General features: G+C 44.2%; 2 protein-coding genes across 2 annotated transcripts; one reads left to right on the top strand and one right to left on the bottom strand.

Moving 5' to 3' along the window:
* Positions 1 to 34246: 34246 nt before the first annotated feature.
* LOC125508595 (rho GTPase-activating protein 5) lies at positions 34247 to 37338 on the top strand. The gene is made up of 5 exons (XM_048673354.2): positions 34247 to 34944; positions 35689 to 35809; positions 35895 to 36014; positions 36173 to 36403; positions 36533 to 37338. Exons 1-5 carry the CDS (start codon positions 34565 to 34567, stop codon positions 37040 to 37042), a joined length of 1362 nt encoding a protein of 453 aa, XP_048529311.2. The 5' UTR covers positions 34247 to 34564; the 3' UTR covers positions 37043 to 37338.
* A 460-nt stretch (positions 37339 to 37798) lies between these two features.
* On the bottom strand, positions 37799 to 41320 carry LOC125508594 (VIN3-like protein 1). Its single transcript, XM_048673352.2, has 4 exons — positions 41105 to 41320; positions 39908 to 40556; positions 39208 to 39515; positions 37799 to 39110 (listed from the first exon to the last, which is right to left on the bottom strand). The coding sequence occupies exons 1-4, from the start codon at positions 41145 to 41147 to the stop codon at positions 38017 to 38019; spliced, it is 2094 nt and encodes a 697-aa protein (XP_048529309.1). The 5' UTR covers positions 41148 to 41320; the 3' UTR covers positions 37799 to 38016.
* Between the last annotated feature and the right edge of the window lie 30769 nt (positions 41321 to 72089).

Here is a 72089-nt window from a genome sequence, read left to right as displayed (position 1 = left end):
GCTGTTGTCGCCGCTGCTATAGAGTTCTGTCTGGGATGTGTTCCTACCATGAAGACTCTGGCCCAATTCGGCAGCTCAAGGGGGTCCGGAATACTCCTGCCATCGGAACAGCCCCCGAGCATGCCGTCCTGCAGCCGGTACAAAGAGTCTGTCTCGCCCATTGATGATGCAGTGTCAGAACAGACGGACGTCTCACCGCCCTCCACCGATCCTTCAGAGTATTCACCGTCGTGGATGCAGCCTACAAAGGCATGCTTCACGGCAGATTGAACACGGGCGATCCTCGCGCGCCGAGCCGTTTCGATGAGGTTGGTGTGGACGTCCGGCTCAGGACCTGACTCGCTGATCCGGCCGATGAAGACGTGAATTCCGCTGAAGGGGGCCCGGTACCCGTACTCAATTGAGACGGCCTCGGGGCCCCAGCCTTCGTCGTTGATGTAGACATTGCCGCGACAACTCTTGGTCATCTGGCCCACAGTGTATCCCTTGAGCCCTTTGAAGCTGTCCTTCAAGAACTCAAATCCACCGTGTGCTGGCCCCACGGTGGGCGCCAACTATCATGGAATTGTCACGGCAGATGTCCTAGAGCAAGGACTTAGTCGTAGGGCCATCGCACTAGGAAGCTTAAAGGGGTTAATCGGGACAAAGGACACAAGAGGGTTTTATACTAGTTCGGCCCCTTATGATGAAGGTAAAAGCCTACGTCTAGTTGGGATTGGTATTGCTGGGGTTTCGATCACCAAGAGGCTCAACTCGCCGAATTGGTTATCAATTTGTTGTCTCTTGCCCTAAGCCGCCACCGGGTCGTCCCCTTATATACATGGGTTGACTCCTGGTGGCCTACAGAGTCCCGGCCGGCTCATAATCGTGTCCGGCTCGGTGACTTCCTTTACATGCCTTTCTTTACAAGTCTTTCCTTACATACGGCGGTTTACAATATCGGGCCTTAAGCCGCCTCCAAGCCTTTGGGCCTTCTATAAGGTTTAATAAACTATCGTCTTGAATCTTTACTGGGCTTCTAGCGTAACTCGCCATTGGGGCTGACCCGGCCCCTCCTGGGCGGGTCATGTCTGATAATAATATCCCCCACACAAACCCTACCACTTGGACCCTTGTCACACATTTTCCACACAAAAATGGTCTGTCTATGATAGTTCTACTATTATGCCATGTATGCACTTTAGTGCACATCACATCTTTGCACCCTATGTCACATGTTGTTTTGCACTTAGGATATTTCCATGCTAGTTAAGTGTGTTGAATGTTCATTTGGTTTTTCCAATACTTTTTGCTTTGCATGTTCTTCTTGGTTCTCTGAAATGATTGCTTATGTGAGTGCAATGTTTGACTTTATAGATTTTCATCGGAGAGTGACGAATAGTTCTATTAAGTAAATTTCTGAGAGCGATATAATATTCATCAACTGTTACTAGGCAAGTTCACATTTGACCATTCTTCCAATTACCTATGTTTTATATTATGCACTTAGTCCTTTTGTGGTAGGATTGCATGGTAGGATATATTGTTGCCAGATGGCTATGCCGTTACCTAGTAGTTTATTTGAGGTAGGTCTGATCTATACATCCTTGTCACCACCGTGTAAGTTTATTTTTGCCTCGCTAAATGTAGACGTGGTTTGGGAAGTGAACATGGCGAGACATGAGTGACAAAGTAGTAATCAGGACCAAGACTTGTAAATGAACTACCTGGGCGGTATTTGATTTGAATGGTGGCGAAGTACAGTGGGAGCATGCATGGTTAATCCATGGTGGTGCACCACTAGTGGTCGGCTGCCCAGGCTCAAAGATATCAATCGTATTCTCATGTCTAGAAGCTTACGTGTGCAACCACAAGTCAATATGGGCACTGGCTTAGTTGAGTAGTTAGTGTGACCCCTTCCGGGATGGTCTAGCGGATGTAGAATGAGTAGGTGTACCGGCCTATCCTTGGGTTAAGGGGAAATACTTTCGAAAGACTATGTCTCGGTCATCCTGTTCTCAAACACCAGGCAGTGCGAGAATTTCAAGGGAGGCGATCGAATCTTGTGGGGAAAAGTGTGCAAACCTCTACAGAGTGTTAAAACCTAATCGATTAGCCGTGTCCCCAGTTACGAACAACTTGAGCATCTAGTAGTGGAAATGTTGGGAGATCTCATCACTCTTAATTAAATAGTCGGGTTTTAAATGAAACCTTGGGAATGGATTGAGTTGGGTTTGCCAACTCATCCTATGCTATACAGTAGTGGTAGAATAATATCTTTTATTCTAGGGAAAAACTAGCTTTATGCAAAAACTAAACTTAGAGCTTTCCACCAGCCAAATTTCATGTACAATAGGTTCATTATTCTTATGATGTGACTTTCCAGTACATTCAATGTACTGACCTATAGGGCTGCAACGTCTTATGTTGCAGGAATTTTCTACGACGAGTAAGAGTTATGTTTTAGGGTTACGGTCTACACTCAACTTGCCGTTGGCGTTGATGGACTCCACACCCTTATGTTTGTTTCCGCTGAGACTTATGATGTATTTATCAGTTTTACGTTATTTATACATGTGATTGCACTTTGATATATACATTCTTGTACTGTGTGTGCCAGCATACCGATCCAGGGATGGCACGGATACACAGAGGCTTGACTGTTTGAGGTTGGGTCGCTACAGAGATGGTATCAAAGCACATGTTGACTGTAGGACGTGACCCTAGAAACTGGAAAACCCTTAGGAAAGGAATTCTCTAAAACTTTTTTTAAAAGATCCTTTACCTTTCTTCTTTTATGAGTGTTATCAAATCTTTCCTTTTTACCCCAAATAGGTAGACAATACCCATTTTCCCTTTGACCACATGGAGGATCAACTGATGAGACCACTTCAGTGTAAAAGAGGACTTCAACATACATTAGAAGAGTTGAAGCTACAATAGTCAAAGACTCGAAGAATTTGAAGACACTAAAGAATTCCAAGATTTATATGACCTTTAGAAGACCAAACCCTTGTTGTATACTCACGTTAGATGCGATGTTTGTGAGCTGTCATTGTTTGATGTTTTTCCTGACAGCCACAAATAAAACTTATTTTCAGAACTATATTGTGTGTATTGTGTGTATCTCTCTATCCCTCTTATCTCATCCCAAAACCCTTGGACCCAATAGACGGTGAATGAAGATGGACTTGTATTCTTTGAACCGATCACTCAGTTGGAGGCAGAGCTATGGATTCAAAACATGGAGAATCACTTCAGGAGCAATTTGGTTGCAAGGAAGTACGAGGTTCAATACGCTCTTCAGTACTTTAAAAAAAGTGCTGCAACCTGGGAGGAATTCAAGATGACTCTACTGAGGTCTCATCTTATTCAGAAGCCCTATGGCAATAAAATGAAGAAACCTTGTGCATGCAAGATTTGTGGTGAGATAGGACATACCCATGACGAACACAAGGATGGATGCCTTCATTGTGAAGCAAATCACCGAGTTGAAGAATGCCCAACTAGGCAGGTTACTTGTTTCTTGTGTGAAGGAACTACGCACTACCCTGCCCAGTGTCATATTTATCCCAAGGTACAAGAAATTACCAAGCAACAGAAGGAAGCAGTGAAAGAAGCCCTCGGGGAAAGTTTAAGAAAACCGGTGATGAAAGAAGATGTTGATGACCCTGATGGAGAAAGCCTAAACAGATTTTACTCCAATGCTTGCTATTCATGTGGAGAAGAAGGACATTTTTCACAGTATTGCACGAAGGAAAGCCAAGAGTATCTGGGAAACTTTCTGACGGAAGAAGTGGAGTTTGATCCACATGAGATAGAAGAATTGATCGGAACAAAGAAGTCCAGGAAGAGAAAGCGCATGTGTCCCCAGAAAAACCCAGTTTCTGTAGAAAAGGACCTGAGTAAAATCACTTGTTACAGGTGCAAGGATTTAGGTCATTACGCTAGCAAATGCCCAGCAAGGAAGCCAAGAACCCAAGGAGCCAAGATAACCACCAGGAAGCCCCTGGATTTGTTTGAAGTCATTTGTTTATGCTGCAAAGGAGTAGGACATTTTGCCAGAGGAATGTTCAGACTCGAGGAAAGCTTGGGCTGAGTAGTTGAGATCTTGATATTGGAATAAAGTATGTAATAAATGTGGAATGCACTTTTATTTTGGGGATGTTGAGTTGAGTTATGAAATGGAAATTGTAATAGTTCATGAAGAAATAAAAGTCGATATGTTTGAAATCTCATATGAGGTGTCATGAGTTCTTTGTTGATTGTGAGTGCCTCCCTCACTATGTCACCCAGACTTAAAACTTGAGCCCATGGGCAAGCTGACCCAAACCTTTCCCCCAAAATAACCAAATTTCACCCAAGGAAATAGATACATTATCCTGAGTACCCCTTCTATCTTATACCTGCAGATGACAACCCTTTACGAGTCTTTTCTCAAGGGCCCGGAAATGATCATGACCCTGACTAGTGATTAGGATTACCCAAAAATCCTGAAGGACATGCTGAAGCATATTCATCTTGAAGGAGATGCAGTCTACAAGGGTTATCCTTTCATGGAGAAGGGAGTTGAACTTTGGTATGTGGAGGTACACCTCCACCGTGTGAAGGGAGTTTGCCCAAAGACTATGGGACAATACTTTTTCATTTCTTGAGTACCACGAGCAACATTCTTCGACTCTGTTCGTGAAGCTGCTATGGAAGCCATACGTCATATTGGAGAAATACTTGAAGCAAGACTCCTTCACACTCAGGAATACCTGAGAGAGGTGCATGCAGAGATGATGGAGATGAAGCTCATGGCCACCATGATGAAGCAAAAGGTCGATGATTTCAAGGACCACATTGCATGGTTCCAGTGGGACTGAAGCATCTTTAAGAATGGCAAATGAATAAAGATGGGAGTAATGCTTGACCATAACAAACTATGTGGATGGCAGCTTTTGTAATAGAGTACTTTTGAAATTTGAGTTTTGAGTAGTGGTTAAGCATATAATAAAGGATTTGATATGAAGAGAATATGAATTATGGATGAACCAGTGCATTTTTTTGGCGATACTTGTTTGTGTGAACATTTGACCAATGGAAAAGAAAATGTATTCCATAGAGTGGAGTTTGGACAAATGAGTTGGAGTTTTGTTTTAGTTATGATGGTTACCCCAAGAGTATGAAGGAATGAAGTACTATTGGATTTAAAGGAGATGTAATGTTGGACTATGGAACAATAGTAACTCCAAGGATGAGTCAAAGATATACAAGTGTTGAAGTGGGCCATAACCCACAGGACCCAGGATTTGATAAGGAAGCAAGCAAAATCTTGTTGAAGAAAAGAATTCTCGAAGGAGCTGTGATTTCATCAGCAGACGTTTCATACGAGGTTACGTAAACCTGCGAGTTGTGAAGAAACGATAGAGGTTTTGTTGGCTTGCGGAACCAATGGATTTACTCGAACCCAGTTCGTGGAGAAGAGAAGTTCTGCAATGCTTGTGAGGATGCCCAAGTGTTAGAATATGTGATTCACTATCTGCGTATGTGGTAATGATTCAAGTACGGGATGGATTGGCCCCCATACCGGAGACTTCTATCATGAGCTATCATATGTTGATGGAAAATCAGAGAGCCTTAAAACCATAGAAGAGTGTCGACATGACAAGCCAAAAGCCTTAGAATGGCAGGATGATGGAAACCCTATATAGGCACCTATTGCAAATTGTAGGTTATGCGGTGAGGTTCAACCCAGACCCATTTCCTGCAGGAGAAACAAAAAAATTGTTGACCACCATGAGGTTTTCGATAGTTGTTTAGCACTGGCGACGGCCTGACAGCAAAGAAGACCCATACTCGAAAGGATCTTATTTGATGCAAGGACACCAGATTTTGAGGAAAAGGCCATGCCCTTACCGAAAGAACACAAGTGAAGGAGTTGTCTCGGAGAATATGAGAAGACCGACACCGTTAACACCAAGGATGGAGTACATGAGTTTTGTTGGAACAGTAACCATGCTTCTAAGGGTGGTAGCACCCCATACCATGTGTTGTTTAATGGATTTTCAAGGAGACCCCCCAAACCTAACCTTCTTTCTAGCCTCTCCGGATCTCAAGGACGAGATTCATTTTAAGGGTGGTAGTTTTTGTAACATCCCAAAATTCTAAATTTTGGAATGTTATATTAAATAAATTATTATGATTGTTTGTTTTATTGTTGTGTGATTGATTGTGTGAAAATGATTAGAAATTGAAACTTTTTGAAAGTTGAATGAGAGGGAATAAAAGGACTTTCCCAAAACTTTGCATCTTGCATTTTGATCTTCCTGAATTCAAATTCATTTCATCACAAAACCCTAGAGTGAAGATGATATGACTTCTTCCATTTAAAGAAATGAAAAGGGGTTTGAAAATGATTTGAATTCCATTTTGAAATATTTCAAACTTAGAAACTTTAAGCAACTCAATGAGTTCATGAGGGAAGATAAAATGACTTCTTCATATTTAAAGAAAGAGAGTTGGAAGTTTCAAAGAAATAAATTGGAAGTCACTTTGAAGTTATTTGAAACTCATTTTCCATTTGAAGTTGTTTGAAATTCCAAATTCAAATCCAATTGGGATTTATTTGAGTTTCTTTTCAAAATATTTTTCTCCTAAAAATAAATAAATGGAAATAAGGGTAAAATGATTCCCTTCAATGGAAAATTAGGAGAAAATAAATTTGAAATCATTTTGCTATTTTAAAATGATTTTTATTGATTTTAAATGCAACAATAGCACTGTTTGACTTTTATGAATTTTTATAGAATTTAGTTTAACTTGAAAAATAGTTCATCTTATTCGGGGTATTTTTCTGAACATTTTGGTATGTAATATGCCTATGTAAATTATTTATTTATTTTCTTATGTTGCATTTGTTTCTTTGTGTTTAAAAAAACATGCACACCACCTGGACCGAGGCCAGTTCGGCCCAGGAGTGCACCCAACCGGCCCATGGCCAGTTTTGGCCAGGCTAGCCGAGCGCCCGAGCGCTACTCGCATCGCTCGCCCGCCCCTCGTCTCTCATCGCTCGCTACCGCCGCCTCCACTGACCGGTAGGACCCCGCCCCATCGTCCCTAACCTCCCGCCTCACTCGCTCGGGTTGACCTCGCCGCTGCACTCCCGCAACTGCCAGGCGAGGCCCTCGCGGATAAAGCCTATCTGCCGCTCCCCGAGCTCCTGACCACGCCTATAAAACCCCCAAGACCCCCTCTCTCCGTTCTGCCAATTCGCTCATCCTCTCGCACATCACAAGCGCCGCCTTTGTCAGTCGGATCTTGTCGGCCGGGGCTCCGTTCGCCGGAGCAGCTCGATGACGGTAAGCCACCCCGAGGCCTCAAACTCCGTCAAACTACTCCCCATGTTCTTCCGCACCTAGTTGACATCTTATTGTGCCCCTAGGTTCGCCGGATACGCCGCCCCGACGTGTCGCACCCTCACCGGAGCTCCGGACGCCGCCGCCTCCCTCTACTCGTCGTCGGCACCCCTCCGCCCGCCGACCCCACCAGCAAGATGCTCGCGCCCCGCCGGACCCCGCCGCCTCCTTCCCCTCCGCTGAGGACCGCCGGAGCCGCCGCCCCGTCCGCCGCCCGACGCCCGCGCTGCCGTCTCCTGTCGTCATCATCGTCGGTAAGCAGCCGTTTGCCCAGTTTGTTTTTTTGTGTTAAATCGGTTAACTCCGGTTTTTAATAAACCATGCGGTTTAGTTAAACCAACCTCGTTTTTTGTTGTATTAAGTCGTTGCCTTTGTTTTGCTTATTTAGTGGTCGTTCGCCATTTAGCCTAAGCCGTGAACGCTGCTCGGCCAGTAGGAAGCCGCCACGTGGCCAGGGACCTGGTCGCGAATAAAACTTTCACAGTCAAGTCCCTGAGTTTTCAGCTTAGCCCCTAAACTTCGAATGGTTGTATCTTTTTTTACCATAACTCCAAATTCGACGAAACCAGCAGCAAAATGTTCATCTCGAATAGCTTTATACAGAGAACTAGCTTTGAAAACTTTTGGCCAATTGCAAATTTGAATTTATTCAGGTTTGAATTCAAACTTCAACTGGCCATGTCTCCTAAACCGTGGCTCCGATTGATGTGATTCTTTTTGCAACGTGTCACCTTAGCCAAACCCTACCACTTGGACCCTTGTCACACATTTTCCACACAAAAATGGTCTGTCTATGATAGTTTTACTCTTATACCATGTATGCACTTTAGTACACATCACATCTTTACACCCTATGTCACATGTTGTTTTGCACTTAGGATATTTCCATGCTAGTTAAGTGTGTTGAATGTTCATTTGGTTTTTCCAATACTTTTTGCTTTGCATGTTCTTCTTGGTTCTCTGAAATGATTGCTTATGTGAGTGCAATGTTTGACTTTATAGATTTTCATCGGAGAGTGACGAATAGTTCTATTAAGTAAATTTCTGAGAGCGATATAATATTCATCAACTGTTACTAGGCAAGTTCACATTTGACCATTCTTCCAATTACCTATGTTTTATATTATGCACTTAGTCCTTTTGTGGTAGGATTGCATGGTAGGATATATTGTTGCCAGATGGGTAGGACAAAAGATGTCATGCAAGTTCTTTTCCATAAGCATGTATGACTATTTATGGAATACATGTCTACATTATATTTATAAACTGGAGCTAGTTTTGTATCACCCTAGGTTATGAATGTTATATGATGAATATCATCCAACAAATTCACCGATCCAATGCCTATGAGTTTCTCACATATTGTGCTTGCTAAGTTACTATTGCTATTGCTACTATCACAACTGCTACAAAGTTGTTACTGTTGTTACCGTTACTATCACTGCTATCACTATTAAACTAACATATTACTGTGCTACTGATCACTTTGCTGCAGATATTTAATCTCCAGGTGTGCTTGAATTGACAACTCAACTGCTAACACTTGCAAATATTCTTTGGTTCCCCTTGTGTCGAATCTATAAATTTGTGTTGAATACCCTACCCTCGAAAACTGTTGCGATCCCCTATACTTGTGGGTTATTAGTATCGTTTGTCATGTCGGCTCACCAAGGGATGAGAGAAATAGGGTGGTGCTCCAGGGTGGTGCAGACCGCCCTACGGTCACCCCCATGGACACTACACCAACTCCCCAAGTACCAAGTGGGCTTATGACAAGAGTTCGGGCACATGACATATTGAACATGAAGTGAAGTCGCTCCTTAGTGATTATCCTTTTCATACATGTGAAACATGGTTGCTACCTAAGACGGAGATACTACGTGTACTTAGGTACCGAGAATATTACCATGGAGAAGCTAAGATCAATCGTCAGGACTGCGCGGAAGCGGAGCAAGCAACGCAAGCGAAGGATCTACTAAACAATATCAACCACTGGACATCTGGCGTAATGTCAAGAACAACGACCAGAAGAACCAACTGAAGGAAATATTCCCTAGAGGCCATAATAAAGTTATTATTTATTTCCTTATATCATGATAAATGTTTATTATTCATGCTAGAATTGTATTAACCGGAAACATAATACTTGTGTGAATACATAAACAAACAGAGTGTCACTAGTATGCCTCTACTTGACTAGCTCATTGATCAAAGATGGTTATTTTTCCTAGCCATTGACATGAGTTGTCATTTGATTAACGGGATCACATCATTAGGAGAATGATGTGATTGACTTGACCCATTCTGTTAGCTTAGCACACGATCGTTTAGTATTCTGCTATTGCTTTCTTCATGACTTATACATGTTCCTATGACTATGAGATTATGCAACTCCCGTTTACCGGAGGAACACTTTGAGTGCTACCAAACGTCACAACGTAACTCGGTGATTATAAAGGTGCTCTACAGGTGTCTCTGAAGGTACTTGTTGGGTTGGCGTATTTCGAGATTAGGATTCGTCACTCCGATTGTCAGAGAGGTATCTCTAGGCCCACTCGGTAATACACATCACTATAAGCCTTTCAAGCATTGCAACTAATGAGTTAGTTGCGAGATGATGTATTACAGAACGAGTAAAGAGACTTGCCAGTAACGAGAATGAACTAGGTATTAAGATACCGACGATCGAATCTCTGGCAAGTAACATACCGATGACAAAGGGAACAACGTATGTTGATATGCAGTTTGACCGATAAAGATCTTCGTAGAATATGTAGGAGCCAATATGAGCATCCAGGTTCCGCTATTGGTTATTGACCGGAGACATGTCTCGGTCATGTATACATAGTTCTCGAACCCGTAGGGTCCGCACGCTTAAAGTTCGATGACGGTTATATTATGAGTTTATGTGTTTTGATGTACCGAAGGAAGTTCGGAGTCTCGGATGTGATCACGGACATGACGAGGAGTCTCGAAATGGTGGAGACATAAAGATTGATATATTGGAAGCCTATATTTGAATATCGGAAGTGTTCCAGGTGAAATCGGGATTTTACAGGAGTACCGAGGGGGTTAATGGGCCAAGATGGGCCTTAGTGGAGAAGAGGAGGGGCGGCCTGGGCAGGCCGCGCGCCCCCTCTCCCTCTAGTCCGAATTGGACAAGGAGAGGGGCGGCGCCCCCCTTTCCTTCCTCTCTCCCTCCTCCTTCCCCCTTCTCCTACTCCAACTAGGAAAGGAGAGAGTCCTACTCCCGGTGGGAGTAGGACTCCTCCCTGGCGCGCCTCCTCCTGGCCGGCTGCCTCTCCCCCTTGCTCCTTTATATACGGGGGCAAGGGGCACCTCTAGACACACCAATTGATCTCTTGGATCTCTTAGCCGTGTGCGGTCCCCCCCTCCACCATAGTCCACCTCGATAATATTGTAGCGGTGCTTAAGCGAAGCCCTGCGTCGATAGAACATCATCATCGTCACCATGCCGTCGTGCTGATGGAACTCTCCCTCAAAGCTCGGCTGGATCGGATTTTGAGGGACATCATCGAGCTGAACGTGTGCTGAACTCGGAGGTGCCGTACGTTCGGTACTTGATCGGTCGGATCATGAAGACGTACGACTACATCTACCGCATTGTGCAAACACTTCCGCTTTTGGTCTACGAGGGTACATGGACAACACTCTCCCCTCTCGTTGCTATGCATCACCATGATCCTGTGTGTGCGTAGGAAATTTTTTGAAATTACTACGTTCCCCAACAATGGCATTCGAGCCTGGTTTTATGCATAGATGTTATATGCACGAGTAGAACACAAGTGAGTTGTGGGCGATATAAGTCATACTGCTTACCAGCATGTCATACTTTGGTTCAGTGGTATTGTTGGATGAAGCGGCCCGGACCGACATTACGCGTACGCTTACGCGAGACTGGTTCTACCGGCGTGCTTTGCACATAGGTGGCTGGCGGGTGTTAGTTTCTCCAACTTTAGTTGAACTAAGTGTGGCTACGCCCGGTCCTTGAGAAGGTTAAAACAGCACTAACTTGACAAACTATCATTGTGGTTTTGATGAGTAGGTAGGAACGGTTCTTGCTCAGCCCATAGCAGTCACGTAAAACTTGCAACAACAAAGTAGAGGACGTCTAACTTGTTTTTGCAGGGCATGTTGTGATGTGATATGGTCAAGGCATGATGCTATATTTTATTGTATGAGATGATCATGTTTTCTAACCTAGTTATCGGCAACTGGTAGGAGCCATATGGTTGTCGCTTTATTGTATGCAATGCAGTCGCCCTGTAATGCTTTACTTTATCACTAAGCGGTAGCGATAGTCGTAGAAGCATAAGTTGGCGAGACGACAATGATGCTACGATGGAGATCAAAGTGTCGCGCCGGTGACAATGGTGATCATGACGGTGCTTCGGAGATGAAGATCACAAGCACAAGATGATGATGGCCATATCATAGCACTTATATTGATTGCATGTGATGTTTATCTTTTATGCATCTTATCTTTCTTTGATTGACGGTAGCATTATAAGATGATCTCTCACTAAATTATCAAGGTATAAGTGTTCTCCCTGAGTATGTGATACGTCTCCGTCGTATCTACTTTTCCAAACACTTTTGCCCTTGTTTTGGACTCTAACTTGCATGATTTGAATCGAACTAACCCGGACTGACGCTGTTTTCAGCAGAATTACCATGGTGTTATTTATGTGCAGAAACAAAAGTTCTCGGAATGACTTGAAACTTCACGGAACAACTTTTCGGAAAATATAAAAAATCCTTGCAAAAGATGAAGGCCAGGGGGCCCACCACCTGTCCACAAGGGTGGGGGCGCGCCTGCCCCCCTAGGGCGCGCCCCCTACCTCGTGGGCCCCCTAGAGCTCCTCCAACCTCAACTCCAACTCTATATATTTGGTTTCGGAGAGAAAAAATCAGAGAGAAGAATTCATTGCGTTTTACGATATGAAGCCGCCGCCAAGCCCAAAAACCTCTCGGGAGGGCTGATCTGGAGTCCGTTCGGGGCTCCGGAGAGGGGAATCTGACGTCATCGTCATCATCAACCATCCTCCATCACCAATTTCATGATGCTCACCACCGTGCGTGAGTAATTCCATCGTAGGCTTGCTGGACAGTGATGGGTTGGATGGGATCTATCTTGTAATCGAGTTAGTTTTGTTAGGGTTTGATCCCTAGTATCCACTATGTTCTGAGATTGATGTTGCTATGACTTTGCTATGCTTAATGCTTGTCACTAGGGCCCGAGTGCCATGATTTCAGATCTGAACCTATTATGCTTTCATCAATATATGAGAGTTCTTGATCCTATCTTGCAAGTCTATAGTCACCTATTATGTGTTATGATCCGTTAACCCCGAAGTGACAATAATCGGGATACTTACCGGTGATGACTGTAGTTTGAGGAGTTCATGTATTCACTATGTGTTAATGCTTTGTTCCGGTACTCTATTAAAAGGAGGCCTTAATATCCCTTAGTTTCTATAAGGACCCCGCTGCCACGGGAGGGTAGGACAAAAGATGTCATGCAAGTTCTTTTCCATAAGCACGTATTACTATATTCGTAACACATGCCTACATTACATTGATGAACTGGAGCTAGTTCTGTGTCACCCTAGGTTATGATTGTTACATGATGAACCGCATCCGGCATAATTCTCTATCACCGATCCATTGCCTATTGTTCCTCGCTTATTTACTTTTCCATTGCTATTGTTATCATCACTACAAAATACCAAAAACATTACTTTTACTATTGTTACCTTTTGCTACCGTTACCACTACTATCATATTACTTTGCTACTAAACACTTTGCTGCAGATACTAAGTTTCGAGGTGTGGTTGAATTGATAACTCAGCTGCTAATACTTGAGAATATTCTTTGGCTCCCCTTGTGTCAAATCAATAAATTTGGGTTGAATACTCTACCCTCGAAAACTGTTGCGATCCCCTATACTTGTGGGTTATCAAGACTATTTTCTGGCGCCGTTACCGGGGAGCATAGCTCTATTCTTTGAGTCACTTGGGATATATATCTGCTTATCATTATGAAGAACTTGAAAGATCCAAGAACCAAGATCTATCCCTCAACTACGAGGGGAGGTAAGGAACTGCCATCTAGCTCTGCACTTGATTCACCTTCTGTTTTGAGTAAGCTTGCGACACCTACACCTGCTTCTGCTATTCGTTCCGATATGTCGCATGTTATTGATGATGCCACTTCTGCTATGCATGATACTTATGATGAAACTATCTCTATGCCTGAAACTACTATGCCACTTAGTGATTTTGTCGATGAACAACTTGCTAGAGCTAGAGAAATTGAAAATATTGAATCTGATGATACTAATGAAAGTGATGATGAAGAATCACTTGTTATTCCTAAGGGTTATGTTTTTGATCAAGAAGCTTCTTTAGCTATTCTAGCTTGCAAAAATAGAAATGAACTCAAAAGGTTATTAGCTAAATGGAGTAAGCAATATCTAAATGCTAGAATGAAACCTGACCCTGCTTTTGCTACTTCACCTATCTTTGTTACTGATAAGGATTATGAATTCTTTGTTGATCCTAATATAATTACTTTGGTTGAATCTGATCCTTTTCATGGTTATGAATCTGAAACTGTTGTGGCACATCTTACTAAATTGAATGATGTAGCCACCCTGTTCACTAAAGATGAGAGAACTCGTTACTTTTACATCCTTAAAATATTTCCGTTCTCATTAAAGGGTGATGCTAAGATATGGTTTAATTCTCTTGATCCTGGTTGTGTGTGTACTCCCCAGGATATGATTTATTACTTCTCTACTAAATATTTCCCTGCTCATAAGAAACAAGCTGCTTTAAGGGATATATATAATTTTGTGCAAATTGAAGAAGAGAGTCTCCCACAAGCTTGGGGGAGGCTTCTCCAATTACTTAATGCTTTGCCTGATCATCCTCTTAAGAAAAATGAAATACTTGATATCTTTTATAATGGACTAACCGATGCCTCCAAAGATTACATGGATAGTTGTGCTGGTTCTGTTTTCAGGGAAAGAACACCGGATGAAGCTGAAATTCTATTGAATAATATGTTGACAAATGAAAATAATTGGACACCTCCGGAGCCAATTCCCGAGCCTATTCCTAAACCAACTCCGAAGCAGAGGGGTATTCTATTTCTCAGTCGTGAAGATATGCAAGAGGCAAAGAAATCTAAGAAAGAAAAAGGTATTAAAGCTGAAGATGTTAAGAATTTACCTCCTATTGAAGAAATACATGGTCTTAATTTACCGCCTGTTGAAGAAACATATAATCTTAATCCTTTACCTATTGAAGAAACTCATGGTCTTGATAACCCGACACGGGTAGTAAAGGTAAATTCTCTCTATAGATATGATAAAGTTGTAATCCCATTTACTAAGTTTGCTAGCCCATGCTTATATGAGTTTGATAAATTTATGGCTAAGCAAGAAGATTTTAATGCTTATTTTGGTAGACAATTGAAATACAATTCAAATATGCTTGAACACTTGGGTGATTATATGGCTAATGTTAAAGGTGAACTTAAACTTGTTAGTAAACATGCTTCTATGGTTACCACTCAAGTAGAACAAGTACTTAAAGCTCAAAATGACTTGCTCAATGAATTGAATAGTAAAGATAATGATAATGTTGTTAGAGTGGCTACTAGAACTGGTAGAATGACTCGGAAACCTTTGTATCCTGAAGGCCACCCTAAGATAATTGAGCAAGACTCTCAGAGAAATAATATAGATGCACCTAGTCCTTCTAAAAGGAAGAAAAAGAAAAATGATAGGACTTTGCATGCTTCTAGTGATCCTATTGTTGAAACACCTGAGAATCCAAATGATATTTCTATTTCTGATGCTGAAACACAATCTGGTAATGAACCTGAAACTAGTGATAATGTTAATGATAATGTTCATAATGATGCTCAACCTAGTAATGATAATGACATAGAAATTGAACCTGTTGTTGGTCTTGATAACCCACAATCAAAGAATCAACGATATGATAAAAAAGATTTTGTTGCTAGGAAACATGGTAAATAAAGAGAACCTTGGGTTCAGAAACCCATGCCTTTTCCTCCCAAACCATCCAAGAAAAGGATGATGAGGATTTTGAGCGCTTTGCTGAAATGATTAGACCTATCTTTTTGCGTATGCGATTAACTGATATGCTCAAAATGAACCCTTATGCTAAGTATATGAAAGAAATTGTCACTGATAAGAGAAAGATATCGGAAGCTGAAATTTCCACCATGCTTGCTAATTATACTTTTAAGGGTGGAATACCAAAGAAACTTGGAGATCCCGGTGTACCAACTATACCATGCTCCATTAAAAGAAACTATGTTAAAACTGCTTTATGTGATCTTGGAGCCGGTGTTAGTGTTATGCCTCTCTCTTTATATCGTAGACTTGATTTGAATAAGTTGACACCTACTAAAATATCTTTGCAAATGGTTGATAAATCAACTGCTATACCTGTCGGTATTTGTGAGGATGTGCATGTTGTAGTTGCAAATGTTTCTATTTTAACGGACTTTGTTATTCTTGATATTCCCGAGGACGATAGTATGTCTATTATTCTTGGAAGACCCTTTTTGAATACTGCAGGGGATGTTATTGATTGCACTGAAGGCAATGTCACTTTTCATGTTAATGGTAATGAGCATACGGTACACTTTCCGAGGAAACAACCTCAAGTTCATAGTATCAACTCTATTGGAAAAATTCCATCGATTATATTTGGAGGTTTTGAATTTCCTCTTCCTACTGTCAAGAAGAAATATTATATTCTTATTATTGGGGATGTGCATATCCCCGTTGAGGTAACATAGTGTTATTCGAAATTTCTCCGGTTCCATGTTATTCGGAATGAGTTCGTTAACAAGACTTGATCAACCTTGTTAGTGGATTCCTTTTGATGAGCATGAGATGGATGAAACTAGAAGGCACAACCTGTTGTACCCTCCTTTTACTTTCTGTTATTTATATTAAATAAAATAAAAATAAGTATTTTTCAGTCTGTTATCTGATTACCCGTGCAATATAAAAATACCCCGAAAATAAAAGTTCTCCAAATGCCCTGAAATTTAAATATGATTTTTTTTCTAGAATATTTGAGAATATTTGGCACTGAGAACATAGCAGGGGGGTCACCCACCTGCCCACGAGGGTGGAGGGCGCGCCCTACCCCCCTAGGCGCGCCCCCTGCCTCGTGGGCCCACGGTGGCCCTCCTCCACTTATTCCTGCACCCACACACTTCTTCTTCCTCCCACAAACACGAATATCCAGCTCAAGCACGAGTTCTAGCTCATTTTGCTGCCATTTTTGATCTCCTTGCTCAAAGCACCTCTCACAAAACTGCTTGGGGGGATTGTTCCTTGGTATGTGACTTCTCCATTGGTCCAATTAGTTTTTGTTCTAGTGCTTTATTCATTGCAAATTTTTGCTGCTTAGGTGACCCTGTTCTTGAGCTTGCATGTCAAATGTATATGGTCAAAAGTAGTTTTGATGCATGATATAGGCTCTAGGCACTTGTAGGAGTAGTTGTTATCAATATTTTTGAGTTTGGCTTACTTTTATTTTGAAGTTACTAAAAATTTCAGAATTTTTCAGAAAATAATGAAGAGACTTTTGAGGGCTCATCGAGCTGAAGCTCGAAGGAAAAGTCATAGAAGCCCAAGTATAATTTGCCTCGCACCATGGAGGTTCGGTCGTGTGAATGGCCTTCCGATAATTTCTTGAGAGCAGCCGGGATTTATGAAGAGTTTTATGAATTGGCTAAGAATGCAGGCCCTACTGCTTTCCTCCACGACCAACGTGATCAGTATCTCTTACTCACAAATATCTTTGTGCAAAACTTTCATTTCCATTCTAGGAGCTCAGCACCTACGGTAGAGTTTTATTTATATGATGAGCATAAGGAGATGTCACTTTATGATTTTTGTCGGGTTTGTTTGGTCCCTTTCGAGGGAACGACAGAGGAACCACATCGCAGCGATGTGGATGGGTTTATTGATATCATCGCTGTAGGGGAAACGAGGAAGGTTTCCGATGCACGAATCACTAGCATACATTTTCCTGTTTTATGATATTTTGCATTATTTGCTAGTCGTTGCTTAATTGGCCGCGGAAACTGTGGAAACCTTAGTGTTCCTGATATTATTATTTTGCTCCACGGTTTATTCAGTGATAACTCTGTTAGTATGGGCGGCATTATTGCTAAACGGTTAAGTCTGAACCATACAAAGGGCCCCATCTTTGGAGACATCTATGCTTCACGCCTAGTTGCACATTTTAATATACCTATTAGGCATTATGAGAAGGAAGAAAAAGTGTTGCCTCGTGTTTATTTAGATTATAAGAGTATGGTGGCACATGATTTTATCGTTAAGAATAGGGAAGGAGAGCTTAAATACAAATTGTTCTTTGATAAACATCATCCTGAGACTATTGCCCTGCCTGCTCCTTCCTTGTTTGATTTATCTGCAGGACAGTACCTTGTTCCGTTAGAGGCTATTCACGCCTATCGGAACCCTACATCAGCCACAAAGCCAGAGCCGGAACCACAAGTTGATCCTCCACGACAATCTAATTACCAGTGGGATCCGGAGATGATTGCCAACCAGTGGCAATCGGAGTCTTCTTCTTCGCAGTACGACCCCAACTATTATTATGGATATCCGCCAGGCCAGCCGTGGCCATAGAGCAACTTAGGCCAAAAGCCTAAGCTTGGGGGAGTACGTATTTCTCACCGACATTACATTTATGTTGACACACTCATTGCTAGATGTCGGTGCTCATACTTTTTCATTGTATCATCCATGCTAGTTTATTTTCCTTTTTATGCTTTCTTCTTGTGTGTTTAATAACCTTAAGAAAAACCAAAAAAATTAGTTGTAGCTTTTAATTAGTTTACTTTCCATGCTTGTAGTAGTAATTAAAAAGAAAACCCAAAAAGATTTCCTGTTCTTCTTTTACTTGTTGGGAGCTTTCCCGTGTAAATAGTTTTATTTCATTTCTTTGGGGTCGATCGGAGAAGAGCGTAATTAAATTGTTGAAGTGGATCTTATATGCATTATTGTTGATCTGATAAAAGAGCCCATATTGCCTTGTCTTCTTCTGTTTATTGAATGCTTGCAGATTCCAGCTTAGTCCAATGCACGTGCACCCTTATTATTATTTATATCGTTCAGTCGTGCAAGTGAAAGGCAATAATGATGATTATATGATGAACTTATTGAGATGAGAAAAGCTGGTATGAACTCGACCTCTTTTTTTGTAAATATGATTAGTTCATCGTTCTTGATTCAGCCTATTATGAATAAACATGTTTGCAATGACAACTAGAGATCATAGTTCTTGTGCCATGCTTGATTAGCTAGGAGCTTATAATGGTTTACCTTGTGTGCCAACATGCTATTAAAATGGTTGTGATGTGGTATGATAGGGCGGTATCCTCCTCTGAATGATTTAAGTGACTTGACTTGGCGCATGTTCACGCATGTAGTTGAAACAAAATCAACATAGCCTTCACGATATTTATGTTCATGGTCGATTATATCCTACTCATGCTTGCATTCGATGTTGATTAATTTTAATGCATGTTCATGACTGTTGTCGCTCTCTAGATGGTCGCTTCCCAGTCTTTTGCTAGCCTTCACATGTACTAAGCGGGAATACTGCTTGTGCATCCAACCCCATAAACCCCAAAGTTATTCCATATGAGTCCACCATACCTACCTATATACGGTATCTACCTGCCGTTCCAAGTAAATTTGTATGTGCCATACTCTAAACCTTCAAATAAATATCCTGTTTTGTATGCTCGAATAGCTCATGTATCAACTAGGGTTGTCTGTATCTTCCATGTTAGGCGGGTTATTCTCAAGAGGAGTGGACTCCGCTCCTCACTCACGAGAAAGTGGCTGGTCACCGGGATGCCCAGTCCCATGCTTTATGCAAATCAAATCAAAATAATTGCAAACAAAACTCCCCCTGGGACTCTTGTTAGTTGGAGGCACTTGTTGTTTCGAGCAAGCCATGGATTGATGCTTGTTGGTGGAAGGGAGAGTATAAACTTTACCATTCTGTTTGGGAACCGCCTATAATGTGTGTAGCATGGAAGATATCGCCATCTCTTGGTTGTTATGTTGATAATGAAAGTATACCGCTCAAAATATTATTCACCTCTATTTCAAAACCGAGCTCTGGCACCTCTACAAATCCCTTCTTCCCTCTGCGAAGGGCCTATCTATTTACTTTTATGCTGAGTCATCATCCTCTTATTAAAAAGCACCGGTTGGAGAGCACCACTGTCATTTGCATTCATTATTGTTAGTTTACATTGAGTATGACTTGACTGGATCTCTTTTACCATGAATTACAATGTCTAGTCAGTCTTTGGTCTTTAAAGGTGCTCTACATTTATGTTTTGCGGTCTCAGAAAGGGCTAGCGAGATACCATCTTGTTATATCATATTATGATTATTTTGAGAAAGTGTTGTCATCCGGGATTTATTATTATTGCTCGCTAGTTGATTATGCCATTGATATGAGTAAACTTGAGACCTAAGCGTTATTGTGAATGTGGTTAGTTATAATCTTTGCTGAAAACTTGAATGCTGACTTTACATATTTACAACAACAAGAGCAAACAGAGTTTGTAAAAGTTTTTCTTTATCACTTTCAGTTTATCAACTGAATTGCTTGAGGACAAGAAAGGGTTTAAGCTTGGGGGAGTTGATACATCTCCGTCGTATCTACTTTTCCAAACACTTTTGCCCTTGTTTTGGACTCTAACTTGCATGATTTGAATAGAACTAACCCGGACTAACGCTGTTTTCAGCAGAATTACCATGGTGTTATTTATGTGCAGAAACAAAAGTTCTTGGAATGACCTGAAACTTCACGGAACAACTTTTCGGAAAATATAAAAAATCCTTGCAAAAGATGAAGGCCAGGGGGGCCACCACTTGTCCACGAGGGTGGGGGCGCGCCTGCCCCCCTAGGGCGCACCCCCTACCTCGTGGGCCCCCTGGAGCTCCTCCGGCCTCAACTCCAACTCTATATATTTGGTTTCGGAGAGAAAAAAATCAGAGACAAGAATTCATCGCGTTTTATGATACAGAGCCACCGCCAAGCCCTAAAACCTCTCGAGAGGGCTGATCTGGAGTCCGTTCGGGGCTTCGGCGAGGGGAATCCATCGCCATCGTCATCATCAACCATCCTCCATCACCAATTTCATGATGCTCACTGCCATGCGTGAGTAATTCCATCGTAGGCTTGCTGGACGGTGATGGGTTGGATGGGATCTATCATGTAATCGAGTTAGTTTTGTTAGGGTTTGATCCCTAGTATCCACTATGTTCTGAGATTGATATTGCTATGACTTTGCTATGCTTAATGCTTGTCACTAGGGCCCGAGTGCCATGATTTCAGATCTGAACCTATTATGTTTTCATCAATATATGAGAGTTCTTGATCCTATCTTGCAAGTCTATAGTCACCTATTATGTGTTATGATCCGTTAACCCCGAAGTGACAATAATCGGGATACTTACCAGTGATGACCGTAGTTTGAGGAGTTCATGTATTCACTATGTGTTAATGCTTTGTTCCGGTACTCTATTAAAAGGAGGCCTTAATATCCCTTAGTTTCCGTAAGGACCCCGCTGCCACGGGAGGGTAGGACAAAAGATGTCATGCAAGTTCTTTTCCATAAGCACGTATGACTATATTCGTAATACATGCCTACATTACATTGATGAACTGGAGCTAGTTCTGTGTCACCCTAGGTTATGATTGTTACATGATGAACCGCATCCGGCATAATTCTCTATCACCGATCCATTGCCTACGAGCTTTCCATATATTGTTCCTCGCTTATTTACTTTTCCGTTGCTATTGTTATCATCACTACAAAATACCAAAAACATTACTTTTACTATTGTTACCTTTTGCTACCGTTACCACTACTATCATATTACTTTGCTACTAAACACTTTGCTGCAGATACTAAGTTTCCAGGTGTGGTTGAATTGACAACTCAGCTGCTAATACTTGAGAATATTCTTTGGCTCCCCTTGTGTAGAATCAATAAATTTGGGTTGAATACTCTACCCTTGAAAACTGTTGTGATCCCCTATGCTTGTGGGTTATCAGTATGCACCGTTGCGGAAGTTCTTCGTGTTGAGACACCACGTGATGATCGGGTGTGATAGGCTCTACATTCAAATACAACGGGTGCAAACCAGTTGCACACGCGGAATACTCAGGTTAAACTTGACGAGCCTAGCATATGCAGATATGGCCTTGGAACACTGAGACCGAAAGGTCGAGCGTGAATCATATAGTAGATATGATCAACATAGTGATGTTAACCATTGAAACTACTCCATCTCACGTGATGATCGGACATGGTTTGGTTGATTTGGATCGCGTGATCATTTAGAGGATTAGAGAGATGTCTATCCAAGTGGGAGTTCTTAAGTAATATGATTAATTGAACTTAAATTTATCATGAACTTAGTACCTGATAGTTTTTTTCTTGTCTATGTTGATTGTAGATAGATGGCTCGTGCTGTTGTTCCGTTAAATTCTAATGCGTTCCTTGAGAAAGCAAAGTTGAAAGATGATGGTAGCAATTACACGGACTGGGTCCGTAACTTGAGGATTATCCTCATTGCTGCACAGAAGAATTACGTCCTAGAAGCACCGCTGGGTGCCAGGCCTGCTGCATATGCTGCTGATGACGTTAAGAACGTCTGGCAGAGTAAAGCTGATGACTACTCGATAGTTCAGTGTGCCATGCTTTACGGCTTAGAACCGGGACTTCAACGACGTTTTGAACGTCATGGAGCATATGAGATGTTCCAGGAGTTGAAGTTAATATTTCAAGCAAATGCCCGGATTGAGAGATATGAAGTCTCCAATAAGTTCTATAGCTGCAAGATGGAGGAGAATAGTTCTGTCAGTGAACATATACTCAAAATGTCTGGGTATCATAATCACTTGACTCAACTCGGAGTTAATCTTCTTGTTGATAGTGTCATTGACAGAGTTCTTCCACTACAAGAAACTTGGTAATCCATGACAGATTTCGGATGACGTCTTCGAAAACTGTCATGAATGTGCTAGTATAGCCCCGCAAGCCCGCTGAAGCCCGCCGAAGCCCGCCTAACCATTCGCGTATAAAGTGCTAACCCTAAGTCCCTCCTCTCTCTCCCTTCTTCGCAGCCCCCACTTGATTCCCCCATCTTCTCACACAACATCGCCGCCACCAACCACCACTTCGCCTCGCTCCTCCCGCAGCTCGTCACCGGCCCTTCCCCTCCTCTCACCTCGCTACTCCGACAACTTATAGATCCGCCGCAACCCCCACTAATCCATCTCTATCACGACCCATCTCTCTCCTGCGAATCGTCACACCGCCACCAACGTCTGCCGATTCCGGCGACGTCCGCCACCGTGCAGCACGTTCACGAGCTCGTCTCCAACCCCTCCGCCCTCAAGTCCAGCTGGATCCGCCGCTTCCAGCCCCCGACGCTCGCCCGCAACCCCTAGCCCATGGCTAGGGTTTCGGCCGTGGCATCGTGTCCGTCGCTGTCGCGTCTCCAGCGGCTCCTCTCCGTCATGCATCACTCCTCCTCGCGCCCTCTCCCCCTCCTGGATGGCACCCCCTAGCTCGGTGCGCTCGCGTGCGTTGGGCTGGACGGCGACGACCCGGACTCCCTCTTCCAGCATCGGCCATTGAGCTCTCCCGCCTTCCGCTAGTCCTGCTGCTCTGCTTGTTGGCCGGCTCGTCAATGATGGCCCTGCCAGCGCTGCCCTGGATGTATAGGGTGAGGCAGAAGGTCGACAGGGCAAACAGGCGCGGCCCGTCCATCGGTCTCATTATGTTGTACGTCGCTGAGGTCACCGCGCTCCAGGCCTCCGGCCACTTCCGGCCCTGGTGTGTCTAGTCCTTCGTTGACCTCTATGGTGAGTCTTTGCCTCCAGTTTCTGATCCAAATCGCTTTCCTGTAGATTGTGCAAATGAAGCACTCAGTGAGTCTGGCCGTTCCTGGTTGACCTTTTGGGTTGTTTTCAAACAGCTAGCAGTGAGTGCTGAACTGCTGCTAACTGAACCCAGACACAAACACACAACACATAACAGAAGGGGGAAACAAGCAGAGATGATATTGTAGTGTTAACACAAGAATGGTGAACATAAATTTGAAATTTTATAGATACCTGAAGCTGTGGGCACAGGGCAAAGCTTACTAGCTCTGCAAATTGTGCACGATCTGCAGTCACAGAAGGCCTGAATTCGCTTTCTAGACCTGAATGCGGATTGACCCAATCACTCATTTTGGATAACAACTATGGAAAGGGGGACCAGAAACCGACTAGAAGGATATCATATAAACATGTCCATGTCCAAAATTAGTTTGTCAGCCTTTGGGTGTACATCATCAGTTCTTTTTGTAAGATTCTCATGACAGTGATACTGTTTTTCTGTAGATTTATGCAAAGTGGTTGAAGCATGTAGAAATGAGGAGGTGCCACGCTACCAGATTGTGTTACTGTTTCAAAGTTTATTTGAGTTAAAAGACACTCCCCTATCCTTTACGTACTAACAGTTAACATGCACATATCTTTTTATGTGTGCATTATAGATAGAGTCGCTTGTGAAAAAGAAATATGGGCAAGAGGCTTTTATAATCTTTATGCTATTGGTTGTACAAGGTTGTGTAGTTAAGACAGATCAAGTAACCACTCTTGTACATTGAGTACATTCTAGAACTATACTTTGTTATTATTGTCAATCTCTTTGGGTTAAGAAAGCTTCAGTTATGCAGTAAATTTAGTTGTGTGATCCTGTTTTATGATTGTTCATTTGAGGACATGGCTCCCTGTTACAAATTGCAGTGCACAATACTAAACCTTGGTTGCAAATGTGCAGATTACTGAGGCAACAATTCTTGACAAGCAGATTGTTCATTCAACTTTGTACAAACTATGGAATGACGGGCACATTGATACAAAGGTCTGTCTCCTAGTTTCCATCAGAAAAGCAGTATTTTTGTTTGGAGGGCAGAGAGAATGGCATGCTTTAAATGTTAGTTGTGTGGTTTATCTAAAAGATAATCTCACTGTTTTTACGATCTACTATTTTACTATACCGGACCAGTGGCCCATGTTAGCCTTACAAATGCATCGTGGATTTATGATATATTGTGTTACTTTCATCATAAATCTGCATACATGTATTGTTGCCTAAAACTTTGTCATTTCTCAGGTTTCAGTTCTGTAGCCGATGGACAGGCACTTTTTTGGCGCATGTAACATTTCTAAGTGATAGGTTGCTATATTAACCTCAAATTTTGTTTTCCAAGTCTTTGCATAACAATTGATATGTTGAATAATGAATATAATGGTTCTATTTGCTTATGTGTGTTGATTAAACCGTCTCCTGGTGTTCAAGTGTGTTGATTTGGCGTGTACCTTAATAACCATTAAGTAATTACATGAGCCATGTAATAAATTAAATTTTTAGTTCTTTGCATCATGGATATTGTTTGTTATGATAGCATTTTGTTGGCGCATATACTCCAGAGTGCAAAATCATATCTGATGTGCATTTTTGTATCTTTCCAGAACCAAAAGAGAAAAAGAGAATTGTACCTCTTCTTACTGCCTAATAAAAGGGAATGTAGTACTATTTTAATCACTTCCAAAAGGTTTCTTGATATATCAGGAAAAGTGAGTTGCACTTTTATGTATTACTGGATGTCGATTTAAGTTCCACGGTAGCATTTTGTCTTTCTGTATTGCGGAAACAGTGTTCCTTGTCAGACATATTTCTTTATTGATGCAAAGTGTATATATTAATACAATATTGTTATGTTTGTTCTGATTTCTTAAGCGGTGTCTCAAAATTCTTGATGTTTGTTGTTTCTAGTACTCATGTTGTGCTTGGAGATTATTTCCTTTCTCAGTTATGTACTTGGAGATTATTTCCTTTCTCAGTTATGTACTTGGAAATTATTTCCTTTCTCAGGTATCCACTGATTAGTGAGGAAGGTTGATGATGACAAATTGAATCAGTCCACTGATAGAATTATAGAGCCAAAGAACTATGTTGGAGATAGAAGAACTTGGAGTGTCAATTCTTCAGGACCTTCGGCAACAACGGCAGTCAGTACTGCATACTCACACTACAGGATCTGTTATCAAAATCGAGTGGTAGTGGTTCTAGTTCATTAAACTATTTTAAGTGCAGTATAACTTTGAAATTTTCCCCATCTTGAATATTCATTTAATTATTGTTTTCTCTACCATTTATAATTTGCTTCCTCAATTCCAAATTAACTGAATTTGACTAAGTTTATAGGAACATCTATACCATAGAATTAGTTTCATCCGATTCATTGTAAGATATATATTTTTTTGTAATATAGTGTCCACCTGGCTGTTCTTGATATTGTAGTATATAGGTTTACCTATGCCTCATGAGTGATGTTCAAATCATGTCAAATAAAAATGATGGTTCAGATGATAATAACTATTATTGCTGTTGTTGTAATAAACTTGTCATTTTGTAACAGAAGCATATTGTTATGTACAGGTTGCCTTGGTGGTGAGAGCCGCAAAGGAAGTTTGAGCTGTAGAGGTGAAGTTGATGATTAAGAGGGCCCGTGCAATGTTGTATACTTGTTGATGTAATCTGGTGTAGTTGTTATTGAGGTCAGGTGAATTGATGTTGGATGTGTTCTTCGACACATTTTAAAAGGCCTTTACTCAATGAAACAATTGAATAGAAATTTGTGAAATGGAACAGAATATGATCTATTCAATGGAAATTGTGAAAGCATGTTTGATTATCTGTAATGGGTCGTGCCATAGCTGTTTGGATGAATATCATGGGCTGGATTAAAATAAATGGGCTAAACTACCGCAAATAATTGGGCCGAAGGCTACTTTGGGGATGCCACGTAAGATCCATGCTGGCGCCATGTAGATGCCATGTGAGGTCCATATTTGGTAAAATCTTGTCAATTCATGACGGACTAGTCTGTCACAGAGGACCGGGCCTGGGGCGGGCCTGGGACAGATCGGTGACGGCCAGGATCCGTCATGGTGGTGCAATTGTCAAATTATGACGCGATATACATGACGGATTCTAAATCCGTCACGGCCCCCCCTCCATGACGGTTTTGTACTGGTCCATGACAGACTGAACCCGTCATGGATTAACAAGATTCTTGTAGTGTTCAATCACTGCCACCAAGCTACAAAAGCTTTGTGATGAACTATAATATGCAAGGGATGAATAAGACAATTCCCGAGCTCTTCGCGATGCTAAAGGCTGCGGAGGTAGAAATCAAAAAGGAGCATCAAGTGTTGATGGTCAACAAGACCACTAGTTTCAAGAAAAAGGGTAAAGGGAAGAAGAAGGGGAACTTCAAGAAGAACGACAAACAAGTTGCTGCTCAAGAGAAGAAACCCAAGTCTGGACCTAAGCCTGAAACTGAGTGCTTCTACTGCAAACAGACTGGTCACTAGAAGCGGAACTGCCCCAAGTATTTGGCGGATAAGAAGGATGGCAAGGTGAACAAATGTATATGTGATATACATGTTATTGATGTGTACCTTACTAATGCTCGCAGTAGCACCTGGGTATTTGATACTGGTTCTGTTGCTAATATTTGCAACTCGAAACATGGACTACGGATTAAGCGAAGATTGGCTAAGGACGAGGTGACGATGCGCGTGGGAAATGGTTCCAAAGTCGATGTGATCGCGATCGGCACGCTACCTCTACATCTACCTTCGGGATTAGTTTTAGACCTGAGTAATTGTTATTTGGTGCCAGCATTGAGCATGAACATTATATCTGGATCTTGTTTGATGCGAGACGGTTATTCATTTAAATCAGAGAATAATGGTTGTTCTATTTATATGAGTAATATCTTTTATGGTCATGCACCCTTGAAGAGTGGTCTATTCTTATTGAATCTCGATAGTAGTGATACACATATTCATAATATTGAAGCCAAAAGATGCAGAGTTGATAATGATAGTGCAACTTATTTGTGGCACTGCCGTTTAGGTCATATTGGTGTAAAACGCATGAAGAAACTCCATACTGATGGACTTTTGGAACCACTTGATTATGAATCACTTGGTACTTGCGAACCGTGCCTCATGGGCAAGATGACTAAAACGCCGTTCTCCGGAACTATGGAGCGAGCAACAGATTTGTTGGAAATCATACGTACAGATGTATGTGGTCCGATGAATGTTGAGGCTCGCAGCGGGTATCGTTATTTTCTCACCTTCACAGATGATTTAAGAAGATATGGGTATATCTACTTAATGAAACATAAGTCTAAAACATTTGAAAAGTTTAAAGAATTTCATAGTGAAGTTGAAAATCATCGTAACAAGAAAATAAAGTTTCTACGATCTGATCATGGAGGAGAATATTAGAGTTACGAGTTTGGTCTTCATTTGAAACAATGCGGAATAGTTTCGCAACTCACGCCACCCGGAACACCACAGCGTAATGGTGTGTCCAAACGTCATAATCGTACTTTACTAGATATGGTGCGATCTATGATGTCTCTTACTGATTTATCGCTATCATCTTGGGGTTATGCTTTAGAGACGGCTGCATTCATGTTAAATAGGGCATCATCGAAATCCGTTGAGACGACGCCTTATGAACTGTGGTTTGGCAAGAAACCAAAGTTGTCGTTTCTTAAAGTTTGGGGCTGCGATGCTTATGTGAAAAAGCTTCAACCTGATAAGCTCAAACCCAAATCGGAGAAATGTGTCTTCATAGGATACCCAAAGGAAACTATTGGGTACACCTTCTATCACAGATCTGAAGGAAAAACTTTTGTTGCTAAATTTGGATCCTTTCTAGAGAAGGAGTTTCTCTCGAAAGAAGTGAGTGGGAGGAAAGTAGAACTTGATGAGGTAACTGTACCTGCTCCCTTATTGGAAAGTATTTCATCACAGAAATCAGTTCTTATGACACCTACACCAATTAGTGAGGAAGTTAATGATGATGATCATGAAACTTTAGATCAAGTTGTTACTGAACCTCATAGATCAACCAGAGTGAGATCCGCACCAGAGTGGTACAGTAATCCTGTTCTGGAGGTTATGTTGCTAGACCATGACGAACCTACGAACTATGAAGAAGCGATGGTGAGCCCAGATTCCGCAAAATGGCTTGGGGCCATGAAATCTGAGATGGGATCCATGTATGAGAACAAAGTGTGGACTTTGGTTGACTTGCCCGATGATCGGCAAGCCATTGAAAATAAATGGATCTTCAAGAAGAAGACTGACGCTGACGGTAATGTTACTGTCTATAAAGCTCGACTTGTTGCAAAAGGTTTTCGACAAGTTCAAGGGATTGACTACGATGAGACTTTCTCACCCGTAGCGATGCTTAAGTCTATCCGAATCATGTTAGCAATTGCTGCATTTTATGATTATGAAATTTGGCAAATGGATGTCAAAACTGCATTCCTGAATGGATTTTTGGAAGAAGAGTTGTATATGATGCAACCGGAAGGTTTTGTCGATCCAAAGGGAGCTAACAAAGTGTGCAAGCTCCAGCGATCCATTTATGGACTGGTGCAAGCCTCTCGGAGTTGGAATAAACATTTTGATAGTGTGATCAAAGCATATGGTTTTATACAGACTTTTGGAGAAGCCTGTATTTACAAGAAAGTGAGTGGGAGCTCTGTAGCATTTCTGATATTATATGTGGATGACATATTGCTGATTGGAAATGATATAGAATTTCTGGATAGCATAAAGGGATACTTGAATAAGAGTTTTTCAATGAAGGACCTCAGTGAAGCTGCTTATATATTGGGCATCAAGATCTATAGAGATAGATCAAGACGCTTAATTGGACTTTCACAAAGCACATACCTTGACAAAGTTTTGAAGAAGTTCAAAATGGATCAAGCAAAGAAAGGGTTCTTGCCTGTGTTACAAGGTGTGAAGTTGAGTAAAACTCAATGCCCGACCACTGCAGAAGATAGAGAGAAGATGAAAGATGTTCCCTATGCTTCAGCCATAGGCTCTATCATGTATGCAATGCTATTTACCAGACCTGATGTGTGCCTTGCTATAAGTTTAGCAACGAGGTACCAAAGTAATCCAGGAGTGGATCACTGGACAGCGGTCAAGAACATCCTGGAATACCTGAAAAGAACTAAGGATGTGTTTCTCGTTTATGGAGGTGACAAAGAGCTAGTCGTAAATGGTTACGTCGATGCAAGCTTTGACACTGATCCGGACGATTCTAAATCGCAAACCGGATACGTGTTTACATTGAACGGTGGAGCTGTCAGTTGGTGCAATTCTAAACAAAGCGTTGTGGCGGGATCTACGTGTGAAGCGAAGTACATAGCTGCTTCGGAAGCAGCAAATGAAGGAGTTTGGATGAAGGAGTTCATATCCGATTTAGGTGTCATACCTAGTGCATTGGGTCCAATGAAAATCTTTTGTGACAATACTGGTGCAATTGCCTTGGCAAAGGAATCCGGATTTCACAAGAGAACCAAGCGCATCAAGAGACGCTTCAACTCCATCCGGGATCAAGTCCAGGTGGGAGACGTAGAAATTTGCAAGATAAATACGGATCTGAATGTTGCAGACCTGTTGACCAAGCCTCTTCCATGAGAAAAACATGATCAACACCAAGACTCCATGGGTGTTAGAATCATTACTGTGTAATCTAGATTATTGACTCTAGTGCAAGTGGGAGACTGAAGGAAATATGCCTTAGAGGCAATAATAAAGTTATTATTTATTTCCTTATATCATGATAAATGTTTATTATTCATACTAGAATTGTATTAACCGGAAACATAATACTTGTGTGAATACATAAACAAATAGAGTGTCACTAGTATGCCTCTACTTGACTAGCTCGTTGATCAAAGATGGTTATGTTTCCTAGCCATTGACATGAGTTATCATTTGATTAACGGGGTCACATCATTAGGATAATGATGTGATTGACTTGACCCATTCCGTTAGCTTATCACATGATCGTTTAGTATTCTGCTATTGCTTTCTTCATGACTTATACATGTTCCTATGACTATGAGATTATGCAACTCGCGTTTACCGGAGGAACACTTTGTGTGCTACCAAACGTCACAACGTAACTGGGTGATTATAAAGGTGCTCTACAGGTGTCTCCGAAGGTACTTGTTGGGTTGGCGTATTTCGAGATTAGGATTTGTCACTCCGATTGTCGGAGAGGTATCTCTGGGCCCACTCGGTAATACACATCACTATAAGCCTTGCAAGCATTGCAACTAATGAGTTAGTTGCGGGATGATGTACTCCCTCCGGTCCTTTTTACTTTGCATATTAGGTTTGTCCGAAGTCAATCTCATCCAACTTTGACCAAGTTTATATAAAAAATTATAGACATTCACATAACAACACCAATATCATTAGATTCATCTTGGAATATATTTTCATATTATATTTATTAGATATTATAGATGCTAATAATTTTTAATATAAATTTGGTCAAACTTAGCAAAGTTTGACTTTCGGCAAGTCCAATGTGCAGAGTAAAAAGGACCGGAGGGAGTATTACAGAACGAGTAAAGAGACTTGCCGGTAACGAGAATGAACTAGGTATTAAGATACCGATGATCGAATCTCGGGCAAGTAACATACCGATGACAAAGGGAACAACGTATGTTGTTATGGGGTTTGACCGATAAAGATCTTCATAGAATATGTAGGAGCCAATATGAGCATCTAGGTTCCTCTATTGGTTATTGACCGGAGACATGTCTCGGTCATGTCTACATAGTTCTCGAACCCGTAGGGTCCACACGCTTAAAGTTTGATGAAGGTTATATTATGAGTTGTGTGTTTTGATGTACCAAAGGAAGTTCGGAGTCCCGGATGTGATCACGGACATGACGAGGAGTCTCTAAATGGTCGAGACATAAAGATTGATATATTGGAACCTATATTTGGATATCGGAAGTGTTCCGGGTGAAATCGGGATTTTACCGGAGTACCGGGGGTTACCAGAACCCCCCCCCCCCCGGGGGGGTTTAATGGGCCAAGATGGGCCTTAGTGGAGAAGAGGAGGGGCGGCCAGGGCAGGCCGCGCCCCCCCTCTCCCTCTAGTCCGAATTGGACAAGGAGGGGGGGCGGCGCCCCCCTTTCCTTCCTCTCTCCCTCCTCCTTCCCCTTCTCCTACTCCAACTAGGAAAGGAGGGAGTCCTACTCCCGGTGGGAGTAGGACTCCTCCCTGGCGCGCCTCCTCCTGGCCGGCCGCCTCTCCCCCCTTGCTCCTTTATATACGGGGGCAGGGGGCACCTCTAGACACAACAATTGATCTCTTGGATCTCTTAGCCGTGTGCGGTGCCCCCCTCCACCATAGTCCACCTCGATAATATCATAGCGGTGCTTAGGCGAAGCCCTGCGTCGGTAGAACATCATCATCGTCACCACGCCGTCGTGCTGACGGAACTCTCCCTCAAAGCTCGGCTGGATCGGAGTTCGAGGGACGTCATCGAGCTAAATGTGTGCTGAACTCGGAGGTGCTGTACGTTCGGTACTTGATCGGTCAGATCGTGAAGACGTACGACTACATCAACCGCGTTGTGCAAACGCTTCCGCTTTCGGTCTACGAGGGTACGTGGACGACACTCTCCCCTCTCATTGCTATGCATCGCCATGATCCTGTGTGTGCGTAGGAATTTTTTTGAAATTACTACGTTCCCCAACACCAACCAAAGACAAGGTCTACAACGACTGAACATCTGACAACTCCTGAAGGACCGGACATCCTATACGCACCAGAAATCCAGTGTCACTGTCCAAAAGATCCAAAGAAGAAATCACGGAAGTTCGATGACTATCAGACGTACGGTCCCCCATGAGCCACCGGACATCCGGTACCCCATGAACGACCAAACATTAGGTAACCACCGGACACCCGGTGACTGTTCGCGCACAATTTTGGGTTTCGGCCCTTATACCCGTCTCTCGCCCCCTAGACTATAAATACCCCTTCCCTTGGACGAATTAGGATTAGCAAAGCATAGATGAAGAACTAGAGAGAGCTTTCCTCACATCTACTCCTCTCCTTTAGAGATCAGGGCCTCCTTTGGAGAAGAATCCCTAGTGGATCATCAAGACCTCCTCTTGTGGAGAAGAATCACCATCATAGGATTGCCAAGCCCTCACCTCCTCTTGGATTTGAGATGAACCTTACTCTTGTTGTTATTTGCCTTAGGTTGCTTGTGTATGCTTGTGGATCTCATGTGTTGCCCATCTAGTGGATGTGTGATTGGACTTGTCTTTGAGTGTCCCCCCTTGTGATATGTGTGTTCCTCTTAGTCCCTCTCCAAGTTGTGAAAGAAGCCACCTAGGGTTCTACCCTACATCACAGGGTGGATCTATACACCTTCACCACTGTCAAATGGCGAAGGAGGAGTATGAAGAGGAAATAGAAGGGGGAAAATGGCGTACTCAAGAAAATTGTCCCTTTCCTCCTTTCTTATGAGTACGACGCGGGATGCCAAACGACGGCTCATGCTGCAAACATCACATAAGATTTGGCTGTTGTGACTCCCGGACACGGGAAGCGAGGCACAATGATGGTAGTCACAAGACCTTTCGTGGCACTAGACCTGCTTCGGGGCCGACGCCCAATTAGGGCAAGACCCTGGCCTGGCCCGATATGCTGGGATGCCCGAAGCATTGGAACCCTTACCAACATTCGGCTCGGTTAAAACTAGAGGAGCCGAGGCCGGACTATTCAATGGACTGCAATAGAAACTAACAAGCGATATGACCAAGGGTCCAAGATCAAAGAGGGAGCTCGTCAAGATTTCATCACGGCCACTCAAAGCGAACCTCCCACTAGGCGAGAACTCCGGACGAGCTCGAGGGCTACTGACTGTGTACACCACCAGGGTGGCTCCTCGTTGTGCAAGCCAGACAATGGGTCGGTCTCAAGGCCCAATAAGTCTGGGTGTCTCAAGGGCCTCAGGCCGGGCAGTGAACCATCCTTCCAGAAGAACCGTACAGTGGCGTACAAGTCAAGGGCCCCCTCCAGGCTAAGACTCTAAGTCGGTTTATATGTCGTGTGACCCTAGGCCTCGTTCCCCCTTTATAAGGCGAGGCTAATGGGTAGGTCGACTTCATTTGTATCGGGAGCACATATCCACGCACATTATAACCCCCTCACGCGCGGTGTTTTTCCCACAATCAATTAAAGCAAAACTAGAACGGTGTTACCTTAACCTCAGGACTCAGACCTAGATAAATTTTCCGTATGCGATCCCTTTTGATACTTTCGATCACACGCTCCACCTTGTTGACGGTTTTTAGTACCATCAATAGGCGCCCGTACACATTTCATGGTTTCTACTCAGCTAAAAAGATGAACACAAATATATGTACGTAGCTCGAAAGCAACTATAGCTGGGCGCTTGCCCTATAGCTTCAACTAGACAACAACAAACAAGGATCACCACCACCGCCCACCGGAGAATTCAAGTAACACTAATGATGTACTAATACTAGATAAGGATGATGATGGAGTAACATCAATTCCAGCCTCCGTACGAGCGTTGACGAAGCAGCAAACACCAGGTGGGTTGTGTGCTTTTGAAGCAAAAGATTTTTCTTCCGTTTTACTAAATGTGACGTGGAAAATGGCAAAGGACATCACACCAGGGGCAGGGGAGCCGCTTTTCAGTTCCAGCGGCCGGTCGGGTCAGAGTTTGAATCCTTCTGATACGCTTTTGCACCTTGGCCCCTCTGCGTTCAAAACTATTTGCACTTGGCTCCTCCACACTCCTCCTTCCCCCCTCATTAATGCTTCTCTGAGCTCACCACCTCACCACCGCAGAGAAACAGAGAGAGAAGGGGATTTTGTGCTGTTCCAACTTCCAAGAAGCTGAGAGGGGGAGAGAGAGAGGCTTGAGCTTCGATCTATGTGTTCGGAGCTGCAATTTTGAAAGGGAGTACAAGAGGGGGAGGCGGCGAGTCCAAGATTTTAGTTGGAGTGAGGGGAGAAAGCCACGAGGCGACGACGCCCATGCGCGCGAGCTCGGCCGCTGTGTGAGGAGGGGTGGTGGAAGAAACCCAGGATGACGGGGGTGGTGGTGGTCTCGACGGGGTGCAAGGGCGGAAGCGTGGGGAAGAAGAGGGGCGGCGGCGGCGGGGAGGAGGCGGAGGAGCGGGAGAGGCAGCAGCTGTCGGTGCTGGCGCTGCTGCTCGCGGCCGTGCGGAGGTCGGTCGTGGCGTGCCGGGTGGAGCGGGGGCCGGACCGCGTCGCCGGCGGCGGTGGCGGCTGCCGCTGGGGAGAGGACGACGAGGACGCGGCCGCCCCCGAGCTGGCGGAGATGGAGATCGGCTGGCCGACCGACGTCCGCCACGTCGCGCACGTCACCTTCGACCGCTTCCACGGCTTCCTCGGCCTCCCCGTCGAGTTTGAGGTGGAGATGCCTCCCCGCGTCCCCAGCGCCAGGTACCCTTCCTTCCATCCATGAGATCTCATCAACCTTCCTAGCTTCCTTCCATGTTCGACAAGATATATATCTTCAGGTTCTGCAAACTGTCCCAAATTAAGGTTGAACATTTTGTGTGAAGTAGAGAAAAATCTACGGAGGTTGCTGACTTGGAACTCGGTCTTGAGCAACTCGTGCTGGTTGCTTGATGCGGGGGTCTGAGAATTGCTGTCATTTTTGTTAAAATTTCTTCACCTGTTCAAGTAACTGTACTTCCTGATAGGTAGATAGATCTGGAAATACGGCAGGAGTTTCCATTCGTATTAATTCAGAAGTCCCAGTAACGGTGGGTGCCTTTAATGGCTTCCTTTATAAAACCAAGACTTTAACTGATGTAGAATGTGTTTTGGTTCAGTGGGATGATAGAACATCTTTTCTGAAAATGCCGTATAAGGAATTTTAGAATTTTAGCCAACTATGCTTCTTTTATTTCAGAATGTTTGTTGTCATAAATTTGCCCTTCAGGATTCAATATGCACATGGAGTTAACAGGACCTCTAAAACTGATATTTAATATGCACATGGAATTAACTGCATGACTACAAAATGGTATTTAATGGTGACTTTGTCCAAGATTCCGTGTGCACATGGAATTAACTTGAACAGGAAAACTGATATTCAGATATGAATTTGTCCAAGATTCTATATTTGAACACAATTCACTAGACAAGGCGTGACTAAAGATGCTTACAATTTTTTCCCAGTGCGAGTGTGTTCGGTGTCTCGGCCGAATCAATGCAATGCACCTACGATGGCAAGGGAAACTCGGTCCCCACGATACTGCTGCTTATGCAGGAGAGGTTGTATGGTCAGGGCGGGCTAAAGGTCAGACATCATTAGTCATTAGTTGCTCCATACCAGCAGGTCTGAATCAGCATGAATTTGCTCATCCGAGGTTTTGTATCTTCAGGCTGAAGGGATCTTTCGCATAAACCCGGAGAATGACCAAGAAGAGCATGTGAGGGATCAACTGAACAAAGGAGTTGTTCCTGAGGACATTGATGTTCACTGCTTGGCAAGCCTCATTAAGGTACATTTGTCCTTCACTCGTATCAACATATGATGACACAATAAGGACAGTGTGTTCACACGATCGATAGACTGTAATCATAAGTCTACAATCAAATGTTAAGCAAGGACTGTTGGTTTTACAAGACGACATAACTACAACTTGTATGTATTGGTCAGGCATGGTTCAGGGAACTTCCTGAAGGTGTGCTGGATAGCCTCTCCCCGGAGCAGGTTCTGCAATGCAATTCTGAAGAGGAATTCCTAGAGCTTGTGACGCTACTGCGCCCCACTCCAGCTGCACTCCTCAATTGGGCTGTTGAGCTAATGGCTGATGTTGTGGAGGAGGAGGAGCTAAACAAGATGAATGCTAGAAACATAGCCATGGTGTTTGCCCCCAACATGACTCAGGTAATCACTACATTAGTCTTCTTGCAGGATAGCACATGTCTGTACTTACCTGACCTCCGGAAAAAGAAAAAACCAACTGGCAAGTTGCCAATTACTGTGCTAATCTTTAAACTTTTTATTCAATTCTAGATGTCAGATCCTTTGACAGCCCTGATGCATGCTGTGCAAGTCATGAACTTTCTCAAAACATTGATCTTGAGGACGCTTCGAGAGCGTGATGATGTAGCTCCTGGAGATTACACTCCATACTCATCTCCAGCATCTTCCGGTCGGCATTCTGATGCCGAATACTATGGCAGTGAGCGGGAGATGATGGACAGAAGCTGTGAGCTGAGCGATATGCACAGCCAGATCAGCAAGTCCGGGGGGCAGGTGGATTATTTGGTGAGGTACAACACCTGTTTCGACAGTGAACAGGAAGGCGACCATCCCCTCACTGAAGCCGAGGAGGTGTTCTTGGATCGGCTGGAAAGCCAACTCGAAGATGACAGACCAGAGGGAAGCACAAGCAAACAGCACGAAGTAAGCTCCGAGATTGTGGAAATGGAGGACGATCAACCTGAGCTGAAATCTGAAACCAAGGCATTGGAGGACATAGAAGAAGAAGAAGAAGAAGAATGTGCAGAGTTATTGAAATGATAGTCTTGTGTTCTTGGGCAGGTAGATCTTGTGGTTTTTACTCTCTGGTGGATTGAGTTTGTCAACATCTGGTTGAAATGTATTGCTTGTAGTGTCTGAACTTAACTCTGCTGGTGCTTGGATATGTCCATGTGGGTCATTCATATCTGTCCTGCCGTAGGACACCACCAGGATTCACTGCTGTATGGTCAACAGTGTTGTATGGAAATGACTGCATTAGTGTGCACTCGATGTTACTCTATCTGTACAAAAAATCTTCTTTTATTTTTTCATATGTGACTTAATTTCTAATTCTTCATGGTGGTGTCTGCCAAAATATGGTGCTAAGGAGACGCCAGAATTTAGCAGTGAGATGGCTTCAGTAGCAGTTACTTTCATGTTCAACTTCATCCCACTCTCACCAGCGAAACACGTTGCTTAGTTTGAAATCACAGTGAAAAAATTCAATATACTCCCTCCGTTCCTAAATATAAGTCCTTTTAGAGATTCCACTATAAAGATTACATTCGGATGTATACACGTTGCCTTCTAGAGTATAGGTTCACTTATTTTGTTCTGTGTGTAGTCTATAGTGGAATCTCTACAAGGACTTATATTTAGGAACGGAGGGAGTATATTCCTAAACAAAGAACACATTTTTGTTGTAGTGGAGGTGTAGAACTCGTCATCTGTAATAGTTCCCTGATATTACTTTTCCGGTAAACACAGAGTTACAGGCATCAATCAATTATCATGGTAGAGTTCAGAGTACAGCAATAAAACTAACCACACGTACATTTATCAGCAGTTAGAAGTGATATTACAACGAAGTGGAAAAACTGTGATATCCCAGTTACTTTCCCCTCGTAAGAGTATTATTAAGAAATAATATCGATTAATGGCATAGCTTAGTACACAAACCAGTGTCATGTTTCCCCTTTCAAAGAATATTGGATACTAGTATACTGGTGTTGTTTAGTGTTTGCCTATCCGGATTAGTGCCATAGCTTAGTGCAGAAACCAGTCCTTGGCCTTTTACTGGCAACAATTTCTTCAAATGAATCCAGGAGCTGCCCTGCCAAACTACCTGGCTCGTCAACGAGGGTGCGGATAAAGGTCAAGACAACCCTCCGCTCCTGCTCCGTCGATCTCAGGCTAAACCAGGTTAGAAATCTCATCCTAAATTCTTTCTCGATGTGGCCACAACATTCCAACCATCGAATAGTCTTCACACAGTACTCATAGTTATTATCTAGCTCACCTAACCTACGGGAGAAGTGCCTCTGTGAACCGATGACCAAATTGCCATCCTCCGCACAGGTTTCCTGCTCCAAGTCTGATGTCTGCTTTCGACTTTGTGATCGGGATTCCATTGCAGGTGCCTCGCCGACATGCCCCTCGGTGCAGGTCGCGAAATCACCACAGCCATTGGACTTCCTCAAATCATTCTTTCCTGAACTATACGCGTTCTCATTTCGGAGGCACTCTGTTGGCATGACTACCTCAGCGTTTAAATCTGGGACTGAGGTTTCATTAAGATCGAGTTTGCGTGAAACAACATGTGCAACTTGACCCTTCTCTAGTATCACTGAATCACTCTGATCGCAGGAATCTTCAATCTCATCTTTACAGAACTCACTGGGGAAACCATCCTCTTCCCATGCCCTCCGTAATACTTTACCCAGCTGGCGCACCTTGAAGCCTGACGACCTGCCATTGTGCCTCTTGACATTTCTCTTGGCAGTAGACGAGCAACCTTCTGCACCGTGCTCTATATTCTTGTGCATGATCTCCACACTCCTGGTAAAGCACTTAGACTCGGAGTGGCCAAGTTCACCGTCCTCAACAAATGAAATGATCCGAAAGGCATACTCCGTGCAGGGCTGCAGATTGGAAATCAATATCCTTCTTTGGTCTTTGGGGAAAATAACAGGCTCCCCAGTGGAAGGCGGTTCTCTGCTGTTCCAGTACCAAAGCTTGTAGCCTTTGATAGCATGATACTGCGAGGAAGCAGTTTCTTTCAGAACAATCACTAATGATGAAGCTGTAATATCTTCAAATCTAAACCTGCAGGCAGTAGGAAGTGTATCTGCACCATGAAAATAAGTTTGTAAGATTCATAAAAGAATTAAGTTCCACATGAACCCACTAGAAAGGGGTAAAACTTAAAAGAAAAAAAGAATTACCAATTTGTTTAGTTTCTGCTTGAGAGTTTGACTGCAGCCAGTCATCTACCTTCTCCATTGCTAGAGAGCAAAGTTTCTGCACATCGGCAGCAACAGGAAGCCGGCCCACAATGCACCGGGCCATCTTAGAAGACCCATCAAGGGGACCAACCTCAGTTTCCAGCTTTGCTTTTGCATCCTGTACAATCTGATGCAGCTCTTTAAAACGGGTTGTGCCATCCAAAAGCCTATGACTTAGGTATATACGAGAACAAAGAATATCAACCCGACGAGCATCTTTAGCAACCGCTAGCTGCCTTTTCCAGAACCTGCTCAATCCAAAGGTACCATAAATAAGCAAAACTAAAAGGAAATAAACAAGAAAAGGGTTCACTATAACAAAGCTCATGCCAATAAGGTAGGGATAAAATCTAAAAGTGCCATACTTCTAATGTATGTTTCAGGCAAAATTAACAAATAGGTTAGCTGACGTTTGGAAATATCACGACTTAAATATTTTAAACCCAACAAAACCTATCATAGAAAAGTTCTGAATCAGCTAGTAAAAATGAGACGAAATCAACATCTCAACAATTCCAGCCTTAACTGATAAAACCAAGAAAAACGCAACATAACAGAAACTGCAATGTAGAAAATGCATAGCAACATTCCCATACTGAAAATATATGCCAATGCATCAGCAAGAGGCAAAACTACTCACCCAAGTATTCCAATAACCTTCCCGCAGGCAGCACAGCAATAGTTACCATCTAGGTGCATAGATTGCCCAAGATCGATGCGCCCTGCCTTTCGGCGCTGGAGTGCGCACTCAACGTGGCAGGATGACTCACAGCAATCTGTATCACCAGTCTCTGATGAGCAGACGAGCCAAAGGCTAGGATCTTTGTTGTCATCGAAAAGGTGGCATATACAACACGAACACCGTTTGCAGAATGTATTCTCTGAGGTAAGCACAGCTTTGCAGGCTGCATTTTTGCATATCCATGTGGAAGGAGGCTTTTTGTCTTGAAACATTTCGCTCTCGCGAAGTTGAATAGGATGGGCCCCCTTTCTTGGCGGCTTTCTGAGAGCCTGAATACCAGTGAGGCTTGGACTATTTTTGTTATTTGAGAAGAGCTTCTTGGAATCGATGTTCTTGCACCTTTTTACGGTTGCTTCTCTTGGAATTTCTTCCACCGACTTGCATTTGGATACGACAGACTCTTTCTTTTCTGTACTAACACTGGCATCGTTAGATTCTTGCTCCGGAAAAAAATTCAATGGTTCCTGGGCATAGTCTGAGATGGTGTTGCTGTCATCAGCGGGTTTAATCTCTTCATGTTCGCTCACATCACTAGAAGCATGTAAAGCTAGCAAGGGAAAAGACAAAGTAGAGAAAAGGAACAAAAACATTAGTATGGACAGAAAACAACAAACCTTATGAACTAAATACCACCCATCTCCCGGGAATTAAAAACTACTTGTAGATACTAGCATGGTTGCACTGGCTGAACACTTGAATATGCAATTCTCAGCCTAAACTCCCCGCCATTAAATATCACCTATCGCCCGACATGCTGCTAGTCAATTAATTAAACCGCTAAAAGAGGAAAGTGGTAACTAGTAAAACACGCGTGGCTAAGAAGAAAGCAAGCATCCATTCCATCCATGCTTGACTTGGCCCAGTACGCGGGTTCACACGCGGCATGGGACCCACCAACCAGGAAGCTAAGATCGAGCTTGCGCGCGCGCGGCCGCGCGGGAGGAGAATGATCGGATCGGATCGGATCGGATGGAATCACGCACGGATGCATTGAGGGAAGCTAAAAGCGTAGGATTCGGGTTTGATTGCTCACGGCGAACAAGAAGAAGAAGAAAAGTAGCCTGATAAGCAAGCTGCTAGGTAGGGCCGGCTCACCCGCAGCGGCGAATCCAGACGGATCTCCTCCGGTCGACTCCATCCCCGTGGAGGGCCGCGGCCGCCGCCGGGAGCACGAGGGGAGAGCGGATGGTTCCGCTCCGGCCGGACGGCTGCTACGGCTTTGGTGGAAGGAGAGGAGAGGAGAGGAGGGTTTTGTTCCTCTCCCGGGATGGTGGTGCACGAGACCGACAAGACAGAGGGTGGAGGTGGGCCGGCCCGGTCATTGGCCTTCCATCTCATCTTCCCGCAAGAATACGTTTTTTTTTTCTATTTCTAAATTTTGAGTTTTCCAAACGTTCAAGTTGAGGGATCCACTTTGCCATCCGTAAAAAAAAAAATCCACTTTGACTAGATAAAAAGGTGAGAGCTCCACTTGACCATTAGACCAACTCTAGCAGATTCGTTGTATCGACGATCGTCATCCGCTACATAGCAGCCATAATTGGCCTCCATATTATTATTTTTTGTCATTTTCTTCAATTTTGCAGGTGTAATTTAAGCTCAAATTAGACATATCAAACACATGTATCACATAAAATATATCACATAAATAAATAACTTAGCAGAAACTTCAGTTAATCCTAAATTGACCCCTTACCGCAGCTATCAGATCGCTAAAATGGACCGTGGTTTTTTACTCCAAAACCAAAGGAAAAAAGGTGCTGCCACATCGCCTTGGCATCTTGCAGGACGATGAGCATGTGTCCTTCATCACTCTAGAGAAATAGGCCAAGCTCTTTGAGAGGCCACTTGCCACCGATGTGGTATAAAATTATACATACTTCTGTGGATGGCAGGTGCCACACAACCTACTCAACAATTTGACCTCTGACTAATGGATAGGTCTTGATACGTCTTCAATGCATCAATAAATTTTTGTATGTTTCATGACTGTTATTATGTAAGTTTTTAAAGTTTTTAAAAGATTTTTGAGTGACTAACCTATCAATTCAGTGCCCATTTACACTTCATGTTTTCTATTGTTTTTGGTACTTCAAAAAATGACCATACAAAAAGTCCCAAAAAATCCAAGAAAAATTCATGAGTGTTTTTGCATCACTAGAGGACTAGTGGGCCTAGTGTTGGGAATTGTTGCATGGAAAAAAATCTACGCACACGCAATGATCTATCCATGGAGATGCATAGCAACGAGGAGGAGAGTATGGCTACGTACCCTCGTAGACCGTAAGCGGAAGCGTTTGACAACGCAGTTGATGTAGTCGAACTTCTTCATGTTCCAACCGATCGAGCACCGAACGTACGGCACACGTTCAACTCGATGACGTCCTCCACCTTCTTGATCCAACAAGACGGCGAGGTAGTGTATGAGTTCCGGTAGCACGACGGCGTGGTGACGGTGATGGTGAAGTGATCTCCGCAGGGCTTCGCCTAAGCACTACGAAAATATGACCGGGGGTGTAAACGGTGGAGGGGGCGCCGCACACGGCTAACAATTGATCTGTTATCTGCTAGGTGCCCCCTCCCACATATATATAGGTGGGAGGGAGGGATGAGCAGTCAAAGGAGGCGCCCAAGTAGGAAGAATCCTACTTGGGGTCCCTCCCAAGCCACGCCCCCTCCTTTCCTTATTTGGAGTGCGGGGAAAGGCAGGGGAGCCCCCCCTTCCTTTCCCCCATGAGAGGGGAAGGCGTGAGGGGCTAGCCCTCCCCCTTTTCCTTCCCTAGGGCTGGACAAACAAGGGAAGGGGCGCACCAGCCTCCTTGTGGGCTGGCATGTCCCCTCCTTTGGCCCATAAGGCCCATAACTTGCCGGGGGTACCCGGAACCCCTTCTGATGACCCGATTTCTTCCCGGTACGTCCCGAAACACTTCCGATGTCTAAATACCTTTGTCCTATATATCAATCTTTAACTCTCGACCATTTCGAGACTCCTCGTCATGTCTATGATCTCATCCGGGACTTCGAACAACATTCGGTAACCAAAACATATAACTCATATAATACTATATCATCAACGAACGTTAAGCGTGCGGACCCTACGGGTTTGAGAACTATGTAGACATGACCGAGACACCTACCCGGTCAATAACCAATAGCTGAACCTGGATGCCCATATTGGCTCCTACATATTCTACGAAGATCTTTATCGGTCGAACCATTACGACAACATACATAATTCCCTTTGTCCATCGGTATGTTACTTTCCCGAGATTCGATCGTCGATATCTTCATACCTAGTTCAATCTTGTTACCGGCAAGTCTATTTACTCGTTCCATAATACATCACCTTGTGACTAACTCCGTAGTCATTTGCTTGCAAGCTTATGATGTGTATTACCGAGAGGACCCAGAGATACCTCTCCGATACTCTGAGTGACAAATCCTAATCTCGATCCATGCCAACTCAACGAACACCTTCGGAGATACCTATAGAGCATCTTTATGATCACCTAGTTACGTTGTGATGTTTGATAGCACACAAGGTATTCCTCCGGTATCCGGGAGTTGCATAATCTCATAGTCGAAGAAATATGTATTTGACATGAAGAAAGCAATAGCAATAAACTGAACGATCATTATGCTAAGCTAACGGATGGGTCTTGTCCATCATATCATTATCCTAATGATGTGATCCCGTTATCAAATCACAACACATGTCTATGGTTAGGAAACCTTAACCATCTTTGATCAACGAGCTAGTCTAGTAGAGGCTTACTAGGGAGACGGTATTTGTTTATGTATTCACACATGTATTTAAGTTTCCGATCGATACAATTCTAGCATGAATAATAAACCTTTATCATGAATACGGAAATATAAAATAACAATTTTATTATTGCCTCTAGGGCATATTTTCTTCAGTCTCCCACTTGCACTAGAGTCAATAATCTAGTTCACATCACCATGTGATTTAACACCCATAGTTCACATCGCCGTGTGACCAACACCCAAAGAGTTTACTAGAGTCAATAATCTAGTTCACATCACCATGTGATTAACACCCAAAGGGTATTAAGGAGTGATCATGTTTTGCTTGTGAGAGAAGTTTAGTTAACGGGTCTGTCACATTCAGATCCCTATGTATTCTTGCAAATTTCTATGTCTACAAAGCTTTGTAGGGAGCTACTCTACCTAATTGCTCCCACTTTCAATATGTATCTAGATTGAGACTCAAAGTCTTATGAATCGGTGTCAAAGCTTGCATTGATGTAACCCTTTACGACAAACTCTGTATTACCTCCATAATCGAGAAATATCTCCTTAGTCCTTTTAGGTAACTAAGGATAATTTTGACCGTTGTCCAGTGATCTACTACTGGATCACTATTGTACCCCTTTGCCAAACTCATGGCAAGGTACACAACAGGTTTGGTACACAACATGTCATACTTTATAGAACCTATGGATGAGGCATAGGGAATGACTTTCATTCTCTCTCTATCTTCTGTCGTGGTCGGGTTTTGAGTCTTACTCAACTTCACACCTTGCAACACATGCAAGAACCCTTTCTTTGACTGATCCATTTTGAACTTCTTCAAAATCTTTCCAAGGTATGTGCTTTGTGAAAGTATAATTAAGCGCCTTGATCTATCTCTATAGATCTTGATGCCTAATATATAAGTAGCTTCACCAAGGTCTTTCATTGAAACATTCTTATTCAAGTATCCTTTTATGCTATCCAGAAATTATATATCATTTCCAATCAACAATATGTCATCTACATATAATACTAGAAATGCTAACAGGCTTCACCGTAAGTCTGTATAAAACCATATGCTTTGATCACCTCATCAAAGCGTATATTCCAACTCTGAGATGCTTGCACCAGTCCATAGATGGATCGTTGGAGTTTGCACACTTTGTTAGCACCTTTAGGATCGACAAAACCTTTTGGTTGCATCATATACAACTCTTCTTTAAAAAATCCATTAAGGAATGTAGTTTTGACGTCCATTTGCCAGATTTCATAAAATGCGGCAATTGCTAACATGATTCGGACAGACTTAAGCATCACTGCGGGAGAGAGAGTCTCATCGTAGTCAACCCCTTGAACTTGTCGAAAAACCTTTCGTGACAAGTCGATCTTTGTAGATTGTAACATTACCATCAGCGTCAGTCTTCTTCTTGAAGATCCATTTATTTTCTATGGCTTGCCGATTATCGGACAAGTCCACCAAAGTCCATACTTTGTTATCATACATGGATCCTATCTCAGATTTCATGGCCTCAAGCCATTTATCGGAATCTGGGCTCATCATAGCTTCTTCATAGTTCATAGGTTCGCTGTTGTCCAACAACATGATTTCTAGGATAGGATTGCCCTACCACTCTGGTGCGGATCATGCTCTGGTCGACCTATGAGGTTCAGTAGCAACTTGATCTGAAGCTTCATGATCATCATCATTAGCTTCCTCTCTAGTTGGTGTAGGCATCATGTGAACAGATTTCTCTGTTGTGCTACTTTCCAAATTGAGAGAAGGTAAAATTACCTCATCAAGTTCTACTTTCCCCCGACTCACTTCTTTTGAGAGAAACTCCTTCTTTAGAAAGGATCAATTCTTGGCAACAAAGATCTTGCCTTCAGATCTGTGGTAGAAGGTGTAACCAATTGTTTCCTTAGGCTATCCTATGAAGACACACTTCTCCGCTTTGGGTTGGAGCTTATCAGGTTAAAGCCTTTTGACATAAGCGTCGCATACCCAAACTTTTAAGAAACAACAGCTTAGATTTCTTGCCAAACCATAGTTCATATGGTGTCGTCTCAACGGATTTAGACGGTGCCCTATTTAATGTGAATCTGGCTGTCTCTAATTCATAACCCCAAAACGATAGTGGTAAATCGATAAGAGACATCATAGAACGCACCATATCCTATAAAGTACGCTTATGACGTTCGGACACACCATTACGCTATGGTGTTCCAGGTGGCGTGAGTTGTGAAACAATTCCACATTGTTTTAAATGAAGGCCAAACTTGTAACTCAAATATTCGCCTCTGTGGTCAGATCATAGAAACTTCATTTTCTTGTTACGATGATTCTCCACTTCACTCTGAAATTCTTTGAAATTTTCAAATGTTTCAGACTTGTGTTTCATCAAGTAGATATACCCATACCTACTCAAATCATCTATGAAGGTTAGAAAATAATGATACCTGCCGCGTGCCTCAACACTCATCGGACTGCATACATTGGTATGTATTATTTTCAATAAGTCATTAGCTCGCTCCATTGTTCCATAGAATGGAGTTTTAGTCATGCCCATGAGGCATGGTTCGCAAGTATAAAATTATTCATAAGCAAGTGATTACAAAAGTCCACCCGCATGGAGTTTCTTCATGCGCTTTACACCAATATGACCAAAACGGCAGTGCCACAAGTATGTTGCACTATCATTATCAACTTTGCATGTTTTGGCATCAATATTATGAATATGTGTATCACTATGATCAAGATTCAATAAACCATTTACATCGGGTGCATGACCATAGAAGGTTTTATTCATGTAAACAGAACAACAATTATTCTTTGATTTAAATGAATAATTGTATTGCAATAAACATGATCTAATCATATTCATGCTCAACACAAACACCAAATAACATTTATTTAGGTTCAACACTAATCCCGAAGGTAGAGGGAGTGTGCGATGGTGATCGTATCAACCTTGGAATTACCTCCAACACACATCGTCACCTCATCCTTAACTAGTCTCTATTCATTCTGCAACTCCCGTTTCGAGTTACTAATCTTAGCAACTGAACCGGTATCAAATACTCAGGGGTTGCTATGAACACTAGTAAAGTACACATAAATAACATGTCTATCAAATATACCTTTGTTCACTTTGTCATCCTTCTTATCCGCCAAGTATTTGGGACAGCTCCGCTTTCAGTGACCATTCCCTTTGCAGTAGAAGCACTAAGTTTCAGGCTTGAGTCCAGCTTTGGGCTTCTTCACGTGAGTGACAACTTGCTTGCCATTCTTCTTGAAGTTCCCTTTCTTTCCCTCACCCTTTTTCTTGAAACTAGTGGTCTTGTTAACCATCAACACTTGATGCTCTTTCTTGATTTCTACCTTCATGGATTTCAGCATTGCGAAGAGCTCGGGAATTATTTTCCTCACCCCTTTCATATTATAGTTCATCACGAAGTTCTAGTAGCTTGGTGATAGTAACTAGAGAACACAGTCAATCACTATCTTATCTGGAGATTAACTCCCACTTGATTCAAGCGATTGTAGTACCCATACATTCAGAGTACATGCTCACTGGCTGAGCTATTCTCCTCCATCTTGTAGGCAAGTACTTGTCAGAGGTCTCATACCTGTCGACACGGGCATGAATCTGAAATACCAATTTCAGCTCTTGGAACATCTCATATGCTCCATGGCATTCAAAACGTTTTTGAAGTCCCGGTTCTAAGCCGTAAAGCACAACACACTAAACTATTAAGTAGTCATCATATCGAGCTTGCCAAACGTTCATAACGTCTACATCTACTCCTGCAATAGGTCTGTCACCTAGCGGTACATCAAGGACATAATTCTTCTGTGCGGCAATGAGGATAATCCTCGGATCATGGACCCGGTCCTCATCATTGCTACTATCATGTTTCAACTTATTTTTTCTCTAGGAACATATCAAAAATAGGGGAGCTATATCACGAGCTATTGATCTACAACATAGATATGCAAAAACTATTAAGACTAAGTTCACGATAAATTTAAGTTCAATTAATCAAATTACTAGTGAACTCCCACTTAAATAGACATCCCTCAAGACATCTAAGTAATACGTGATCCAAATCAACTAACCCATGTCCGATCATCACGTGATATGGGGTAGTCATCAATGGTGAACATCTCTATTTTGATCATATCTACTATATGATTCATGTTCGACCTTTCTGTCTCCCATGTTCCGAGGCCGTGTCTGTACATGCTAGGCTCGTCAAGTTTAACCCAAGTATTCTGCATGTGCAAAACTGTCTTACACCTGTTGTATGTGAACATAGAGTCTATCACACCCGATCATCACGTGGTGTCTCGAAACGACAAACTGTAGCAATGTTGCATACTTAGGGAGAACACTTTTATCTTGAAATTAAGTGAAGGGATCATCTTATGATGTTACCATCGTTCTAAGCAAAATAAGATGCATAAAAGATAAACATCACATGCAATCAAAATATGTGACATGATATGGCCATCGCCATCTTGTGCTTTTGATATCCATCTCCAAAGCAACGTCATGATCTCCATCGTCACCGGCTTGACACCTTGATCTCCATCGTAGCGTCGTTGCGTCAAGGTCGCCATGCCAACTATTGCTTCTACAACTATCGCTAACGCATAGTGATAAAGTAAAGCAATTACATGGCGTTTGCACTTCATACAATAAAGAGACAACCCTAAGGCTCCCGCCGGTTGTCGATATTACAGAACATGATCATCTCGTACATCAACATATATCACATCATATCTTGACCATATCACATCACAACATGCCCTGCAAAAACAAGTTAGACATCCTCTACTTTGTTGTTGCAAGTTTTACGTGGCTGCTACGGACTTCTAGCAAGAACCGTTCTTACCTATGCATAAAACCACAACAGTGATTCATCAAGTTTGCTGGTTTAACCTTCTTCAAGGACCGGCCGCAGTCAAATTTGATTCAACTAAAGTAGAAGAAATAGACACCCGCCAGCCACCTTTATGCAAAACTAATTGCATGTCATTAGGTGGAACCGGTCTCATGTGCATGGACATGTAAGGTTGGTCCGGGCCACTTCAGCCCACAATACCGCCGAATCAAAATAAGACGTTGGTGGTAAGCAATATGACTATCACCTCCCACAACTCTTTGTGTTCTACTCGTGCAAATGATCTACACATAAACCTGGCTCGGATGCCACTGTTGGGAATCGTTGCATGGAACAAAAAAAGTTCTATGCACACGCAATGATCTATCCATGGAGATGCATAGCAACGAGGGGGGGGGGAGTATGTCTACGTACCCTCGTAGACCATAAGCGGAAGCGTTTGACAACACAGTTGATGTAGTAGAACTTCATGTTCCAACCGATCGAGCACCGAACGTACAACACCTCCGCGTTCAGCACACGTTCAGCTCAATGACGTCCTCCGCCTTCTTGATCTAGCAAGACGGAGAGGTAGTGGATGAGTTCCGGCAGCACGACGGCGTGGTGACGTGATGGTGAAGTGATCTCCGTAGGGCTTCGCCTAAGCACTACGAAAATATGATCGGGGGTGTAAACGGTGGAAGGGGGCGCCGCACACGGCTAACAATTGATCTGTTATCTGCTAGGCGCCCCCTCCCACATATATATAGGTGGGAGGGAGGGAGGAGCAACCAAAGAAGGTGCCCAAGTAGGAGGAATCCTACTTGGGGCCCTCCCAAGCCGTGCCCCCTCCTTTCCTTATTTGGAGTGCGGGGAAAGGCAGGGGAGGGTGGCGCCCCCTTTCCTTTCTCCTATGAGAGGGAAAGGTGGGAGGGGCTAGCCCTCCCCCTTTTCCTTCCCTAGGGCTGGCCAAACAAGGGAGGGGGCGCACCAGCCCCCTTGTGGGCTGGTCTGTCCCCTCCTTTGGCCCATAAGGCTCATAACTTGCCGGGTTGGGGGGGGGTGCCCGAAACCCCTTCCGGTAACCCGATTCTTCCCGGTACGCCCCGAAACACTTCTGTTGTCCAAATCCTAATCTCGAACTATGCCAAATCAACAAACACCTTCAGAGATACATGTAGAGCATCTTTATGATCACCCAGTTACGTTGTGACGTTTGATAGCACACAAGGTATTCCTCCGGTATCAGGGAGTTGCATAATCTCATAGTCGAAGGAATATGTATTTGACATGAAGAAAGCAATAGCAATAAACTGAATGATCATTATGCTAAGCTAACGGATGGGTCTTGTCCATCACATCATTCTCCTAATGATGTGATCCCGTTATCAAATAACAACACATGTCTATGATTAGGAAACCTTAACCATCTTTGTTCAACGAGCTAGTCTAGTAGAGGCTTACTAGGGAGACGGTATTTGTTTATGTATTCACACATGTGTTTAAGTTTCCGATCAATACAATTCTAGCATGAATAATAAACCTTTATCATGAATAAGGAAATATAAAATAACAACTTTATTATTGCCTCTAGGGCATATTTCCTTCACCTAGGGCCCATGCCAAGAGAGGCCCTGGGACCCTAGGAGCCTCCTGTAGGCGCCCTTGCAACGTAGGCATCTAGAAGGGGATCTGTGGCCCATGGGGCACCCACCGGGTACCTCCGATGTCCGATGGCTATATATACGCCCAAAAAACCCACACGTGATATGTCGCTGGTTTTCCACGGCCACCACTTTGCTTCTGAGGCAATCTTCATTTTCAGCCCTAATCTGACACTCTACCGAAGGGGGGAACCTTCATCTTGAAACTTTACATCAACCCTTGCTGCTCCCATGGTGATCTGGAGTAGTCCACCTTTGAGACTGAGGGTTTATGGTAGTAGTTATGTGTCATGTATCTCTCTTTCTCGATCTTATGAATTGCCACCATGATTAAGATCTAGGGCATTGATTATTAGTTCAATTGTATTACATACCTCTTGTGATGAGTACATTTATGGATTGGATCTTGTTCATATTGTATTCTTGAACTTTGTAGCTAATGAGATTACATGATGCCCAGTATAATCTATGGAGAACCCGGTGGCATATTGGGATGACTCATTAGACAAAGATTAAAACAATAAATATCATATGGTGTTGTCCAGTACAATTATGGGTCTGCCAGAGGTGACATCGGGTGTCTCAACATATTATGATTAGAAAGACAACTTTGGATGGTTGGCACTTTGCACACCTGCAAGGTCTCATCCAGAGTTGATCCAATAAAAATGAACTTGTTGGGGTTACAGTATGCATTTTACTGAAGTTATCTGATGACCCACAAGTATATGGGATCAATCATAGTCCTTTCGATAAGTAAGAGTGTTGAACCCAACGAGGAGCAGAAGGAAATGATAAGTGGTTTTCAGCAGGGTATTCTCTGCAAGCACTGACATTATAAGTAAGGAGTAGTTTGGTAGCAAGATAATCTGTAATGAGCAAGTAACGGTAACGGTAACAAAAGTGCAGCAAGGTAGCCCAATCCTTTTGAGGCAAAGGATATGCCAAAACGGTCTCTTATGATAAGCAAAGCATTCTTGAGGGTACACGGGAATTTCATCTAGTCACTTTCATCATGTTGGTTTGATTTGTGTTCGCTACTTTGATAATTTGATATGTGGGTGGACCGGTGCTTAGGTGTTTTTATTACTTGAACAAACCTCCTACTTATGATTAACCCCATCGCAAGCATCCGCAACTATGAGAAAAATATTAAGAATAAATTCTAACCATAGCATTAAACGGTTGGATCCAAATCAGACCCTTATGGAATAGCACATAAACTAGGGTTTAAGCTTCTGTCACTCTCGCAACCCATAATCTAATAACTACCCCACAATGCATTCCCTTAGGCCCAAATATGGTGAAGTGTCATGTAGTCGATTTTCACATGACACCACCAAGGGAATCACAAGATACATACCATCAAAATATCGAACACATGTCAATTTCACATGATTACTTGCAACAAGATTTATCACGTGACCTCAAGAACAAAAGCAACTACTCACAAATGATAATCATGCTCAAGATCAGAGGGGGATTAAATAGAATGATGGATCTGAACGTATAATCTTCCACCAAATAAACCATATAGTAATTAGCTACAAGATGTAATCAACACTACTAGTCACCCACAACTACCAATCTATAATTCCGGTACAAAGATTGAACACAAGAGATGAACTAGGGTTTGAGAGGAGATGGTGCTCTTGAAGATGTTGATGGAGATTGCCCTCCCTAAGATGGGAGAGTTGTTGGTGATGATGATGACGATGATTTCCCCCTCCGTGAGGGAAGTCCCCCCTCGGCGGAATCGGTCCGCCGGAGGGCAAAAGTGCTCCTGCCCAAGTTCCGCCTCGAGACGGTGGTGCTTCGTCCCGAAAGTCCTCTCCTTATTTTTTCTAGGTCAAAATGACTTATATACCAGAAGAGGGGCACCGGAGGTGGGCCGAGGAGGGCACAACCCACCAGGGCGCACCTGGGCTCCCTAGCGCGCCCAGGTAGGTTGTGTCCACCTGGTGGACCCCCTCTGGTACTTTTTTGTTCCAATATTTCCTATATATTCCATAAAAAATCTCCATGAAGTTTTAGCTCATTCGGAGTTGTGCAGAATAGGTAGCCTAGCGTAGCTTTTTCAGGTCCAGAATTCCAGCTGCCGGTTTTCTCCCTCTTTGAGTGTACCTTGCATATTATGAGAGAAAAAGGCATTAGAACTGCTCCAAAAGGCATTATTATGCATAAAAACAATAGGAAAACATGATGCAAAATGGACGTATCAACTCCCCCAAGCTTAGACCTCGCTTGTCCTCAAGCAAAAACCGAAATCGGAAAACATGTCCACATGCTTAGAGAGAGAGGTGTCGATAAAAAACAAAATACAAACATAGAAGCATCATGTATATTATTATAACAACAACAAACTTTAACATAAAACTTTATCATACAACTTTTATCATAAAACTTCTCATGAATAAGTAACAATTCATCACAACATCGAAGTATAAAGCATAAACTCTATTGAAAACCAACAAACTATGTTCTCAGTCAACTTTACAACTACAATTCACCATCTTTTCAGGAAGGGTCACGTATCGGAGCCTTTAGGCAAGTACACATACTCAGCCATCATATAGTCTTCTACGATTGCTAACACTCACTGCATACACATGAGCAAAACGTTTCAACCGGACACATAGAAAGATAAGGGCTTATAGTTTCTCCTCCCAACGTATTCACCTCAATGGTGATGTCAATAATAATAACTCATGCCACCCATATCCAACTGGATACATGTGCCTAGATCTTTCCTCACCGCATGATGCTTGCCAAAAGAGAAAATAAAAAGGAATAGAGAGAAAAACTTTGACTCTTGCATAAAAGTAAATACATAAAAGTAAAAGATAGGCCCTTCGCAGAGGGAAGCAGAGGTTGCCATGCGCTTTTTGTTTGTATGCACAATCTCTTAGTGCAAAAGAACATCACGTTATTTTGCCCCTTATGATAGCAACCTTTATTATGCAGTTTGTCGCTTTTATTCTTTGCCATCACAAGTTTGTACAACGCTCAATTTTCTCTTACACTAAATGATCTAATGCTTTTAGAAGCAATTTTTATTACCTTATTTCACCGATGACAACTTACTTGAAGGATCTTACTCAATCCATAGGTAGGTATGGTGGACTCTCAAAACAAGATTTGGGTTTAATGGTTTTTGGATGCACAAGTAGTATCTCTACTTAGTGCAGAATTTTTGGCTAGCAAAGATAGGTGGCAAGCACCACATGTTAAAGGATCTATGACAATATAACTTCCATGTGAATATGAACAAACATAAATCATTAGGTTGTCTTCCTTGTCCAACGTCAACAATTTTGGCATATAATAATTTGATGGGGGCTCACAATTACAAAAGATGTCCAATATAGTGTATTTGCATGTGAATCTTCTCTTCCCTTATTAATTTTTTCATGAATTGCATCATTGACCAATGTTATGTTTGTAAATCTCCAATAAAATTTTCTACTTGTACTCTTCCTTATGTGATGTCATTACTTACCATAAGATTAGCATATGATCTTTTTCATTCATTTCCTTTATTTTTATTGAACATGAAAGTAAAGAAAACAAAACTCAAACAAAACTTTATTATATATCTCGCACACGATTACAAAGATAGATCACTAAGCAAACTCTCAAAAAGAAAGGATCGAACTAAACTTTTATTCAACTAAAGCAAAATATAACTATGGATTGAAATAAGATAAGTAAAGGCAAAAGATAGTGGAGGTGATACGATACCGGGGCACTTCCCCCAAGCTTGGCACAAGCCAAGGGGAGTGCCCATACCCGATACTCAATTTTCCTTTGGTGATGAAGAAGGAGGTGGTGGCGATGAAGTAGCATTTTCCAATATAATCACGAGTAGCTCCCTTAAGCCTTGAATCTCTCAAAGGGCCCGATGAAGTAACTCAATGTTTTTCTCCACTTCGGCATAATGTGTTTATTCTCCGGGCCCCAAGAGTTTGTTCCTGCATCACTTACTCTTTGACGAGGTATGTCCCAATTGGATGGTATATGCACATGAGGAGTATTTTCAACCCATAGTTATGAATCAAATTGTGAAAAGTTTTATGATGTAACCTGTGTAAATGGCTCCTTGGTGGGTGTTCTTCGTGCACTTCAGGGCTCTCTTGATTGTTTGAGGATCTAATGGCTTGATGAGGATTAGGACGAGTGGAGATGCCAGCCAGTGTGCCTCTCTCGGAAACCCGAGGGTGAACCCCAAGGGAATTTCCTTCGTCTTCCTCCATGGCAACCTCCTCAACTCCCTCTATCCTTAGCTCCCCATGTAGCAACCATGCATCACCTTCTTCGTGGTTGGAGGAGGGAAAAGACATGGTGCCTGGCCTGACAGATCTGACCGAAAACAGCAAGAAAAGAAAACAGAAGATTTCTACACGATACGGTGGTCAACAGGTTCGGGGGGTATATAAAGATTTGTTTATCTTGGGAAACAAGCAAACGGAAGAAAAACAGAGTCCGGAAGGTACCCGAGGTGGGCACAACCCACCCGGGCATGCTTGGCAAGCTAGGCACGCCCTGTTCTCTTGTGCCCACCAGGGTGACCTTCCTGGTAGTTTCTTATTTTCCTAATTTTTTATATATTCCAAAACTGACAAAAAATATTTTTGTGAATTTTTTGGAGTCCGTTTACTTATCGTATCACATACCTCCTCTTTTTTTCACGATTCTGGAGTGTTCCAGAAGGTTTCCTTTATGTGTTCTTCTGGTGTCATAGTTTGGATAATATTGCTTTCAACATTAATGGGCGTACCTGAGATATAATGTTTTATTCTTTGCCCATTGACAACCTTCGGGTTAGTACCCTCGGCATTATGTATTTTAATGGCTCCAGATCGACAAACCTGCTCAATAACATAGGGTCCTTCCCATTTGGAGAGAAGTTTTCCTGCAAAGAATCTGAAATGAGAGTTGTACAAAAGAACATATTCTCCAACTTTGAACTCACGCTTTTGGATTCTTTTATCATGCCATCTTTTAACCTTTTCTTTAAATAACTTGGCATTTTCATAAGCTTGGGTTCTCCATTCATCTAGTGAGTTAATATCAAATGACCTCTTTCCACCGGCAAGTTTGAAATCATAGTTGAGTTCTTTAATTTCCCAATATGCTTTATGTTCTAACTCAAGAGGCAAATGCCAAGCTTTTCCATAAACCATTTTATAAGGAGGCATACCCATAGGATTTTTAATGTTGTTCTATAAGCTCAAAGCGCATCATCTAATTTCTTAGACCAATTTTTTTTGGGACCTATTGAAAGTCTTTTTTAATATTAACTTTATTTCTCTATTGCTAAGTTCAACTTGACCACTAGAGTGAGGATGATAAGGTGATGCAATTCTATGGTTAACATCATACTTAGCAAGCATTTTACAGAAAGCACCATGAATAAAATGTGAACCACCATCAGTCATTAAATATCTAGGGACTCCAAACCTTGGGAAATAACTTCCTTGAGCATTTTAATAGAGGTGTTGTGATCAACACTACTAGTTGGAATAGCTTCTACCCACTTAGTAACATAATCAACAACAACCAAAATATGTGTATACCCATTAGAGGAAGGAAAAGGTCCCATATAATCAAAACCCCAAACATCAAATGGTTCAACAGCAAGAGAATAATTCATAGGCATTTCCTGACGCTTACCAATATTACCAATTCTTTGACATTCATCACAAGATACAATAAACTTACGGGCATCCTTGAAGAGAGTAGGCCAATAAAATCCAGATTGCAATACCTTGTGAGCAGTTCCGTCTCCCACATGATGCCCTCCATAAGCTTTAGAGTGACATTTTTGTAGGATTTGTCCCTGTTCATGCTCGGGTACACAACGTCTAATAATACCACCTACTCCTTCTTTATAAAGATGTGGTTTATCCCAAAAGTAATGTCTTAAATCATAGAAGAATTTTTTCTTTTATTGGTATGTGAATCTAGGTGGTAGATATTTAACAACAATGTAATTAGCATAGTCAGCATACCAAGGAGTGTTATGAGAAACATTTATTGCAGCTAATTGCTCATCAGGAAAGCTATCATTAATAGGTTGTGGGTCATCAAGAATATTTTCAAGCCTAGACAAGTTATCAGCCACAGGGTTCTCAGCTCCCTTTCTATCAGTGATATGTAAGTCAAATTCTTGCAGCAAGAGAACCCACGTAATGAGTCTAGGTTTAGCATCTTTCTTTTCCATAAGATATTTTATAGCAACATGATCGGTGTGAACAATCACTTTGGAATCACCTATGTAAGATCTGAATTTATCACAAGCAAAAAACAACTGCTAAAAATTCTTTTTCAATGGCAGCATAATTTCTTTGGGCACTGTCTAGAGTTTTACTAGCATGATGGATAATATTTAATTTCTTCTCAACTCTTTGTCCTAGAACAGCACCAACAACATAATCACTAGCATCACACATAATTTCAAAAGGCAAGCTCCAATCAGGTGCTTGAACAATAGGTGCAGAAATCAAGGCTTTCTTAAGGGTTTCAGAGGTTTCTACACAATCATCATCAAAAACAAATGGAACATCCTTTTGTAAAAGATCTGTAAGAGGCCTAGAAATTTTAGAGAAGTCTTTAATAAACCTCCTATAGAAACCATCATGACCGAGGAAACTATGAATACCTTTGATATCTTTAGGACATGGCATTTTCTCAATTGCATCAACTTTAGCTTTATCCACCTCAATACCTCATTTAGAAATTTTATGTCCCAAGACAATGCCTTCATTAACCATAAAGTGGCACTTCTCCTAATTCAAGAGAAGATTAGTTTGCTCACATCTCTACAAAACTCGATCAAGGTTGCTTAAGCAATCATCAAAAGAAGATTCGTAGACGAGAAAATCATCCATGAAAACCTCAATAATCTTTTCAGAAAAATCATAGAATATAACAGTCGTACATATTTGAAAGGTAGCAGGTGCATTGCATAAACCAAAAGGCATACGTGTATAATCATAAGTTCTGAAAGGACAAGTAAAGGTGGTTTTCTCTTGATCAGGTTGTGAGACAGGTATTTGAGAAAAACCAGAATATCCATCAAGGAAACAAAAATGTGTGTGCTTTGACAATCTTTCTAGCATTTGATCAATAAAAGGCAGAGGGTATAATCTTTTCTAATAGCTTTATTTAATTTTCTAAAATCAATTACCATTCTATAGCCACTAATAATTCTTTGCGGAATAAGTTCATTCTTATCATTAGGAACAATAGTAATACCTCCCTTCTTAAGGACACAATGAACAGGACTTGCCCATCTACTATCAGCTATAGGATAGATTATACCTGCTTCCAGAAGCTTGAGTATTTTAGTTCTTACCACTTCTTTCATCTTAGGATTTAAACGTCGTTGGTGATCAACAACGGGTTTAACATCAGGTTCCATATTAATTTTGTGCTGACAAAGATTGGGACTAATGCCCTTTAAATCATCAAGAGTATATCCAATAGCATCTTGGTGTCTCTTCAAAACCTTCAATAATCTTTCTTCTTCATATTCTGAAAGGTTAGCACTAATAATAACAGGATATATCTTTTTCTCGTCGAGATAAGCATATTTAAAAGTGTTTGGCAGTTGTTTTAATTCAAACACAGGATCACCTTTAGGTGGAGGAGGACCTCTTAGAGTTTCAATAGGCAAATTGTGTTTAAGCAGAGGACGCTGTTCAAAGAAATTTTTATCTATCTCATTTCTTTCATGCATATGCATATCATTTTCATGGTCTAGCAAATATTGTTCTAGTGGATCAGTAGGAGGCACGTCAATAGAAGCAAGACCAATTATTTCATCCTTACTAGGCAATTCTTTCTTACGATGTTTTCTACTAAACTTAGAAAAATTAAACTCATGAGACTCATCATCAAAACTAACACCGATAGTTTGTTTCTCACAATCTATTTGGGCATTAATGATGTTTGAGGGAGTCCTGGATTAGGGGGTCCTCGGGCGTCCGGGCTGTGCGATATGGGCCGGACTAATGGGCCGCGAAGATACAAGATAGAAGACTTTTCCCCGTGTCCGGATGGGAATCTCCTTTGCGTGGATGGCAAGCTTAGCGTCCGGATATGAAGATTCCTTTCTCTGTAAACCGACTCTGTACAACCCTAGGCCCCTCCGGTGTCTATATAAACCGGAGGGTTTAGTCCGTAGAGGCAATCATAATCATACAGGCTAGCCATCTAGGGTTTAGCCATTATGATCTCGAGGTAGATCAACTCTTGTAACCCCTATACTCATCAAAGTCAATCAAGCAGGACATAGGGTATTACCTCCATTAAGAGGGCCTGAACCTGGGTAAAACATCGTGTCCCTGTCTCCTGTTAGCTTCAATCCTAAGACACATAGTTCAGGACCCCTACCCGAGATCTGCCGGTTTTGACACCGACATTGGTGCTTTCATTGAGAGTTCCACTGTGCCGTCGTCGAAAGGCTCGATGGCTCCATCGATTATCTACAACAATGTTGCCGTGAAGGAGATTTTTCTCCCCGGCCAGGTCTTTGTATTCGGTGACTTCGTACTGCGTGCCAACTCGGTTGGTCACCTAGAGCAGATCGACAGCTACGCCCCTGGTCACCATATTAGTTTTGGAAATCCGAACTATGTCGCTGATATCCGAGGAGACTTGATCTTCCAAGGGTTCACGGCCCCAAGCACCACTCCGGCCTTAGATCCGGAGCGCGTCACCAGGTCCGAAGACGGGAGTCTAGAACCCGCCAGACTCTCTGCGGCTATAGAGCTCAACACTGGACAACCGGAGAAAATAGCGTCCCCGGCAGTCATCACAAAGCCGGACTCTTCTCCGGACACTAGCTCCAAACCCTCGAAGTCCGCGTCATGCGAGCTCGGCCATGAAACTCCTTCCCCGTCCAAACCTCGCTCTTAAATGAGGCTCTGGACTTAATGCGATCCCTCGCCATCACAGAGGAACCGCTCCCGAATTGTGTTCATCCCGGACTAGGGGCTGAAAATAGGGAACTTTACTTCCCACCCACCGCCCACTTCATAGCCACTGCCGAGGATCTAACCGACATGCTCGATTATGCCTCCGAAGACATAGATGGTATGGACGATGATGCCGGAGAGGAGCAGGCCCAAAACCCGCCGTTCACTAGACGCTGGACGACCACCTCCTCATACGACGTGTACATGATGGATACACCTAAAGAAGGCAACGACGATAATGAGAAGGATCCAGTCGAGGACGAACCTCCTGAGATACCACCAAAGCATCGACGTCAGCGACGCCGCTCTAAATCGCGTCACGGAAAATACAGCAATACCGGCACCGGAGACAACGACACTCTAGAGAACGCCGAAGACCAAGAAGACCCCATCGAACCAACATCTGAACAAGATGATCGGGAGGACGGGCAAGTTGACCTTGACAAGCAAGCAGGGAACGAAGACTCAGAGGATAGTAACTATCTACCACTCTCCAAGGACGACGTGAGCCTCGGCGACGAAGATTTTATCGTGCCATAGGAATCCCTCGAACAAGAGTTCTTTAAGCGCCGACTAATAGCCACTGCAAGAAGCTTAAAGAAGAAGCAGCAACTTCAAGCTGACCAAGATCTGCTAAATGACAGATGGACTAATGTCCTGGCAGCCGAAGAATACGACCTTGAACGCCCAACAAAGAGTTACCCGAAGCGTAAGCTGCTACCCCAATTCGACGATGAGGCGCTGGAGCCCATACCACCCGCGTGTAACACGGCCGACGGACCTGGCCGACCACCACGTGGCTGGGACAGAACGACAGCTCAAGCCGAACACCAGCCCGCACCACCTCACCGTAAAAGCAGAGAAACAACGGCTTGGGGATACACTTACGACCTATGTCTGGACCTGGACAATAGAGCCGGCCAGACCAGATCAATCTACGGATCAAGGGGGCGTGCCCAAGCGCGAGAAGACAGCCATCAGGTCTGGCGCGACAGACACAACCTCACTAGGGCTGAAAACCGCATATGGACTTCATTCGAACTGTGTCGTGACGTTGCCCGATACAGAGGCGCTGCACACCCCCTATGCTTCACCGATGAGGTAATGGAGCACCAGTTCCCAGAAGGGTTTAAACCCGTGAACATCGAATCATACGATGGCACAACAGATCCTGCGGTATGGATTGAAGATTTTCTTCTCCACATTCACATGGCACACGGTGATGATCTACATGCCATCAAGTACCTCCCTCTAAAACTCAAGGGGCTAGCACGCCATTAGCTGAACAACCTACCAGAAAACTCTATTGGTAGCTGGGAAGACTTGGAGGACGCATTCAGAGACAACTTCCAAGGTACCTATGTTCGGCCCCCAGACGCCAATGATCTTACTCACATAATCCAGCAACCCGGAGAATCAGCCCGATAGCTCTGGACCAGGTTCTTAATCAAAAAGAACCAGATTGTGGATTGTCCGGATGCCGAAGCCCTCGCGGACTTCAAACATAGCGTCCGAGATGAGTGGCTCGCCCGACACCTCGGCCAAGAAAAGCCGAAGTCCATGGAAGCCCTTACCGCACTTATGACCCACTTTTGCGCGGGAGAGGATAGCTGGCTTGCTCGTAGAAGCAATAGCACCAGCGACCCTGCACCTCCGAATCCAGGGATAGCAATGGCAAGCCACGATGCAACAAGCACAAGCGTTGAAACAATAACAAAGGAACCCAAGACATGGCGGTCAACGCCGGATTTAGTGGCTCCAAACCCGGTCAACGGAAGAAGTCATTCAAGGCAAATAGAGATGGCCCATCCAGTTTAGACAGAATACTTGATCGGCCTTGCTAGATTCATGGCACCCCCGATAAACTCGCCAATCATACCAACAAAAATGGTTGGGTCTTTAAATAGGCAGGCAAACTCAACGCCGCACACAAAGGGAAAGGGTCGCCCAGTGACGACGATGACCAAGAGCCTCGTCAACCGAACACAAGGGGTGTCGGTGTCAAAACCGGCGGATCTCGGGTAGGGGGTCCCGAACTATGCATCTAGGCCGGATGGTAACAGGAGGCAGGGAACACTTTGTTTTACCCAGGTTCGGGCCCTCTTGATGGAGGTAATACCCTACTCCTGCTTGACTAATATTGATGATATGGGTAGTACAAGAGTAGATCTACCACGAGATCAAGGAGGCTAAACCCTAGAAGCTAGCCTATGGTATGATTGTTGTGTATGGATTTGATTGCCTACGGACTACAACCCTCCGGTTTATATAGACACCGGATAGGGTTAGGGTTACACAGAGTCGGTTACAATGGTAGGAGATCTTGAATATCTGCAGCGCCAAGCTTGCCTTCCACGCCAAGGAAAGTCCCATCCGGACACGGGAAGAGGTCTTCAATCTTGTATCTTCATAGTCCAGGAGTCCGGCTGAAGGTATAGTCCGGCTACCCGAACACCCCCTAATCCAGGACTCCCTCAGTAGCCCCCGAACCAGGCTTCAATGACAACGAGTCCGGCGCGCAAATTGTTCGGCATTGCAAGGCGGGTTCTTCTCCAAATCTTGTGTACCTGTAGGAATAATGTCCGATTCTTGTAATGTAGTGCTCCTCGGCTTCCATGCCCAATAATGGTCGTCTTCCATGTGTAAAACAAATGCAAAAAGGCGGGGCCTTTTTACATTCACACCCCTAGCCGTATAAACGAGCCGCCTATTTAACGGGATGGGGATTTAGGTCCAAACCACATCTTCTCCTTTCCGCGAGTTATCATCAGAGCGCCTCCAGCAAAGGTCCATTCCAACATGACCAGCCGTCGCAGCTCCTCCCCTCGCCCCTCCGGTCCTAAACCCGGGGACTGGGAGAGTTGCACCATCCCGCATAGTGAGTTAGCATCGCTTCAGGCCAAGGGATTTCTCCCTCAGGCATACATGGTCCCGGTCCGAGCCGGTCTCGCCACCTACAATGGCGGAAAACAAGCGAAGAGCACCCCCAATCCTTCTAAAGGAGAGCGGGTGTGCCTCGTCCCCTATCTAATAAGGGGACTGGGATTTCCAATTCATCCATTTCTCCGCGGGCTTCTGGAGTTCTACGGCCTCCAGCTGCACAATCTCACGCCCGCATCCGTACTGCATATTGCGGGTTTCGTCGCCCTTTGCGAGCTATTTTTAGGTGTTGAGGCTCATTTCGCGCTGTGGAAGAGGTTATTCTGCCTGGTGCCCCGTTCTCAAGAGGGGTCTATATACCAAGTGGGCGGAGCCGAAGTATGGCACATCGCCGGGACCGGATACCTATCCGGAACCCCAAAGAAGGCGTCCGAGGACTGGCCTTTGGAATGGTTTTACATAGATGATGTCCCGCTGCCGGACCCTATCCGGGTCGGTCTCCCTGAGTTCAACAGTGCTCCATTGAAGAAACGCTTGAGCTGGCGTGCGCGGAGCTCTCAGAGAGAAAACGACAGAGACGTCCTTTACCTGATGGGCCGGATAAGACTGTTGGCTCATTCCGGACTAACCATGATTGGAGTCATGGCCGCATGCATTATGCGGGGGGTGCAGCCGCTTCAATATAGAGGCCACCCAATGTGGGATTTCAATGGGGAGGATGACGCCATCCGTTACGGTTGTAAAGGGCCGGCCTCAGCTGCCTCTCTAGAAAAGATCTTATCCTCTTTGTACAAGGGAGAAAAGGAGGAATTCCTCCGCATCAACCCGCATGCCGGATTTACTATGTACGATCCTCCAAGTTGGGTAAGTGAACAATCGTGCTTGCCCGTTTGTTTTATATTCCCACGGTTAGATATGTAGTCTAACGACTTCAGTACAGGAACTGTGACAGGAGGTAAAGGTTATAAACAGCCGCCCTCCACAGCCCGAGGACCCAGAACGGGTCCCTCGATCCGGACTCCAAAGAGGACCCGGACATATCGGTGGAGCTTATCGACGGGGTGTTCTATCAGCTAAGCAAGGACAATACCTTGGTAGCCATCACGGCTGATTACCCAGGGTTAATCCCGGCCTCCCAGGTGATGGAAACCGGGGTCTTATTCCCTTGAAAGAGATTCCACCCTCACGTAGCCCGGTGTTTCTGACGACAGCCATGTTTTGCAGGGGAGATTTCCGAGGCAGGAGGCCGAACCTGAGGCGGCTAGCCAACGAGAGGCCGCAGAGCCCCGTGGGGAAAAAAGGAATGAAGTCCGGACTGAGATGCCGGTGCAAAGGTATAGTGCACCCTCTATTTCCCTGGAGTTATTCTGTCAGGGTATATTAACGTTCGTGCTATCTTCAGAACGAAGAGACCTCACCGGACTACATCCGGAGAGGTTGCCAATCGCGCCTCAACCAGCCAGGCTCCAACGTCTGGCCAGGAAGCGGAGGCGAGCACAAGGCGCGCATCGGACGCTCCTTCGATAGAGGATGCGGACAGGCTATCTGCCACAAATTCAGAAGTGGAGAGTGCCATGAACCACAGGCGTCGCCGGACAATTCTACGTGACGCTTGTTTCTCCCAAGAGGCTTTAGATGCCTTTAATTTGGGAGATGCGTACCTCCGTGCCGCTCAAAATGGTTTAGCTAGAGCCACGGAGCAGTATGTGAAAGACATACGGGTAAGAAAATTTTGGTTAAATATATATATATATGCCAGTAGCCCCCGAGACTTGAAACAGTTAGAGCAACTGATTTAAGGATCGTTTAATATGCAGGTTCTTACAGAGAAGAATACTGTACTGTCCCAGGAGCTGGAAAAGTGCAAGGCCCAACTAGAGGCCGCAGTAGCCGCATCAGGGGAGCCCAAAGAGACCCCCTCAGGTAAGATACACTTTGAAAGATTAGTATTGTGCGGTGTGGGTGCAAATCTGACAAATCATATTGCAGATGGCGCCGGACTCGATCCGGACAAGCAACAACTCTTACGCCGGCTAAAGGCCGGTGAGAGTATGTTGACAAAGGTGAGGCGAGAGAGGAATGATCTTCAGGATGGCAACACCAAGCTGGACGTCGAACTTAAAGATGTTCGTGGCCAGCTGTCGGACTCCACGAAGGAGAATCAGCGGCTTCGAGGCGGCATTTTTAGTAAGTGCTTGAACGAACTTTGAAAAAAGAGTTCGGCGAGGAAGTCGACTAACAGAGTAATGTCTGTAGGTATGCTCACAGGTCGTCCTGCAGAGGAGATGCCCGGTTCTACGGGTGACCTTCTTCCCGAACTCATGCAACTGCACGAGCGAATTCGGCAGGCGATGCGAGGTGTTGCTCAAGCCTTCTGGCCTGCCCACTCCATGTCCGAGGGCCTTGGAGAGCTTGCGGAGAAGCTGAAGGGAGCTCGGCGGCGCTTCCGGTTGTGGAAGATATCGGCCTGCCGACAAGGCGCTAGGGAAGCCTGAGCCATGGTGAAGACCCGTTTTACGAAGTCTGACCTGAACCACATGGCCGAGGTCGGACCAGTGGGGCCTGACGGGTAGGAGATCCCCGTGAGCTTAGTATACGGCCAAGTAGAGTTGGCCGTGAAGTATTCCCAGCAGGACTGTAAATTAGACAGCCTGTTAGATGGTATAGAAGAGGAATACAATCAGTCAGAATGACTATGTAATTTTGAATTGACATGTGTAATGCCTTCTAGCCGGATTGTAGATCGTTTGTCGTTGCCGACCTTTTCGCTTCAACCTCGGGACCTGACGGTCCGGAGTGTGTCCGAATACCATAGCGGTTATATAAGAACCGTGGTATTCATGGAGACCAGGCGTAGGGGTCATTAGTGCTTTATCAGACAAGTGCCCAACTAGTTATGTTATATTACATGGTTAGTAAGAAACATCTTCCAGAGAGAATAGTTCCGTTAGGGGTTCCTTTCGCTGGGAGGCATGCCCTAAAGTGCATGTCCGGACTGCGTAAAAAGACGTAGAAAAAAGCATCTGGGGGCGCATAAAATGGGTAAAAAGATCATCTTTTATCTCACCGACCGAATATTCCCTTAAGAACGCTAGCTTTCGGCTTCACCCAGTCTGAGGTACACATCCGGCTGACCCGACAGTAACAATCGCAGAGGTGCTCCCTTTACCGCCTAGCCGAACAATCGGGAACGTAGGGGTAAGCACAGGAGCTAGGCAACCCAGCTTGGCCAATACTTAAGTCATATCGATGCATATAATGGTGAAGAAAAAGGTACATGCGGAAGTTTGACGCATGTGTTGGGCATGAAGCCCATATAAATAAGCTTCTGTTAAAGAAGCCCCCAGGTTTAATGAGCGCGAGTGGCGCGTCACTAGATGAGCCTTTAAGGGTTATAAAAGAAAAGAGGGGAAGGAGAGAAATGTAAGACAGAAAAATGCAAAAAATGGACAGAGGAAGGAGACGAACACAGAGTCCGGTGCTAGGCATAGAATCTTCGGAGGCGGGTGGCGTTCCACGGGTTCAGCTCGAGTCGGTTATCCGACGCATCTCGCAGGCAGTACGCCCCGCCAGTCAGGACTTGGTCGATTATGAATGGACCTTCCCACTTGGGCTTGAGTTTGTCCTTTTTCTTATCCGGCAGGCGTAGAACTAGTTCGCCAACATTGTAATTTTTGGCCTGTACTTCTCTGCTTTGATATCTTCGGGCCTGCTGTTGATAAAATGCAGAACGGGCTTTTGCCACGTCACGCTCCTCCTCCAAGGCATCCAAGTTGTCCTGCCGATCGAGCTCGGCTTCTCTTTCTTCGTACATGCGCACTCTAGGTGAGTCATGAATTATGTCGCAGGGCAGAACTGCCTCTGCGCCGTACACCATGAAAAATGGTGTGTATCCGGTGGTGCGATTTGGCGTGGTCCGCAGCCCCCATAGCACGGAGTCGAGCTCCTCTACCCAGTGCGTGTTAGATTCCTTGAGGGACCGCACCAGTCTGGGTTTAATGCCGCTCATGATAAGACCATTTGCACGTTCGACCTGGCCGTTGGTTTGTGGGTGATAGACGGAAGCATAATCGAGCTTGATGCCCATGTTTTTGCACCAGAGTTTTACCTCGTCGGCGGTAAAGTTTGTACCGTTATCGGTTATGATGCTGTGGGGGACGCCGTAACAGTGTACAACCCCGGATATGAAGTCTATCACAGGTCCGGATTCGGCCGTTTTAACAGGCTTGGCTTCTATCCATTTGGTGAATTTATCCACCATGACCAGTAAGTATTTTTTCCTATCGGTCCCGCCTTTAAGGGGTCCGACCATGTCAAGCCCCCAGACCACAAAAGGCCAGGTGATGGGTATAGTTTGGAGTGCGGTGGGTGGCATATGGTTTTGGTTGGCAAAAAGTTGGCAATCAGCGCATCGTTGGACTAAGTCCTGAGCGTCTGCCCGGGCCATCGGCCAATAAAAGCCTGTACGGAAAGCCTTGCTAACAAGGGACCGAGCAGCGGCGTGGTGACCACCGAGTCCGGCATGAATTTCAGCCAGAAGGTTCCGCCCTTCCTCTTTGGAGATGCATCTTTGAAGGACTCCGGTAGTGCTTTTCTTATAAAGCTCTCCCTCATGGACTCTATAGGCTTTAGATCGCTGCACTATGCAGCGGGCCTCGTTTTGGTCCTCCGGGAGTTCCTGCCTAGTAAGGTAGGCTAGGAATGGTTCTGTCCACGGGGCGATAACCGCCATTATTACGTGGGCTGAAGGTGTAATTTCATTGGCAGAGCCTCCAATTGTATCCGATTGTTCGGCTCGAGTGGTGCGGCTGGGTCCGGGCTGTTATTTGCAGGTTCTCCCTCCCATGCTATGGATGGCTTGAACAATCTTTCCAAAAAGATGTTGGGGGGGACTGCATCGCGTTTTGCTTCGATGCGTGCCAGGACGTCCGCTGCTTGATTGTTTTCTCGGGCTATATGGTGAAACTCCAGCCCTTCGAACCGAGCTGACATTTTTAGGACGGCGTTGCGGTAAGCTGCCATTTTTGGGTCGTTGGCATCGAAGTCTCCATTTATTTGGGATATCGCGAGGTTTGAATCCCCGCGTACCTCTAGGCACCGGATACCCATGGATACTGCTATCCGGAGACCATGTAGGAGGGCCTCGTATTCGGCTGCATTGTTGGAATCCATGTACATGATCTGGAGCACATATTGGACTGTGTCTCCTGTGGGGGACGTCAGGACGACGCCAGCTCCCAGTCCGGCCAACATTTTGGAGCCGTTGAAATGCATAATCCAGTTTGAATATGTGCCGTACTCTTTAGGGAGCTCAGCCTCCGTCCATTCTGCGACGAAGTCGGCCAAAACTTGCGATTTAATAGCTCGCCGTGGCTTATAGGTTATATCGAACGGGAGAAGCTCGATGGCCCATTTTGCAATCCGGCCCATTGCATCGCGGTTGTTGATAATATCGTTGAGTGGTACTTCCGAGGCTACTGTTATGGAGCACTCTTGAAAGTAGTGTCGTAGCTTCCGGGATGCCATGAATACCGCGTATGCAATCTTTTGATAATGCGGGTACCGTGATTTGCATGGAGTGAGGACAGTGGATACGTAGTAGACCGGCCTTTGAAGGGGGAATTTGTGTCCATCCGTTTCCCGCTCAACAACTAGCACTGCGCTGACAACTTGATGTGTTGCTGCAAAGTATAATAGCATTGGTTCGCCGGTGTTCGGCACGGCCAGGACTGGATTTGTTGCCAATATGGCTTTTATTTCATCAAGTCCGGCCATGGCGGCATCCGTCCACTCGAAGATTTCGGTGCGCCGAAGGAGGCGATAAAGGGGTAGTGCCTTTTCTGCCAAGCGGGAGATGAAGCGACTTAAAGCCGCCACGCATCCGGTTAATTTTTGTATTTGTTTAAGGTCCTTTGGGACATCCAATTGTGACAAAGCTCGGATCTTGGCTGGGTTTGCTTCAATTCCTCTACCGGATACAATGAAGCCCAAGAGCTTTCCGGCTGGAACGCCGAAGACGCATTTTTCTGGGTTGAGCTTGATGTCATATTTTCGGAGGTTACCGAATGTAAGCCTCAAGTCATTTACTAGGGATTCGACATGTCTTGATTTGACGACCACATCATCCACATACGCCTCCACTGTCTTGCCGATCTGGTTTGCCAGACATGTCTGGATCATGCGCTGATATGTTGCGCCGGCGTTTTTTAGCCCGAAGGGCATTGTGTTGAAGCAGAATGGGCCGTATGGTGTGATGAATGCTGTTGCAGCTTGGTCTGATTCTGCCATCTTGATTTGATGGTAACCGGAGTATGCGTCGAGGAAACACAACGAGTCGTGTCCTGCGGTGGCATCGATAATTTGATCGATACGGGGGAGGGGGAAGGGATCCTTTGGGCAAGCCTTGTTAAGGTCTTTAAAATCGACACACAGGCGCCAGGATTTGTCCTTCTTTGGTACCATCACTAGGTTTGCTAGCCAGTCCGGATGTTTTATGTCTCTAATGAATCCGGCCTCCAATAGCTTGGCTAGCTCCTCTCCCATAGCCTGTCTCTTGGGTTCGGAAAAACGCCGAAGGGCTTGTTTGACAGGTTTGAATCCTTTTAGGATGTTTAAGCTGTGTTCGGCCAGCCTGCGTGGGATCCCTGGCATGTCTGAAGGGTGCCAGGTGAAAATGTCCCAGTTCTCTCAGAGGAATTCTCGCAGTGCGGCATCGACATCAGGGTTCAGTCGTGCCCCGATGGAGGCTGTTTTATTGGGGTCCGTTGGATGGACCTGGAATTTGACTATTTCGTCAGCTAGCTTGAAGGATGTGGATTTGGATCTCTTGTCGAGTATCACATCATCCCTGTTAACCGTGGAGCGCAGTGCAGTCAGTTCCTCGGCCGCTAAGGCTTTGGATAGTGCCTCAAGGGCTAATGCGGCTGTCGGCGCGGAGTGCTATGTCCGGATCACTAGCTAGAGTGATAATTCCGTTTGGCCCGGGCATCTTAAGCTTCATGTACCCGTAATGGGGTATTGCTTGGAAGATTGTGAATGCTTCCCGCCCTAGTAAAGCGTGATATCCGCTTTTGAATGGGGCCACCTGAAACGTGACTTCTTCGGACCTGTAATTATCCGGCGTGCCGAACACCACATCTAGTGTGATTTTTCCTGTGCAGCGCGCTTCTCGACTGGGGATTATTCCTCTAAAGGTTGTGCTGCTTCGATCGACGCGGCTCCAGTCTATTTCCATTTTCTGAAGGGTTTCCCCATAGATGAGGTTCAGTCCGCTGCCTCCATCCATGAGCACCTTGGTGAGGCAAAAGCCGTCCACTATGGGACTGAGGACCAATGCGGCTGGTGCTCGGGCTGTTCGGAATCTAGGTTCATCACTTGCGTTGAAGGTAATGGCAGTGTCGCTCCATGGATTTATTGTTGCAACTTGATAGACTTCGGCGAGGCTGCGGGGTGTTCTTTTTTGCACATTGATTGATGTGAAAGTCTCGAAGACTATGAGAACGGTACTGGTGTCCTTAGGCTGGCTTTCTGCGGCCTCCGAAATTAAGAGGTCCTCGCCGATTTTGGCCACCTGCCGGAGTATCCAACATGCTCTAAGGCTGTGAGTTGGTGTGGCGTCCTCTGTACTGTCAATTTTACAGGGTCCATCAAGCCATCTTTCCAGTACGGTTCCATGCCCTGTAGAGGGTTTTGGCTTTTTGGTGTTTATCCCGGGTGTCCTGTGATAATGCACCCTCTTAGTTCGGACGGGGTTACTATTCAAGGCCGGATTATCCCAAAAATTTATTTCGGTTTTCCAGGCATTTTCCATCGCACAGTATTTTTGTACTATGGACGCCAAGTCAGCAAAGCGTGTGATATCATGACGACTTACAGCGTTAAGGATTCCCTTGTCCGTGCAATTACTGCAGAAAATTGAGATTGCGTCTTCCTCGCGGCAATCCTTTATCCTGTTCATAACCAGGAGGAATCTGGCCCAGTAATGATGTACTGTTTCCTCGGGCCTCTGCCTGATTTGGGAGAGATCGCTTATGATCGGGTGGGCGGGTGTCGGTGAATCTGAAACCTCACCCAATCCAAGATTCGGAGGCCGAAGAGTTTCCGAACTCTGAAGTTCGGATTCTTGGATGTTGTCCAATGAATCTAGCCCGTTGCCTGATCCAAAGCTCAGGTCTTGAGTTACATCCTCCCCTTCACGGGTATCCGGCTTGGAGGGGTCAGGAATTCGGACGTAGCTAGTCCTTAAAATAGATGAAGGGTCGCCGCACTGCGCCTCTACCACAGCAACGTGGTGGGTGACTTGGGGAGAGTTAATTTCTCTTAGATCAGGTTTAAGCCCAACCTGGTCATAATCCGTAGCGACCCCCAGGGCAGCGATGCGATCCAAGAGCTCGTTTACGGAAGAGAGCTCCATTGGATCTAGCTGCTCGACGAGCTCCGAGCTGACGTGTAAGTTGCTTTTGATGACCCGAGAGGTCACCGTCGGTGCAACTACCGAACAGGCGGTCATGAGGAAACCACCTAGCCGGAGAGTTTGGCCGACAGCCAAAGCTCCCTTAGCAACGGCACCGTCTTTAAAGACGGGAGGAGGCATCCTTCCTGATTGCGACGGCACAGAGGAACTCTCAATGAAAGCACCAATGTCGGTGTCACCGGCGGATCTCGGGTAGGGGGTCCCGAACTGTGCGTCTAGGCCGGATGGTAATAGGAGGCAGGGAACACTTTGTTTTACCCAGGTTTGGGCCCTCTCGATGGAGGTAATACCCTACTCCTGCTTGATTAATATTGATGATATGGGTAGTACAAGAGTAGATCTACCACGAGATCAAGGAGGCTAAACCCTAGAAGCTAGCCTATGGTATGATTGTTGTGTATGGAGTTGATTGCCTACGGACTACAACCCTCCGGTTTATATAGACACCGGATAGGGTTAGGGTTACACAGAGTCGGTTACAATGGTAGGAGATCTTGAATATCCGCAGCGCCAAGCTTGCCTTCCACACCAAGGAAAGTCCCATCCGGACACAGGAAGAGGTCTTCAATCTTGTATCTTCATAGTCCAGGAGTCCGGCTGAAGGTATAGTCCGGCTACCCGAACACCCCCTAATCCAGGACTCCCTCAAGGGGACAGAAGCAATTTCCCCCGACGTAAAAACAGTGAATATGATATATGTCACACATATCCCTAAAAGGGAGCGCAAGCGCGCATTATGGGACGTCTACGCCATAGAGCCGGTCGCCCCAAAATTCAACCCATGGTCGGCCTGCCCGATCACCTTCGATTGAAAGGACCACCCAACCAATATCCGTCATGGAGGTTCGGCAGCTCTGGTCCTCGATCCAATCATCAACGGATTCCATCTCATGCGAGTCCTCATGGACGGCGGCAACAGTCTTAATCTACTTTATCAAGACACTGTCCGCAAAATGGGCATCGATCCATCAAGAATCAAGCCCGGTAAAACTACCTTTAAAGGAGTAATACCTGGTGTAGAGGCCCGTTGCACGGGCTCGATCACATTGCAAGTCGTCTTCGGTTCGCTGGACAACTTCCGAAGTGAAGACTTGATCTTCGATATCGTCTCCTTCCGTAGTGGCTATCACGCACTACTCGGACGAACCGCTTTTGCCCGCTTCAACGCGGTCCCACACTATGCCTATCTAAAGCTTAAGATGCCCGGTCCACATGGCGTCATTACAATCAACGGAAACATGGAACGCTCCCTCCGTATCGCGTAGCATACCGCGGCCATCACGGTCGAAGTACAAAGTGGCCCTGTCAAGCCGCCGGACCTTACTACGCAAGGCCGGTCAATTATACATGCCGGAAGCCCGGTAATCCTAGGGCTGGATTAGCAGTTATGCCTCCGTCGATCACCACGTACATCAGAAAAATTCATACCGCGCATGCACAAT

The sequence above is a fragment of the Triticum urartu genome, chromosome 5A (genome assembly GCF_056163025.1).
Source record: "Triticum urartu cultivar PI428250 chromosome 5A, HENAU_Tu73, whole genome shotgun sequence".
Classification (NCBI taxonomy): domain Eukaryota; kingdom Viridiplantae; phylum Streptophyta; class Magnoliopsida; order Poales; family Poaceae; genus Triticum; species Triticum urartu.
The sequence above is the reverse complement of the archived record's forward strand: the minus strand, read 5'-3'. Positions and strand labels throughout refer to the sequence as shown.

What these genes read in the sequence shown, in the direction of transcription:
- LOC125508595 (XM_048673354.2), top strand. Translation starts at nt 34,565, where the DNA reads ATGACGGGGGTGGTGGTGGTCTCGACGGGGTGCAAGGGCGGAAGCGTG. An exon ending in ATGGTCAGGGCGGGCTAAAG is followed by an intron (nt 35,810 to 35,894) that starts GTCAGACATCAT and finishes TTGTATCTTCAG; the next exon opens with GCTGAAGGGATCTTTCGCAT. An exon ending in TTGCCCCCAACATGACTCAG is followed by an intron (nt 36,404 to 36,532) that starts GTAATCACTACA and finishes ATTCAATTCTAG; the next exon opens with ATGTCAGATCCTTTGACAGC.
- LOC125508594 (XM_048673352.2), bottom strand. Translation starts at nt 41,147, where the DNA reads ATGGAGTCGACCGGAGGAGATCCGTCTGGATTCGCCGCTGCGG. An exon ending in GTCTGGATTCGCCGCTGCGG is followed by an intron (nt 40,557 to 41,104) that starts GTGAGCCGGCCC and finishes TTCCCTTGCTAG; the next exon opens with CTTTACATGCTTCTAGTGAT. An exon ending in AAGGTTATTGGAATACTTGG is followed by an intron (nt 39,516 to 39,907) that starts GTGAGTAGTTTT and finishes TGGATTGAGCAG; the next exon opens with GTTCTGGAAAAGGCAGCTAG.